The 69,188-nt window shown below is 30.7% G+C and overlaps 3 protein-coding genes across 5 annotated transcripts; all 3 read left to right on the top strand.

Moving 5' to 3' along the window:
* Nucleotides 1–8,503: 8,503 nt before the first annotated feature.
* On the top strand, nt 8,504–16,974 carry LOC7460782 (carbonic anhydrase 2). 3 transcript variants are annotated; one of them, XM_024610791.2, is made up of 10 exons: nt 8,504–8,672; nt 9,169–9,243; nt 12,761–12,825; nt 13,101–13,241; nt 13,609–13,657; nt 14,512–14,628; nt 15,025–15,078; nt 15,386–15,471; nt 16,217–16,322; nt 16,514–16,974. In XM_024610791.2, exons 2-10 carry the CDS (start codon nt 9,199–9,201, stop codon nt 16,676–16,678), a joined length of 828 nt encoding a protein of 275 aa, XP_024466559.1. In that variant the 5' UTR covers nt 8,504–8,672; nt 9,169–9,198; the 3' UTR covers nt 16,679–16,974. The 3 variants fall into 3 exon arrangements, with proteins under 3 accessions (XP_024466559.1, XP_024466558.1, XP_002314617.1); XM_024610790.2 differs by having other exon boundaries at nt 9,169–9,249; XM_002314581.4 differs by lacking the exons at nt 8,504–8,672; nt 9,169–9,243 and adding an exon at nt 12,145–12,294.
* Nucleotides 16,975–22,621: 5,647 nt separating this feature from the next.
* Nucleotides 22,622–24,250, top strand: LOC7492398 (uncharacterized protein At4g28440). Its single transcript, XM_002314582.4, has 3 exons — nt 22,622–22,786; nt 22,998–23,226; nt 23,812–24,250. The coding sequence occupies exons 2-3, from the start codon at nt 23,004–23,006 to the stop codon at nt 24,000–24,002; spliced, it is 414 nt and encodes a 137-aa protein (XP_002314618.1). The 5' UTR covers nt 22,622–22,786; nt 22,998–23,003; the 3' UTR covers nt 24,003–24,250.
* Nucleotides 24,251–56,302: 32,052 nt separating this feature from the next.
* Nucleotides 56,303–59,027, top strand: LOC112323253 (polygalacturonase 1 beta-like protein 3). The gene is made up of 2 exons (XM_024609215.2): nt 56,303–56,797; nt 57,003–59,027. The coding sequence occupies exons 1-2, from the start codon at nt 56,738–56,740 to the stop codon at nt 58,842–58,844; spliced, it is 1,902 nt and encodes a 633-aa protein (XP_024464983.2). The 5' UTR covers nt 56,303–56,737; the 3' UTR covers nt 58,845–59,027.
* Nucleotides 59,028–69,188: the final 10,161 nt, after the last annotated feature.

Below are 69,188 nucleotides of genomic sequence, written 5' to 3'. Positions count from 1 at the left end.
ATAGTCTTTAAGGGAACATGTCTTTCACCTTTGAACAACTTATTATAAGAACCCGTGACTTGGAGATCCAAATAGTAAGGCATGAAATGTAACACCCCACATACACAATATGTTGTCACATATTAAAACTAGTGGAACATCACTATAATAGCATGGATGTTTTTTTAAAAAATTTATATCCCGGTAAATACTTATTCACCCTTAACCATGGGCATAACCGATCATGAAATTAAAAAACAATCAATTCAAATATAATAATACCATGTACGATCAATAAACTTAAAAGATCAACATCATAAACTTAAAATAAAAAAAACAATAATAAAATCTTGTTTTAACTGTATAAAGTTCGATGTAGATCTTTTGATCACATGGTCAAGCAACCCCAAACGGATTAGATAACAACCCGGAAAATCAAAAATCAAGTTTGATAAAACCTAGAGGTAACCTTGTACCTAAGAACCAAATATATTATAAAAAGACTTAGACCTAAAGATAACCTTGTATCTAAAAACCCTAAGTATGTGAATAACACCATGAAGCCAGTTAATCTTCGATAAGTCTATGTACGATCTTTATTCCTGTAAAGAAAGGTTGTTTTGTCACAAACAAACAAAAGAAAAACTTATATTTATTCTCCAACTTGCTGCTGAAATTTACAGATAAAAAAACATAATATAGTATCCTCTACCTAATCCTAATGGACATCTTTTGGGTTGCAAACCAATGGGCTTAAACTAGTAATTAATTAATAGTGGTCCAATAATGAAATAAATCCCTAAACAATGTCTAATGTGCTAGAACAAACCCAAATTAAAAATAATTATTTAAAATTAAATAAACAAATAAAATTGAATAATAAAAACAAAGTCTACATACCAGAATTTCTCAATGTAGCCTAAATCTCCAATTTTCATATATTCTTGGCAAATTTTGAGTCTTAACTTCAAACATGTTGTTTTCTCTTGTCTCGATAAATTACTAGGCCTACCATATATTTTTAGAAATATGAAGATGTCTAGTTTCCAGCCTAACTTGAATAGTAGTAAAATTCATATATATGTATCTCCAAATATATCATAAACAATACACAAAGATCTAGTTTGACAGATTTGACAAGATTTGTCTAGTAACTTTGACCCTTGAAAATAATATGTTCTCGAACTCCATTTGATCTGAAAAATTATCAAAATATAATTTGATATGTCTAGTATCTTTTTATAAAATTTCATCTCACTATGATGTACAGTTTGAGAGATATTGTCAATTTTACAAAACTGATTAGTAGATATTTTAAGGCCAAATTCAGATCTAACTTGGTTCGTATCATTTTCTTTTTAAAAAAGATTCGACCTCAAATATATATCATGAAAAACATCTTCTAATATCAACAAATCAGTACCAAGCTAAAGAATAACATCATTATCAAGACTAAGAAGAACCTTGTTAGTAAAGAAAGTCCCTCTGATATACAAGCTCTTATTTTCAATAAATCTCTCCTTCTTTAATTTAAGTTGCTCCTCATATATTTACTTAGGTGTCAAAGATACAAGAGTTATAGGTCTTCCATCTATCTCAAAGAAATATCTATTTATCATTCCATCATGCAAACTCTTATATCATATTGTTATGGTCTACCAAGGAACACGTGACTAGTTTTCACTGGCACAACATCACATAACACATCATCACAATATTTACCAATAGAAAAAGAAACCAAAACTTGTGTATTCATTTTCACTTCACCACCATCATTTAACCACTATAATTTATAAGGTATAAGATGTTTGGTAGTGTGCAAGTTCAATTTTCTCACAAATTCAGTGTTAGGTACATTAATGCAACTACCATCATTTATAATTAAGTTGCATGCCTTATTATAAACATGGCATCTCGTGTGAAATGTCTTTTTAATCTTTTGAATCATCCATCTTGACATGCATATCCAATACTCTTCTCACCATAAGTGTCTCTCCCTCAATCGAGTACTCAACATAAACATCATCAACATCCTCCAATGAAGGCATCTTTTCCCCTTCATCCTCCCCATCAGTCTTAACCTCATTTTTAGCTTTCATAATTATGACTCTCTTTTTTTAACACTTTGGAGCAACATGACCAAAACTCAGACAATAAAAGCATTTAACGTCATAATTGTGAGAAGTAGGAGTAACATTGTTACCTTTAACATCGATTAAGGTGTCTTTCTTCTCTTTAGGGTATTCAACATTTCCCTCCTCATTCTACTATGATGGACCACCCCTAGTGTTAGACTTCCAATTGGGTTTCGAATGGCCTAATGGTTTGCTTTGTTAAATGGTACCTTTTCGTTTAAACTGCTTTTCCACCTTTACAGCCATATGCACCATCTTCTTCAACTCCACATAATGATGTATTTTTAAGGATGCTAAACCATGCCATGTATTTTTATTTTTATTTTGATATTTATGCAAATATGATTTTTTTTATTTATTTTTAAGAGACTTAGCCATATTTTTAAAACATTTAATTCTTTTTGCCTTTTTAGTTTTAAACATTCAAAACATATAAGAAAATGCAAACACACACATCCATCTCTTTTACTAATAAAACCCACACACCCATATAATTACAAATATTTACACAACATTGAAATTAAACACAAATCATAACAAAAAAAAATTAAAAATCATCTAAATCCCAAAATAAACCTTCTAGAGGCTGATGATAGCTTGAAGAGACTACTACATGGTGCTAGAAATGGAGAAACAATGGCAGCATGTGGGTTCCACGCGCCACCATCACTGTCGGCACGTGGAATCACACATCGTCGTTAGTAAGAAAGGAAAACTAGTGGATATGCAAAATCTTCTTCTTCACTTTCTTCTTGTGTTAGTGGTGAGTGTTGCCACTACTTATAAAAAAAAAACTACACCAACAACAGTTGGTTTTTCTTTTCTTTAGATCTGCTTCCCTTTTCCACGGCTATAGTGGTTTTGTTTCTTCTACTTTTTTCACTGTTGGTTGGTCTAGTTTCAGTGGGTTTGTAAGGTATTATATAAGGTGGGGCGTCATCGATAACTAGTTTTAATCGGTGATGAAGTTAGAATTTGATGGCTATAGGGTGGAACATGCATTAATGTGTCTTTGCTGGTTCAATTGGCTTAGAGAAACTCACCACCACTTGTGGTGCTGAGGCCGAGAGAGGAAGACAGGGCTAACGATAGGAAGGCTGGCTATAAAGGACCCTATAAATGATGGAAAAAAAAGAGAAGAGTGAGTAAGGTTATTCTCGAGTAGAGAAAAGAAGATTGATGCTATGAAAATGGTTTTATGAGAGAGGAAACAGTATCGAGTGGAAAGGAAATGGTCATTGCAAGCTTTGGTTTAGGTGTATGGATGACTTCTCATGGTGGTTGAGGCTATGATGGCTTATAAGTGGAAAACGATAGGAATTGTTGGCTGCTGTTTAGGAGGAGTTATTGGTCCACAGTCAAGCTAGAAAGGAAAGTTGCGTGGGAAAGGAGTAGCTCATTATAGTTTGGGTTAGAGGCTTGTTAAGAGGGTTGTCATTGAAGGTGATGGGTTCATCTCGGTTGAAGAAGACGGTGGTGTGTGGCCAGAGAAGGTTGACTGAGAGATGAGAGGTTGAAAATGGGTGTCTTTTTTTGTTGTGTGGCTAATGGCTGGTTTATGAATAATAGGTCTAGGATATTTTGTGTTGTTTGGGTGTGTGAGCTGGTAGGTGGGAGAGTATTTTGGTATGTGTGTGATTTTTTCTCTAACTAATTCTCTTTAAAATTCGTCCTTCTTTTTGTGCAGTACAACCACTTATTTATAGGCAAAACAAATTTGTTCTTTTTCTCTTAATTGTTTAGTCCCCAAGCAACTAAAAAACTTTGGTCCCTTATTTTTCTTTTTTGCACTTTTGCTCACCTTGTTCAAATATTTTTTTTTGTTTTTAACTTTTCTTATTTTTCTTATATTTTGATATTTTTGGAAAACAAAAACAACGTCAGCATTGACTTATTAAAATTGATCAATGATTTTGAAATGAACGGGTTAAAAACCAAACGTGTTGAAAGTAAAATTTTAAATTCTTAATTCTTTTAAAAAGACACTGAAAATGCCAAAAACAACACAAATACATCAAAAAATTAATTTTATTGTTTTTTTTTTTTTTTGCTATTGTTTTTGGATTTTTCAAAAAAAAAAGTAAAAAATAGAGGGTAAAAAATTGGGTTATAACATTCAAGGTACCTTTAAATATACTAATCATAAGCGAAGAAGAATCATTGTTAATAATAGCATATTAACATAGAGGAAATGCTTAGGAAATGAAGTTCACGCAATCCTAAGTTATGTATTGCCATTAGACAAATTAAAAGTCTCAAATAGACTTCTATATATGCATGCCAAAATAGAAGGATTTGGATTATAAGTGACACATGTTACCATCTTTAAAGCAGCCTTAAATATGCCAACACGAATGAAATTCTCATTCTAATGAAGTAGAAATCGACAAGGACAAAAACTTAAGTATGTAGGAAGTTTTAACTCCTCGCAATCTTTTAATGTCGATTCAATGCCCAAGGAAGAGGATGGATCTTTTATTCTTATAGATCCTTTTAAGAGACTCGTATGGTAAGAAATATCTTCAAATGGTCTTTTTATATCACAAGAATCTTTTTGCTTCCCACAAGCATCAAATTTTGGCTTTGCAATATATCTGTACTTATGTGATAAACAAACACAACTAGAATGTCAATAGAGGGCTGACATTTAAACAAACAAATTATGAGTTACAGTTACAACAATGTAATGGGTTGTTACGGTGGTAATGATCATGGCTTTATGAAGGATAGGTGTCCAAATCATTAGGGCATGATTGAGATTGCTCCTCAAGACACTAAAATCATGGGTCAAAACCACCAATTAAGTTCCTGGAAACATATGGGAGAAAGTTCCTCATTGCTTCATAAAAAGTAGGGATAATAGTTTTATACTTTGTAACCTTTTGTACCTGTCTATAAATAGGCTTGGAAGGCCTTGACTATATAACATGCAATCTTTGCACATAACACACACACACTTGTATTGTGTGAATCCTTTGTTTACGAGATTAATAAAGGTTGAAAAATTTTCCTGTATATGTTGTGTGCTTTTCGATTTATCTACTTATATTAGTTCTTTGCTTACGAAAAGTCAATTGTGGGAACTTCCTTGGATGAATGAAACACATAGTTGTAGACAAACATGAGTGAAAGGATAATGCAAGATTTAGTCTAGTTTGGACTAGACTATTGTATAAGGATGAATTTTAGGATGAAAAATTTAACCTTATAACATCTTCCATGTTGATGAATGTGTTTCATTTCATTAATTTATTTATTCTTTCATAAAAAACATTATGTAAATTATCTGTTTTTCACAACTCTTCCTATCTTGTTCTTTATTTTATTTCATTTACTTTAACAATAAGAAAAAAATGCAAAATATATTTTGTTTGAAAATCACCACCTCATATGACTTGTTATGGTTGTAAGAAATTTGAATTAGCAAAAATAATTATATTTATCATAAAGTAATTAAATATTGCTACAGATTATATTTAATTAGCAATACTAAATTATCGTACATGATTTTTTTTATTAATTCCTTGTCATATGGGTATTAAGCTCGACATCCCCTTCTTTTCTAACATGTTATATCAAGAAATATTCTAATAACACACACAAAAAAGAAAAACCAAATATTCTAGTAGTAAATTAGATAAATCATGAAATAATACCTTGAATCATCAACACACAACAATTTCTCATATTTGATTTTATATATACATAAATTTAGAACAAGTAAGATCGATTTTTTTTATTTAATGCAATAAAACTAAGCATTGCTCTTGATTTAAATCATTTCAATATATAACACATTATAAATTTGGTAAAAAGATTAAGAAATTTGTGATATTTGAAAGAAGTTGAAGTAATAAATTAACAAAATTTATTTAAAGGATATTTTAGTCGAATTAAATATTTTGACACAATTTATGTTTTTATACATAGTTCTAGAACTATTTTTTTATTTTAATATCAGTATACTTGTTGGATATTGGGTTACACAATAAAAGTATCATTCTCTCATTGCAAAATAATCAATAAACTGGAATCATTAACACTTAAACTTCTCTAAAAAAATTATTACCAAATATATAATTGTTTCGCAATACTTGTTTGTTTTATGGTTATAAATTTAAAATGTATATAAAAGATAGTTATACTGGTTAGTTGAAAAGGTAATGGAGAAAATAAAAAATTGATGTAGTGAAAATTATTATCAATACAACTAAAAAATATGAGATTGGCTTAACTATTCATATGAAAATAAATCAGATTGATATAATTTTTTTATTATTTAGCAAAAACATATATAAAAAAACTAGCCCATTGATAACAAAAATTAACAATAATAGCAAATTACTCTTAGACTATGAATAAATCAAATTAGGGCAAGGAAAATCATGCTCTTACATTAATGTATTAGATGAAATCCTCCTTTTAAATTACTTGTACATATTGGATTTTTTTTTTAATTTTATTTTTTAATGTTGTGGTGTTATTGAGTTTTATCACTCACTATTGGGTTTATCATGCATCAGTTTTTATATTTTTATCATATAATAAAATTTTAAAAAATTAATTCAACTAAGTTGAGTCTATAACTCGGGTCGCGGGTTTAACTAGTTAACTAGGATGACCTTAACTTTGTTTTTTTTATTTGATTTTTTTTCTTTGGACCTATCCAGTTGATAAAGTCACGTTGGACCAACTCCCACATAATTTAATTTAGACTTAGGCTAAAAAAAATCAAGTTGAGATTTTTCAAGTTTGAATTGTTGTACCGATTTTAATAATAATACCAAAAATAATTGGCAGTTTAGATATTACTTTTTTAAGTTCCAAAAAGGTTTTTGGTCCAAGACACAACAATAATGATGAAAATAGTCTAGTACTAGCAACTAAAATAATTAATGGTTTGTTTAACTATTCATATGAATAATTAACCAAGTTCTTATAATTTTTTAATTATTTGATTAATAACTTCATGTCGTAGCTTGATGATTAATATTATGTTTAATCACGGATTTAAGACTCAAGGACACATATTATTAACTTTTAAGGTGACAAACAATTATGAGTTTTTTTTCAAAAAAAAAAAAAAACAGCGAACCACAGGTCCTCCACTTCTTATAAAAAATAATAAATAAATAAAAACTAGCCCAACCATGCTAGCCACTCGGGCGTGCTCATCTTGGTCCTTTTGTATGTCCTTTGGGTTTTTCAACCCTTATTTTTATTTTTATTTTTTTTAATTTTATCATTTAATGTGGATTTTTTTAACTTCATGTCATAGCTTGATGATTAACATTATGTGTAATCACAGATTTAAGACTCAAGGACACATATTATTAACTTTGAGGTGACAAACAACTATGAGTTTTTTTCAAAAAAAAAATAGACGAACCACAGGTCCTCCACTTCTTATAAAAAATGATAAATAAATAAAAACTAGCCCAACCATGTTAGCCACTCAGGTGTGCTCATCTTGGTCCTTTTGTATGTCCTTTGGGTTTTTCAGCAATTTTTTTATCTGTTTTTTTTCTTCTAATTTCATCATTTAATGTGGGTTTTTTTTTTACTCATTCGCCTAAGATTTGTTGTAACAAGCCCGTGACTTTTTTTATTGGCTTTTTGTACTTTTTTTTGCCCTTTTTTCATCTTTTATTTTTTTCATTATTTAATGTGGGTTTTTTTATATTATTTTATTATTTAGTATTGAGTTGATAGTAAGTTAGCTTTGTATTTTTTTTATCATCTAATATAAAACAATTAATTTGATCTAGTGGAGTTTATATATAATTCAGGTCACGAGTTAATTTGGTGGGCTGATCAAAGTTGACATGATCTTTTATTTTTTTATGGATCTATCTAATCATAATCATGTGGAAACAATTTTTATGTAATTTAATTTAAATGTAAGCTAATGATAAAGTAAGGTGAGAATTTTTTTTAACTTCCTATCACGTTGAATTTAATTACACAACCAAAAATTTTATGACAATATATATATTATTTTTTTTTGTTAAGAAGAATTTGGGTCCAGCCTGCAATAAAAGCACAGACAATAAACTATTAACCATCTATGTTTTTTAGAACAGGTGAGTTTAATTGAACTTATTTCATCTCTCGAGTGAATTTTTAGTATTGATTACGAACAAGAAAACAACTGAAATTTAAGTTAAACAGCATCTGCATTTGACTGCTGTTATCTATCTATTTATTTATTTGTACGAATAGTTTTGGTTGGATAGTGGCTTTGGGGACCTGAGAACGAAAGATGAAGGAATCGTCATCTATAGGATAGATCATGCTCTTGTTACCTCACCCTTCACTTTCTTTATCCTATGGGGAGCATTTTTTTTCGTCTACAGCCTCTCAGTTTTTTAAAAAGTCTGTCCCGACTATGACTGATCCAGTTCTTCCTCATCCATCTCTGTCTCTTATCTGGTCCCGTTCACTTGCAAGAAAGCTAACCTTCAAGCTCCATCAAAGAATCCTTCTGCCTCAAATTCTTTCTGCAAGTCTTGGTGGAAATTAGGGAGTCCCATTTTGCAGCCACTTTTCCCACTACAGGTCATTGATTTCCCTCTGTTTATCTAGGTTTCATGAGTTGCATGCACTAGGAATTCTGAGATTATATATATATTATACTGAAGGTTTCGACAATCATCTGCAAGTTTTCTGCATTTAGTATTTCTGGGTTTTGGCCAATGGAGCCTTGTAAGAGTCATGCTGTCCATTCCATCAAACAAGGAGCTAACTAGCTTTATGCCATCCACGCACGTCCATGGATAAGGACCGCAGTAAACCTCGCCTTGATTTGTATTTGACACTCACTTCTATATATTTTATCGGCCATTTTTTCTTTAAAAACTCATCAAACATGGCGAGTGAGGTCAGTGGCGATGGGGTCACCAAAGGCGGTGGCCTAGTTGCCAGTTTGAAACAGTCGTGCATCCAATTTCTTTCTTTTCTTTACTTTTTGTTTATTATCATCCTGCTGAGTCCACATATTACCACTTCTACAGGGCTGATCATTATTTTATTTTCCCTTTGCTCAATTTCACAGGTGGAATAGAGGAGGACCTGAAGAAAAACCATGGTTGGAAAATTTGGAAAGTGCATCCTCTGTTGTAGAAGCCAGGTGTCGGTAAAATATTAAATTTCTGCATTATGACTTTTTTTTTAATTGGGCAAAGTATTTTTCCTTTTTTTTTTTCATCTTGTTGACTTTTATGATAATTAATTCCCAAGTCGTCTCACTTGACAAGAATTAATTAGTTTAGAAATGGGAGAAAACTATACATTAATTATAATCTCAATAAACTAATACTCAATAAATTAATAATATCAATTAAATAATATTTTTATTTGATTCTAATTTAAAGTTAAAATGTAAAAAAATATAGCGGTTTAATTATACACCCTTGTACAATTTAAAATCAGCTGGACTTTGCAACAAATAAACAACAAAATAATAAAATTGAAAACAAAAACTATATACTAATTGGAATATTAAATGAGATGAATCATTATACAATAGACTTGTCACTGTCGAAAAAAGAAGAAGACAATAAGCATAATTCTTTTTTTTTTTTAGTTTTTTTTTTTTAAAAAGCATAATTTTTTTTTAATAGTGGGATACGTAGTTGCCCACGCTGGGAAGGAATTTTTGGTCAAACAAAAATCCTGGTCAATTAGGGTGATTGAACTGAAGACCTCTCACAAAACATGATGAAAGAAGATGGATTTCTAAGGCAGGACTTGGTTGACCGGTCGTCGAGAATTGAAATCTATCGGTTGCTTGAGGGCACCTTTGAATGTTTTCTTTCAAGACTTCAATGTTCATTGTCGTTTTAAAATATATTAGATAAAAAGAATTAATGCCTTCATTATATATATATATATATATATATATATATATATATAAGGAAAACAACTTCTTCTTCTTTTCAAGAAAAAGATGCTTGACTAGTTTTTCGATTGTGTTTGTTTCCTGAAAAATAATTTTTAAAAAATCAATTTTCAAACTTTTTTATATTTGTTTGTTGTTAGAAAAGTTGGTCAACAAAAAACAATTTTCGATCAACGAAAAACACTTTCCGGTCAAAGAAAAATTTAACTTGGTTTCTTGGAAAGTGTTTTTCTTTTATTTTGGGCGGAAAACACTTTCTGGAAGTTGTAAAAATTTAGAAATGTCATATTATTTGCTGATTATATCAACTTTCATCCTCAAACTTTTAATTGCTATATATATTTTATTTTGAATATTTGTTTTTCAATTTCATCCATTAGAATTTAATTTTTATATTAATTTTAGTCCTCATTTTTATAATTGTTATTTGCTTTTCTCTTATCATTTTTTAATTGAAATTTTTTATCTATCAAATTTGGTCCTCATTCTTTTGATTGTTACTTATTTTATTTGAAATAATTTATGAAATGTTAATTATTATTATTATTTTAATTTCTTCATCTTTCAATTTTTTTATTTTTTAGATTTGATCTCTATTATTTTGATTATTATTTATTTTATTTGAGATAATTTATGAAATTATATTTTTTTTTAATTTCATTCTCATTCAACTTTTTAATTTGTAAGATTTGTTCCTCATTATTTTAATAAACTTGAAAAAATTAAGCATTAATAAGTTATTTTTTAACTCATTTTCCATGACATAACCAAACACTGGAAAGTGTTTTCCAACTTATTTTTCATTACACTACCAAATATCGAAAAATAATTCACTTTTTCGAAACTCAATTTCCCGGAATTCACCATCTAAAAGGAAACTATTTTCCATCAAACAAACGGAGCCTCTTAAACACTAATTAATGGAAATTAATCTATTGCATAATTTTTGTTTATTAAAAAAATAAACTAAAATCTAAACATCAATGCACACATGATATTTCAACACAGACAACCATTATAAACTAAAATTTGAATTTTGCACGACAATATATTACTCAAAATGAATTCATTTTCTTCTTTGTTTTTTCTCACTCTTATTTTTAAATTTTCTGATTTCTTCTTTTTTGTAAAACACTGTTATTAACATAATTATTTATCTGTGACCCAGCTGACTTAATCAAATCCAACCTGGTCAATATAAAAAAATAATTAATATTATTTTAATAAAAAATAATTGATTTGGATTCTAGATTATAATTATAATATTTTTTTTGAGATAGATTTATCGAGATTGCTTTAACCGTCCCCGAAAAGAGTTAATTACCTTCTCTTCTAAAAGTAATCAACGCGGGACAGCATGCACATTTGTGGCTGGAACCACGTGTCAACAACCAGACGTAGATTTAGTTGACTTGCCTACCGTAACTTCCGCCGGTCATTCAAAACCGTTGGGCTACCTATTTCCGGCCGGCATCCTTAATCCACGAGGTCAATAACCGTCTGATCAATTCACTTCTCATCATGATAATTATCGGCCACAAAGATCCCTCGCCTCCTTATCTCTTCACATTCCATGAGAGAGGACAAAAATTGTTGGAAGACTATGAGAAGACAGAACTGGTTGGATTTGTTCCCTTAAGATAACGCGTTCCGTGTTGTGTGTGGTGTGATGACGTCATCCTTGTAACTCTGCATCTTCCATTTGTAACGCCTTTCCATTCTCTCATCTTTCCAATATTCCATTGGTTAATTTAACTTTTTTATTTTTCATGAATATATTTATTATTAATAAAAATATAATGTGATTATAAAACAATATACTAGAATATTTTTATTAATTAAAAAAATTAAAATTATGCCTGGTTAATTTCACATCATATAAGGAAAAAACATAAAAAATAAAAACATATTTAATTAAAAAAACAAAAATAAATCTATTCTTGATAGAGGTTTGAAATGAATTTTTATACTTTTAAAATAGAAAATACAAATTAAGAATTTATTTTTAATATTTATCTTTGTTTTGTTTTGTTTATATATATATATTAAAATTTATATTTTTTTCTTTTTAAAAAAATTAAAAAAACCACGTAAAAAAGTGCTAATATATACACGTGGAGAAAAATTTAAAAGAGAAGTCTCCGTGTGTGTGTATATATGGGTGTGGGGAGCAACTAGCGAAGGTAGAACGATTAACAGTACCTGAAGTGATTAGGTGGCTCATTCTCACACACAAAGCAGCGGAAGAATCCTTGAGAGAGAGAGAGAGAGAAAGAAAAGGTCTGTAGCAGATGCTTCTTTGAGTATATGCACCGATCCCGATTCATAATTTTGTGAAATTAGAAACTGTTGCAGATTTTGTTCCTTCTCCTTCTTTTCTTCTTTTTTCTGTTTCAATTTTCCACTCTATTCATTCTTTGACAAGCTGGTTCAGCCTGGCATACGATTAACAACATCTCTTCAATCTCCATGTGTTGTTTTGACTGTGATGGTGTTTTGATCATAGATGCTTTTGATCTCTTTCTTTCTGCATGTCATGAGTCCCCAGAAATATTACCGTATATATATGGATTGATCTGTTACTGGTAGTTATGTCATACTAGGTATAATTAATTCACCCTGTTAGAATATTTACAATCACAAGCTGATCAGTGTTTCATTATGGATCTGATCGAGTTGTGTGTGCTCGTAGTAAATCTTCTGGTCTCTTTCTCTAACATCTATTTCGTTTGACTGGAATTAACAGAAGGAAGAAGACATGGCAAACGAATCATACGAGGATGCCATTGCAGGACTGAGCAAGCTTCTCAGGTACCCTACTGATCATGAATTTCCTCCATTAATCCCCAAACAAGCAACTTGAGATTTACTCACAGAAGAGTACCGCTAGTTATTTTCATGAAATCTTCAGTCATTTTCATTCCTCACTTAATAATCCTCCATATTTGACTTTCTTAGACGCGTATTTTAATCTTAATTAGAGTAGTACTATATTAAAAATCCTAGGTGCGTGGGGCCCAGAAAGGAGAGGCCACGAAGGGGCTTAACTGACTGTTCTCTTCTTTTTGATCTGACCTCCGCAACAGTGAGAAAGCTGACCTCGGGAGCGTCGCCGCCGCAAAGATCAAGCAGATAACGGCCGAGTTAGAGGCGGCCAGTTCGAAAGGATTCGACCCGGTCGAGCGTATAAAAACCGGGTTTGTCCAATTCAGGACAGAGAAATATGAGTACGTCTTCTAAGCTTTTTCCTTTTCGAATATTACTCTTTTTTTTTTTTTTTATTATTACTACTCCATTTCCATTCTGCTGCTAAAGTACCTTTCTGCCCTCTCCATGTGCTTGTATCATTGATGATTATTGCCCTCCCCTTATCTTCTTTCAAGAACAAAATTTACGGTTCTCTTATCAGGTGATAAGCTTATAAGCAGCCGTCGTTGAAGTACTCGTGGCTGAAATCAGGCCTGAAAAATTAATGTTTTCGTACACATTACTGATAACCTTTCTAAAGGTGATTGCAAATTGCAATCAGTAAGGGCACAGCTGGGCTAATAATCATCATCACATGAATATGTTTCCTTTTCTTTTCTTTTTCAGGAAGAATCCAGACCTGTACGGTGCCCTTGCTAAAGGCCAAAGCCCGAAGGTTAGTGTTTATTTCTTGAAATAAATAAATTTCTATGGTCCTATCAATGGAAAATGTTAATAATATTGTGTGCAATTTGGGAATCCCACTGGCCATACCTAACCAAAGATAGATGGAGGCGAGGTGAAACCCAGGAGGCCAAATTTGACTTGTGCAGGGATTATGGTGGTAGGGGGTATTAGAAGTGTATTCATATTTATTTTTTTTAAAAAAAATTTTGTTTAAAAGTATATTAAAATAATATTTTTTATTTTTAAAAAAATATATTTTTATATAACATTTCAAAACAATATAAAAATATTTAAAAAATAAATTTAAATTAAAAAAATAAAATTTTCTTAGTCCTGTTTGTAATGTGATATCAAAAAGGCTTGTGAGCCTGTTTTTTCAATATATTTGTCTGTAGTTTCTGTTTGTTTTTGTGTTTTAAAAGTGTTTTTTAAAAAAATTAATTTTTTTAATTTTCTGGTTTAAAATTAATTTTTTTTTAATGTTTTCAAATTATTTTGATGTGATAATATCAAAAATAATTTTTTTAAAAAATACATTTTAAAAAATAACCATTATTATCCTACAACAAAATAACTTCTTCAAATTCCTGATCAATGAGTAGGGTAGGATTAAAACCTTGCACTGTTCGCATCATGATGACTCTTTTGTTTTCGTTTATTATCCTCCAACAAAGATACCTTATTCAAATTCCAGATCAATGAGTAGGGTAGGATTGAAACCTTGCACTGATCGCATGATGATGGCTCTTTTGTTTTAATTTATTTTATTATTTTTCTCAACTGATTAATCATTGCGAGACATGGGCTGAGTTAACTCAACTACTCCTGTTAAATTAAATGCAGTTTATGGTGTTTGCTTGCTCTGATTCTCGGGTCTGCCCTTCCCATATCCTCAATTTCCAACCAGGGGAGGCCTTCATGATCCGAAACATCGCCAACATGGTCCCACCTTATGATAAGGTTAGCGTTAAATGCACCTTTCCTGATTACAACTCCTTTTCCTCCTTTAATTTTGGATAGAAGGAAGACTTTTCATGGTGGGTCTATTTATTTATAGACCCAATGGGTCCTAAAATGAGAAGAAATCTCAATTTAAAATAAAAAATAAAATAGAGAGGAACATGGGCAGATGGGTTAGTAAATTGGAAATTCTAAAATAAGCTTCTATCTATATAATTGAGTGGTATTTTGGCCACGATAAGGCGGTGAGATCAGCAATACGAATCTAACGTTTCGAAAGTATAATTGTGTCTTTCGATGATGATAAAAAAAAAAAAAAAAGAGTACAGTTGTTTCCGTCAATTATTTGTGGATTATCCTTTTTACACTTTTGTTTGACTTGGTTTTCTTCTGCAGACAAAATATTCAGGTGTGGGGGCAGCCATTGAATACGCAGTGTTGCATTTGAAGGTCGATACTACTCTCCTTGCTTTCTATCACTGCCATTATTATATTACATTATCGTTATACTGTCGGCGGGTTAATATGGGACTGGTCGAATTTGCGATATTACACGCACCGTCCAAAGAGTTTCGATCGAGGATTTGAAAGAAAAAAAGAACTTACAAAGGTTTTTTTGATAAACAACGCTTACCCCTTTTGACGAGCTTATTACAGATGGGTTGCCTGCACATGAAACATGAACCTGGGACGGGTAGAGTTACACTTGTTTACATTATTTCACCTTTTCTCACTGTGTTTTCTTTCGGGAGCTTAGGTGGAGAACATTGTAGTCATTGGTCACAGCTGTTGTGGTGGTATAAAGGGGCTCATGTCCATCCCAGATGATGGGTCCACTGCTAGGTAACCACTTGTTGATTATGTATATTTAATTTCCATCGGCATTAATATATAAGTTCCTCGTCTGATTCCTTACATGTTGGGCCTGCCTGGTAACCATTTGATCATTATGTATATTTAATTTCCATCGGCATTAATATATACAAGTACTTCGGTCCATATATACAAGTTGAATTGTTTAAATAAAGCCCCAGTCAAAGAAAATTAACATGTAGAGCATAATTTAAGCATTTCCAACATCTTGGGATAGTTAATTAGGCGATCCCATATGATACTATTGCAATAATGTTAAGTTTTTAATGATTGGAAAATTGAAAATCAGTGTATTCTTAACAAAGAAGCTATCAGGGGCAAAAACAAAAAAACAAAAAGTTGGTTATTTGGCATGTTCCTGCACAGAGCTTTTCTTTTCCTTTTGCCCATCACCTGTGCGTTTCGCTTTACTACAGAGGACCTTTAATTTTCGCTTTATTAAAAAGTACCCTCGGTTTTCGCTTTATTTAAAAAGACCCACTTTAGTGTAGTCTTTTTCTCTCTTATGTTCCGACATTTTCGAGGAAGAAAATATGGGTGCTGCTGAATTATAGACAAAACTATGGAATTAATTTAGTATTCCGAGATTGTAATAGTCTACCTTGTCTGCACACACATGTATATATATATATATATATATATATATATATATATATATATATAGGACATATTATTCTGATTATTCTTTCTCTTTTGCTCTGGTTTGTGTATGTAGTGACTTCATAGAAAATTGGGTGAAGATCTGCTCAGCAGCCAAGTCCACGGTGGCGAAAAAAGCCGGCAGTTTAACTTTCGAAGAGCAATGCCACAACTGCGAGAAGGCAAGTCAGAGCATCTACAGTATTTAATCTCTGGAAGTTCATCTTAGATTTAAATATATTTATTCTCCGAAAAGAAAATAAATACCACTGTTGTTTTTTTGGGAGAAACCATATTAATTCTTAAGAACAAGTCATTGGTCCCCTTGAATTTACGATTGTTCTAATATATAGTTCTCTGTGGCCTAGTGCAGGAGGCTGTTAATGTGTCGCTGGGGAACCTGCTGACATATCCATTTGTGAGAGACGCCGTGGTGAACGACGCCGTGTCGCTGAAGGGTGCACACTACGACTTTGTCAAGGGAACTTTCGAGCTGTGGGATCTGGATTTCACAATTTCCCCGTCTATTTCTGTCTGAGCTGTACACGTCTTTCAATAAATATTTGGCAATGTGAAACTGTAGCCGGCCGAATTTTAAATTAGTGTGTGTTTGTACGAGAGGTGGAGCTGAGGGTGGGTGTGATATCCACTAAAAAAATTATAAAAAAAAATAAATTAATTTTTTGTGGTTGAGTTTTGTGCATAATTGGATTGTACCTACCACAACTTCAACTATAAAAATTAAAACAAAAATTAGTCTCTGCTCATTTCCTAGCTTCCAAATCTTGTTTCTCTATAAATATTGTTTCAATAATATTCACTCGTTGTCACTCATTTATCAATTTTTTTTTAAGTTAATAATCATATGCAATATTCTTTCACTTGCTAATGTTTTTTAATTGATTAATATGAAACATTATTCTTAATGTTTTTTTGGTGTCTCTGCTATTTTTTATTTTAATATTATCTTTTTTATCATGTCATATCTTTTTATAGCTAGTTTTTGTCACTAACACCATTGAAAAATACACTTGTTTTTCTAGGTATAAGATTTTTTATTGATATACATTTTTATCCTTAAAAATTACTCTAGTTCTTATATTTTATTTTTCTTTTTATAAAAAAGTCCTTAATTGAAAGTATATGATCATTTTATTTTATAGTAAATATAATTCAGTCCCTAACATATCAAATCATATACTTGGTCAAAATTAGTCTAACAATTTAAAAAAATTATTTTATATAATATTGATATCTATTATGATAATTTTCCTTTTTTTTTAATTATCTCCCTCATTTTAACCCAAAAAAATTGAGACAAATAATAAAAGAAGGAAAAAAAATTCATAATAGATGTATGATATTATAGAAATGAATTCTACCTCAAAGTAAGTTATAGCTCAATCCCTTAACTTATTGATTGTTTTTGTTTAATTGGATTGATTTTTCATGGATGTGATTTTTTTTATGATTGTAATTGATATTATTGTGATTTTGTTGAATTCTTGTTTCCTATAATATCTTATATTTATTTTAAATTTTTTTACAATTTACTATTTAACATTCAAGAGCTTAATAAAAAAAATACCAATGACTAAATTGTATTTATTATAAAATATGATGACCAAAAAAACTTTAAGTTAAAGGACTTTTTTGTAAGAAAAGTAAAACATGGAGACCAAAAATAAAATTTTTAAAAGTTTTCAGGGACTAAAATATATGTTAATGAAGATTTTATCCTGCAATAACATGACACATGTCAATTTTTAATGGTACTAATCGATGGAAGGGTGTGATGATAACAAAACCATGACGTAAAGATGATATTAAAATAAAAAAAATAGTATAGTAACCTCTTAAACACGCACAAAAAAAAAGAGTTGAGTAATGTAAAAAAGCATTAACGTTGTAAAAAATATATAAAATTCTTCTCCAAAAAATAAAGTTAACCTGAACCATCTCTTTATCTTTTCATCAATGTCTTTTTTTTTAACTGCACAACACCATTTCTTACCATGTTTTTCCTCGAAAAGATCATTGCTAGATTTAGCATCTAATGTCACATTAGATGTTTTCTGCATGACTTTTGATTCATCTAGTGTTTTTACCAAGTTTTGAGGGCTTTATTTTGTTTGTTCTATGCTTTTATGTGGGATTATTGTGTTATAGCGGATAATTTTTTTTTAAAAAAATTTTAGATGATTTGATGTTGTGATCTTCAAGGATTCAATATGCTTAGGAATAGTGTTTGAGTATTTTAAAAGTGGATAATCACTAATTCAAGTCAATATTCCATTCCTAGGGATATGAAGAGTAGAGGATTAGTGATAGAAGTTTTAGTTCCTACAAAACAATTTTTTGTATTTAGGGATCCTCCGATTATTAAGTCAATGAACTTATAGTAAGAAATTGTAATAAATGAGGAGAAGAGCATTAAACTCTAAGAACAAAAACACTTGCTCTTAGTTTTTGTGTAATAAATGCTTTGAAAATATATGATAAGAGAATAAAGATTGTGAATCGTTTTACCTGGATGGTTCAGAGGGTATTTATAGTCTTCGTACTTTGAACCTTATTATCTTGCTTAAGGGGCCGAGAGTCTTTTCCTCTTGAATAACTTAGTAAGGAAGAAGTCCCTTACATCAACATTAATGATTATGAAGATGTCTTTTTACACAACATTAATATTGATGATAATTACCTTTATATATCATTAGTAATGATAAACGAACAATAGAGCTATAGAAAGCTTTTATACTTATTTCATACACAACATTAAATGTTGATGGGAATAACCTTATTATATAATTAATTTTGATTAAGAAATAGCTAGCTCTTAAAGGACTTTTATACATCTAAGAGTATGGAGGAATGATTATCCTAAAGTCTGGCATCTTCTCAAACTCACATGTGTTTTGGCTTACCATATAGTTAAGCATAAAGGGGTTGGGTCTAGCATCTTGCCAAATCCATAAGAGTTTAAGCTCTACACGTAGCTGAGCCCGAGGGTGTTGTTGCCCACAAACATTTGGGCTCAACGCGTAATTGACCCCAAGGGTGTTGGGTCTGGAAATAAAATTAGACTCATGTCGTTTGGGCTTGTTATTATATCAAACTTGTGCATGTTAGGTCATCACCCTGTATTTGACTCTTCTATTTGTGGGCTTTTAAGCTAATGAGTTGTGTATATATTGATCCAACAATAGCCCCCCAAGTCTTTGCGTATTGAATACGCAAAGATTTTGAAATATCATCTTTAATGAAAGACTTTTGCCTTCCTCATGACATTTGTTTGTCCTATGTAAAATTATTCAAATCTTTATGGCCATATAGCTTGTCCTTATTGGAAAAGGGAAGAGGCCTCTTGGAAAATAAAATGATGGCTTGCAATTAATGCAGTAATAAAGTAGATTTTTAGAGATCTGAGATGACATGATAAGTCATTCATTTAACAATGAGAGTGAAAAGGTATTTCCTTTATACCACTAATTGTTCATTTTTCCTTTCCTTTCCTTTACTTTCTCTTTTTATGATCTTTGTAAAAACATATTTGAAGATTTTTAGAGCAATCTCTACCCTTTTCTGAGAAAAAACTGTTATTCTTGGTACTTTCACTTAAAGATTTTCTCTTCTGTTAAATAAAATTAAATGGACCCTCATAAAGTTAGACCTAACCTTAGGAGTAAAGGCGTTACTTCCTCTGGTAACGAGTTTAGGTTTCGACCAGGAACTAGAGGAAGCGGTAGAGAATATGGGTCCACTAGATTAGGTCCCAATACTAAAAGAGGTGGAACTTCAGGGTCCACCTCTAGTAGAGGGGAAGATAGTTCTTATCACTAAAGAAACCCTTCCCCGATGCTTTAAGAGAGACCCGAGGAATAGAAAGGGCACCCCAAAACCCTAAAGACGATGCTCTCAGTTTCCTAGGCATTAAGGAGGTAGATTTTGCCAATGGTCGACAACCTGGGAGTATGTGGCTCAATTTCCCATAGGGGATAAAAGGATTAGTCAAGAGACCTTGAACTTTGCACGAGGACATTACGAGATTACATTCCCTTTTATGCATGCATGAATAAGGGTACTCATTCCCTCTTAATGGGTTTGTGAATGACATCTTTAAGTGTTGTATATTGAGCTCATGCCAACTACACCTTAATGGATAAGTGGTCTTGTTGGATTTTGAGAAGTTTTTTGGGTTTATTGGTATCGAGGCTATGGTAAACCTTTTAAGACATATTACTAGTTGGTTACGAGCTCTGATAATGGTAAGACATATTACCAGTTGGTTATGAGCGTTTAAATCCACCATTTTTATTTGGATTACAAGGTGGTAAGCCCTTTCATAATCATTTATTGTGCAATTGTTTTTACTTGTTATGCATTTTTAAAATTGCTAGTATGTTGTAAATGTTGAGTCAAGCTTGGTGAAAGTGTTGATAGGTGAATTGATGATGGTTTAGTGTTTGAATGTGTGAAAAAGTAGTGGGTAACAATTCAATTTGTTATGTTTGAATGTATTGTAATGTTTTGAGATTTTTAGTAAGGATAAAAGTGTGATTTTTTCATGATAAACTATTTAGATTATTGAAATCGTGATGGAATGTTGTTATGGTACATGAATAAACAATGAATCAAGTCTCAATTTGATGAATTATGTGAGAATTTCATTTATGCTATATTAAGGTTTTATTTAGTGTGAAGTAAGTTGAGGTTTTTGAGAATTAAGGCTTGAATTTGAAATTGGATGGCTTAATGATGTTTAATGTCATGTGAATGGATTGAGTAATGAGTTAGTTGAGCAAATTAAAAAAGAGAAAATTTTTTTTGTAGGATTTCAGCAATGTGAAAAAAATATAAAGGATGGAATTGTTGTTATGGAATCTTGGTTGTAATGTGTTAGGGTAACCAATTAATTATTGGGTTAATTGTGAAAAAATGAAAGAAATGGAAAAGAAATTGCACGCGCCGAATGGGACACCCCATCTATATTAATCTATTCGGCCAAAATGAAAATTTTTGGAGGAACAATTAGTTGATAAAATTGATATTGATTTTTCAACGTGGTATTGTTGTTAAGAAGTTTAAATAGTGATATTTACGTTAGTTGAAAGAATTTTCAAAGAAAATTCCAACCTTTATGTTTTGGATGTTTCAGCCAAATAGGGTGAAAATTGTGGATTTTGCTTGGTGGAATTTAATTGTGGGTTGTTGTGGGTAGAAATCATGCCAGATTGATTATTAACCTACGACCATAAGATGGTTAAGTCAAATTTAAAGAAAATATGTAATTTCTTTAAATCAAGGAAATTAATTGAGGTGGTTAATTTAATGGAATAAATTGCGCTTGAAAGATAAGTTATTGTATGAGAAATTGATGGTGGGTCGTTGATACATAAGAGGCTATCGAGGGAGCACCTAGATAGGATCCTGTATATTGTGCTCAGACTTCATGCTTAATGGTTTAGTAACAATAATACTCCCCCTCCCCCCCCTCTCCTCCTCCTCCTCCTCCTCCTCCTCCCACTACTACTATTATCACCATTATTATTTGTATTACCACCACCACCATTACAACCACAATTTTCATCATAATTATTTTCAACATTACTATTATCATTATTATTATCGTTATTACTATTACTATTACTATCACTACCACCACCATCATCATCATCGTTACAAAAAGGCCAAGGAAATAAAATAAAAAATAAAAGCAGAAAGACCAAATTAAAATTATTTTAATTAAAAAAAATTATAAACTTGATTTAAAGGATAAAATTGAAAGCCATAAAAACTTTGACAAAAACAAGAAAGATATCAAAATAGAAGAACCAAATTGAAAAACATTATATATACAAATCAAAATTGAAGGATTAAATTGAAAATAAATAAAACTTTAATAAAAGGAAAAAGGACAAAAATAAACAATCAAAACTTAAAGGACTAAATTTGAAACACCAAGAACAATGATGACCATAGTGCATTTCTTGGTGTAAGAGAGAGAAAAAGAAATAAAAAAAGGCCACTAACAATCGTAAGCTTCCATGCATCATCCAAAAAGAAAAAGGAGATGACAAAGAATAAAATAAGCCGACATAAATATATTTTCACCACTAGGAACTGCCACATGCGCCATCCAAAGTACACAATAGCTCCCACGTGCCAATAATTTTTTTTATTTTAAAAATATTAATTAAATGCTAAATGATATTGTTACCCTTGACCAAACCAACAATTAACAAAAAAACTGAGATGAAAGACTCTAATACCACTAATTCCATGAGTTAGATTTCTTGACTTTAAGGGTATATTTGTAATTTAACTATATATTAAAAAAACTTAAAACTTATTTATTATTTTAATGATATCTTAAGTATTTTACTATTTATTAAAATATTGTATAAATAAAAATACCTCAAGTAAAACTATAATGACTGATTGAAAAAAAACAAGACTAATCCCGGTTTAAATACAGAAATTGTTTTTTTTTTTTGAAAGGACATAAACATCACTTTTACTGTTATAGTAAATAGTGAATTGTATGAAATCACCTTCACGCTCTTTGTTCAGCCGACTCTGACGGCTACGCTGTTCACTCACTCACTCAGATCAGATCTGATCTCATCTCTCGCTCTCCAATTCGCAGGTGAAATCCCTAACCCTAGCTTCCCTAAAATAGTGCATGTTTCCCAATTTTGTTATTATGAAACTGTGTCAAATGCCTACGTATCGATCTGTTCTTGGCGATGGAATTTGTGTTTCGATTGAAGATGATGATGATGATTTATTTATAATGGAATTGTACCGATCTGTAACTCTGTTGGTTAAAATTTTTGATGTGGTATTTGTTTCTGCAGGTGAAAATGGCAGAATCAAAACCAGGATTGAGGAAGCCTGTATTCACTAAGGTTGAGCAGCTCCGCCCAGGCACTGGTGGCCATACTCTCACTGTCAAGGTTGTTAGTGCAAAGATGGTATTACAGAAGGGTCGAGCTGATGGTCCTCAAGTACGCCAAATGAAAATTGCTGAATGTTTGGTCGGGGATGAGACTGGATTGATTATCTTCACTGCTAGAAATGATCAAGGTTTTTTTTTTATTTTTTATTTTTGAATCAGCAAATAGTTATTCTAGTAGTGTGTGGCTTATTGGTTCCTAGTGGTTGTTATCAGTTCATGGATTCTAGGACGTTAGACCCTCTTCCCTATACCCTAGTTGACTTTTGTGTGATTTAGTAGTCATATCATGAATTTTGTTCAAATGGGCTCTTTCTTTTTTGAGTGACATTCAATATTGTTCTGGGAAAGCTTTCAATCATTTTTTTTTTGACTTTTCTTTCTGTGAAACTCTGAACCTTGTACACATGATCTGATAAGTGAGAGCGTGGATTACTTTGGGAAAGATGTTTGGGTTAGATGTTCAATCAAAAGTGATAAATCTTCACCAGACCATTGTGGATGTTTTAACCATTTTCACTGCCACTCCAATTAAATGAGAGCGAAATTTTCTTGAGTTTTGTCCTTTGACAATTTGGTTGAGGCGGCATGTGTTATCTTGGTTTCTTCATCTGTCGAAACAAGGAACTGATGAAAAATTCAGATTATGTGACCATCTAGTTTTTGGATTTTCCCAGTCTTGCTGGTTATATTTAACTCTTCTTATTTTTGTTTAGTGGACTTGATGCAAGAGGGTACTACTGTGATCCTTCGCAATGCGAAAATCGACATGTTTAAAGGATCAATGAGGCTTGCTGTGGACAGGTGGGGCCGTGTTGAAGTCACTGAACCTGCTGATTTCACTGTGAAGGAAGATAACAACCTATCGCTGATTGAATATGAACTTGTAAACGTCGTTGAAGAATGACTTGTGAATGGTGTTTGCTACTCAGCTATGACAGGAGAATAAAAAACAACTCCAGAAAAAGCAAATCACTGTTAGAGGACATATTAAATCCAAAATGCTTGTGAAAGTTCATTTAGGAAAGAGGATATCTGCAAGCTAATACTGCTCCAGTTGCTCTTACTCCCTATTTATTTGTGAACAGTTGTTGATCTTGCACTACTATGTCATGATAGATATAAAAATGATCGAAAGTATGTTCGGTTCTTGCATGCTTGGTCTTTTCAAGCTCTGTTGCCAACTCCTATCTTTACCCCTACTAATGTGAAATACAAGATTGGACACTCGATCAAGCCCTCCGCTTTAGTTGTAGTAAATTTGAGAGAGCATTTCCTTACGATGGATAGTTTGCTGTCGAGGTCAATCTAGGAGTAGATTTATTTGCCCCGAAAGTAATTGAAAATGCCTAGCAAATATTCTGAACCTTGAACTAGAAATGAAGTTTGGAATGCAGTATTCTCACAAGAAGAAGAAGAAGAAGAGACAAGACATCTCTTACCAAAACCTTAGTAATCTTGCCAAGGCATGCTATCTCGTATATTCAACACAGCACGCTTATTCAGTCAATGTAAGACTTAAGGCGTCCACAAGCACACACAGCACAAGCAAAGGGCTGATTTAACCGGAGGTTATATTTGGTTTTGGTTTTGCGTTTTAAAATTATTATTTAAAAAAATTAAAAAAAAATTATTTGCTTCAAATTAATATTTTTAAGTATTTTTAGATCATTCTAATGCTCTAATGTCAAAAATAATTTTAATGCATTTCTAAATAAAAAAAAACACTTTAAAACAACTCCAACCATAATTCTAAACCTCCCTTAACTCCTTAACAAAATGGTGATTTTTACAAGGCAGACTGTCCCATATATTCAACACAACATTGGGATCAGCTTGGGCAAGAGGATTTCGGGCTTTTCCATTATGAAGTTAGAGCTCTGCGCTGACACTTGATTAGCTATGAGAGTTCAAGGACGTCTTTTATCAGAGGACGGGATGTTTGATTCCGAGCCCATCCCTGACTGGGCTTGGTTCAGGCCCAATTCCTTGTCCTTGTCTTTTATTATTATTTTTATTTTAAGATATTTTTTACATATATAATTGTATTAAAAAATTTTATTTATTATTTTATCAAATCCCTTCAAATAAAAATTGAAGAAACTAATTAACCAGGGTAGGTTATAGTTTATTTTATACACACACATACATGTTATGGCTTTGTGCATTAGCAGAATAGAATGCATGTTTTTATGTTAAATCTACTTATTTTCTTGAATAGAATTTTATGAATTTATTGATTTCTCACTTTTCACGCAAGCAAAACTGTCAATTTTTTTGGATAAAGCATAATTACTGAGCCTGTTTGGAAGTGTAGTTGTGATTATTTTTTAAAGTGTTTTTCATTCAGAAATATATCAAAATAATATTTTTTTTTATTTTTAAAAAATTATTTTTGATATCAATGCATCAAAATAATCTAAAAATACCAAAAACATATTAATTTGAAGCAACGAAAAAAATAAAAAAATTTAAATTTTTTTAAAAACGATTTAAAAACGCAAAAACAAATAGTGCCTAATATCCTCACTGTATTACTGATTCTAATTTGTATATTAATTTGAAGTAAAGAAAAAAATAAAATAAATTTAAATTTTTTTGAAAACGATTTTAAAACTCAAAAACAAATAGTGACTAATATTCTCACTGTATTACTGATTCTAGTTTGTATACATGCTCAATTATCTAAGATTCTTTTTATTATTTTACGTTTTATCTATGATAATTGTTTTTGGCACCATATCGTTATTAAGATTAGTAATTTATGTAGATATTATCAGTTAATGAAAATTATCTCATAAGACTGAAATATGATTAGGATTAATTATTGCTTAATTTGGCAACTATTTGGTTTATGGTGTTTTTTATTATTATTATTATTAGTTCATGGAAACTTGCATTATGAATTTAATTTTAATTTGAATTAATTAAATAAACTTTTAACGATCATGCATGTGCAGAAATTATTAGGATACACAAAAGTATCAACCAAGCACCATTTCCTTAAAAAAAATTAATTGAGTATCTTGCCGTTTGAATTTAATTTTAAGACATAAATACCCCTCGCTACCTTTTTTTTTTTCAAGAATAAAATACCCCAAACTACAATTGCCTATGACCAATCTCAAAGAATAAAAAAAAATCCCTGATTTAATCGTAGGTCTTGGGAATTAGTTTGTTTGCCATACCAACTATTAATGTAGAAGTTTGATAAAAGGCATGGTGTATTTCAAGGTGCTTATGGTTAAATTAATCCGGATTAACACAAAAAAAATACGAACATAAAAGAAAAGAAGACTAGAATTCTCATTAATTTTTTTATTCTAAAAGTGCATGCTTTAACCTAAATACAAATTGATTATATATATGCTAAATTGAAAATATTATTCTACCCTTAATAAATAAAACAAGATAAATATATAGTTTTTAACATATCCCCTCAAACTCATGATGCGGTAGCTACAAACATCGAGAGTTTGCCAACTAGAAAACGAAAGCGAGAAATGGATTGCGACTTGGTAAAGAAATCTGCAATCTGCAAGGAAGAAGAAACAAAAGGCAGAGTAATAGTGCCATGCTTGAGATGATGACGAGTAAGATGACAATCGATCTCAATATGCTTAGTTCGTTCATAAAAAACCAAGTTGTGAGCAATCTGAATAGAACTCTAGTTGTCACAATACATAGGAGTAGGATGAGAAAGAGAAACTCCCATATTCACAAGTAACCAACGTAACCAAACAATCTCTTTGGTAGTAGATGTCATAGCACGATATTCTGTTTCGGTTGAGGATTGAGAAACAATAGATTGTTTCTTGCTCTTCCAAGAAATAAGAAATCACCTAAAAAGATATAGAAACCAGTAACAGACTTGCGATATGTGGGATCACTACCATGATCAGCATCAGAGTATGCACGCAACTCCAAGAAAGAGATGGATGAAAGTAAAAGACTTTGAAAAGCTGTACCTCGAAGATATCGCAAAATACAAAGAACGGCTGCCTAGTGAACAGTAGTAGGAGAAACAATAAACTAACTAACAACATGAACAACATATGCGATATTTGTATGAATAATGGTGAGGTATACCAAGTTTCCAACAATAGTACGATATAAAGTACGATCTGTTAAAGGTAAACTATTAGAAGAAGAATACATTGCGTTAACTTCAATGAGAGTATCTACAGTCTTCTTATTAGTAAGTCTAACCCGCTTAACAACATCTGCAACATATTTCGAATGAGAAAAAAGGTAACCTCTAGATGAGTAAGCTACCTCAATACCCAAGAAATATCGAAGAGAACTCAAATCCTTCATTTCAAACTGTCTAGCCAATTCTGTCTTCAAAACTAAGATATCATTAATGTCATCACCAGTAATAATCATGTCATCAACATATAAGGATAAAATGATATGACCTGCAATAGTGCACTTAATAAACAGAGCAGAATCATGACTATTAGAAACAAATCCAAGAGATGAGATCACAATAGAAAATTTCTCAACCCAAGCACAAGGTACTTGTTTGAGACCATATAACGCTTTCTTGAGTTTACAAACATACCCAGAGTCATGCGAAAAACCAGGAAGAGGTGCCATATAGACTTCTTCTTAAAGATCTCCATTCAAGAAGGCATTTTTAACATCAAGTTGTGATATATGTCATTGACGAATCGAAGCTACGACAATAAGAGTACGAATAGTAGTCACTAGTTGGATGCCTGCGCTACACGGTGGGCTTACTTTTTATTTTCATAACAAATACTGTAAAAATTTATAATACAAAAAATTATATTTTTTTAATATTAATAATATTGTTTTCAAATTTATTAATTATTTTATTAATAATAATATTTATAACACAAATAATACAACTTTTTATATGAATATTTAGAATTATAATAAAAATAATAATATTTATCACATAATAATTATATTAAGAATTCCAAGGATGATTATAACACAAATAATAATATTTTTTAAATCAATACTTTGACTTATAATAAAAATAATAATATTTACAATACAAATAATAATGTTTTTGATATGAACACTTTGAATTATAAGAGAGATAATAATATTCATAACAAACATTAATATATTAAGAAAACTGATGTGGGGTTAGGCATGGACGCGTCCAAGTCCAATACGGAGTTGGACGCGGACGCATCCAGGCCCAACTTGGAGTTGGTCGTGGTCAAGTCCAGACCTAATGTGGGGTTGGGCATGGATGCATCCAGACCCAACGCGGGGTTGGGGTGGGATGCGTCCCGGGCCAACCTGAAGTTGGCTGCGATCGCGGCCAAACCCAACATGGGGTTGGGAGGGAATGCGTCTAGGACAAACATGGAGTTAGTCGCGGTCACGACCATTCCTAATATGGGGTTGAGCGTGGACGTGTCGAGGCCCAATATGGCGTTGGGCACGGTCGTGTCCAAACCCAACGTCGGGTTGGGCGGGGATGCGACAAGGTCCAACATAGAGGTGACCGCTGTCGCGTCCAGACCCAACTTAGGGTTGGGTGGGGACTTGTCCAGGCCAACATGTATTTGGGCACAGACGTGTCGAGGCCCAACCTGGAGTTGGACGAGGAGTTGGATGCGGTCGCATCCAGGTCCAACGTGGGGTTGGGCGGTGACGCGTCCAGGTCCAACATGGAGTTAGGCGTGATCCCGTCCAGCCCATCGTGGGGTTGGTCGTCGACGCGTCCCGGTCCAACAAGGAGGTGGTTGCGGTTGGGTCCAGACCCAACGTGGGGTTTGGCGCGGACACGTCCAGACCCAAAGTGGGATTGGACGTGAACGCGTCCAGGTCCAACATGTTATTACCACCAAAGAGAAACCATATAGTTGATTTGAAGGATAAAATTAAAAATTATTATTATTATTATTATTATTTGTGCCCTAAATATTATCATTTTTATTATAATTGAAGGTATTAATTTCAAAAATACTATTATTTGTATTATAAATATTACCATTTCTATTATAGTTCAAATCATTAATATAAAAAATATTATTTTTAACGATTCAAATAATATATTTTTATTATAATTCAAAGCATTAATATGCGTCCAGGTCTTGCCACATTGCGCGCAAGTCCGGCTGTGTGCCCTAGGCATGGCAGCCCAAGTGCCAGGTGTCCCCACGTGGGGGAACAGGCCTGGCTCACGCCCAGGGCAAGGCAAGCCAGCCCCAGTGCCACGTGGCGCTCGGGCCTGACCTAGCGCAAGGGTAGGTGAGCTTAAACGCCAGGTGTCCTCACGTGGGGGCGCGAGCCTGGCTGACGCCCAGGGCAGCCCCACCAAAACTCGAAGTGACCATTTTCTCCTCAATCATTCCTTCAATGCCAAATGCATCCTAGTGAAACGACAACTCCACCCCTCCCCCGTTGCCCTTGTAACTCTTTGTGGCAAGGGCTGGGCTGCCATTACACTGCTCCGATCAGTGCTTTGAGTCTAGGTAAACAGTAAGAGGAGCACTGAGCCCTTTATAAAAATACGATTACTTGTGTTATAAATATTACTATTTCTATTATAGTTCAAAGCATGAATATCAAAAATATTATTATTTGTGGTACAAAGATTATTATTTTTATTATCATTGAAAGTATAATACTAAAAATAGTATTCTTTGTGGTATAAATATTTTTTTATTGTTATAATTAAAAGTAGTAATATTAAAAATAGTATTATTTATGTTCTGCATATTATGATTTTTATTATAATTCAAAGTATTAATATCAACAATACTATTATTTAGGGTATAAATATTATCATTTGTATTACAATTGAACTAATAATATTTAGAACACAAATTATAATATGTTTGATATTAATACTTTCAACTATAATAAAAATAATAAAATTTATAAGGAAAATAATTATATTTAGAAACCCAAGACCCAATATCCCTAGATCCTGACAAAGGCCCTAAGAAAATTAGGTCTTGATGCAAGATCAATTAGCCCTGGGCACAAGGCAAGCCAGCCTCAGCCCCACGTCGGGTCTGACCTAGTGCATAAGCAGGGCAGCCCAAGCGCCAAGTCTCATCATGTGGCGCGCAGGTCTAGCTGTGCACCCTGGCAAGGCAACCCCAGCACCACGCGGCACGCGGGTCTGACCCAGCGCAAGCACTAGGTGTCCCCACGTTGGGGAGTAGGCCTGGCCCACACCCAGGGTAAGGGCAAGCCAGCCCCAGTACCACGTGGGGCTCGAGCTTGACCCAGCGCAAGGGTAGGTCAGCCCCAACGTCAGGTGTCCTCCCATGGGGGCGCGGGTCTGGCTGACTCCCAGGGCAGCTCCACCAAAACTTGAAGAGACCATTTTCTCCTCTACCATCTATTTAATGCCAAATGCATCCCAGTGAAAAGACAACCTCACCCCTCCCCCGCTGCCCTTCAACTCTTTGTGGCAAGGGCTGGGCTGCCATTACACAGATCTAATCCACAGTGCTTTGAGTCTAGGTAAACAGTAAGAGAGACACTTAGCCGTTTTAGTATATTGTGTAATTTTTGCAACAGGGGCAAATGTGTCCTCATAATCCATACCATATTGTTGAGAGTATACTTTTGCAACCAAGCTAGCTTTGTATCGCTCAATAGACCCATCAGAATTAGTCTTGATCTTATACATCCAACGACAACCAACAACACTCTTACCAAGAGATAGAGGAACCAAATCCCAAGTATATGTCTTATGCAAAGTAGAAAGTTCCTCATCCATAGCTTGCTGCCAATGAGGATCAAGAATTGCCTCTTTATAGGTAGAGGGCTCAGAAAGACAATGAATAGAAGCTAAAAAGGAAGTAAATGATGAAGAATAACAGGAATAAGCAAAATCTGGTAGTTTTATGGACTTGTAAATGCGTATGCATTAACGTAGAGGTGGATCCATAATCTCAAATGGAGCTTGAGAGGCTGTAGATAAGAATGAAACTTCAGCTGTGCTAGAGAGTAAAGTGTCAGTACCTGCAGGATGATGAGTATAAATTGATCGAACATGGGAAGGGGTACCTGAGGTACTAAGAACTGAGATGATAAACTACCAGAATCCTCATAAAAAGGGATTTATATGAAAAATATCAGATCTAATCAAGTTATGAGTAGTGGATGGAATAGAAAAGAAAGTTATATGCTCGAGAAAGACAACATGACGAGACACATAAAGTTTATGAGTTATTGGATTAAAACAACAATACCCCCTTTTACCTTCACCATAACCCAAAAAGACACAAATAGTAGATCGAGAAGACAACTTTTTGCATTCTTCATGCGGACAAAGAATAAAACAAGTACAACCAAAAACTCTAAAGGAGGAATAATCAAGGACATACCCATATAACTTTTCAAATGGAGACAAACCTGAACTATGTGAGGATGGAATGGTATTAATCAAACTTATAGCAGTAAGGAGAGCTTCTTCCCAAAACTCACTAGGAACATAAGCAGACAACAAGAGAGAATGAGCAGTTTCAACAATGAGCCTATGTTTTCTTTCAGCAACTCCATTTTGCTTAGGGGTATCTGTACATGAAGTTTGGTGAATGGTTTCATCTAAGGCAAGCAACTGACAAAATTTATTAGATGTGTATTCTCCACCCAAATCACACCTAAAGCATTTGATTACAGCAGAATGTTGAGTTTTGACAAGAGCTCGAAATGCTGCATATATCTCAAAGAATTCAGAACGATGTTTCGTTAAATAAACTTAACAATAACGAGTATGATCATCAATAAAAGAAACATAATATCGAGACCCTCCTTTTATAGCAACAAGAGAAGGTCCTCATATATTAGAATGAATCAAGTCAAATGGTGAAGAAGAAACATAAATACTTTGATTAAAAGGTAAAGTGGAAAATTTTGCCAGTTTACGTCCACTACAATTAGAAATGTCATAAGTTTTCAAATTTCCTAAAGCTCCAGTGGATGTCAAAAATCATAAATGAGAAGACAAAACATGACATAGACGAGAATGTCATAAATAAAAACTAGAAGATGAAAGACTCAAATGAAAAGAAGACAAATCAACAGTAGTAGTAGCAGTAACAGCAACAACTGACACTTTTAACTCATCTAAAATGTATAGTCCATTCTCCTTACTGATTAGTACTTAAAAGTTCATTTTTATCAAGGTTTTATATATCATCATTTTGCACTTGAAGTATCAATAACTCCTTAACTAAAGCATGGTTTATAATAACAAGTCTGATACCATAAGACACCTTTAATTTATGGTAAATGTTCATCTTAAATGCAGGCCTATCACATAAATGAAAGGATTAATTGATGAGTTTAACTACTGTAATTGAGAAGACAAAGAGAGGGCCCAACTTAGAAAAGAGATGCTGGTTCAGTCCAAACTAGAACATTGTTCGGTCATTGGGTCATATCTGGAGCTGTAGATCTTGGATTTAGGTTTGCTCTATATGGATAGAAAGCTAAGACATAGGCCTAAAACTTTCATGAGGAGTCCAAGATTTAAAAAGGCCGTTTTCAAATCCAAATTATAGCAACAACGGAGAAGTCTGAATCTGTCCTGCAGCCTAGACACTGTTCAGTGTTCAGCCCATACTTAAGTTCTAGAAGTCTAAATGACCTCAATGTCTTTTTCCTGGAAAGCTGAGACAATTTCCTAGAACTTTCATGATTTAAATCTGTTCAAATTCTAACATTATTAATGACGTTTTCTTCAGACAAGAAGATAAGGATTGTTACCAAGTCAAGATGTGGCCACCCACTCAACAATTAGTCATCAAATCAATAGTTCCAAATTTTGGCCTATAAAAGGAGGCATTTGTCATGCATTTAGGCATCTTGGTTTCCAGATCAAGATCATGTTCTTGCTCTCTCTTTATGTTTTTGTAATGCTTAAGTTTTGTTTATATTAATCTCTTGTTTATGCTTTTCATTTCCTTTTCTTTACTTAGTTAAATTATATCTTATTTATGTTCTTATCTTGTTTATTTATGTTTCTCTTCTTCATTATGTTTAGCTAAGTTTATTATGTCAAGGTGAAAAGGTTACACAATGGTGTAAGAATAAATATAGTATAAACTCAACATGGACTTTAATGTTTGATACTAACATGTTTTGTATTTGTTATCTTATTCACTCTTAATACTTTGCTTGTTAAATGGTTAATCTAGATTTATGTTGTATAACCTTGGTACAACAAATACTTGGCACTTTCGTAGCTCAAACCATATGGTATAACCGACACCTGTGCTATGAAAGGAACTTGATTTGTTGTTAACATAAGTTATAATCATGAATACCTGACAACATTTGCAAGTATTAGCATTATTCGAATAAGATAACTAATGTAATCATGTTAACAATTTATAATCCGATTGGAACCTTCTTTGTGTGTGGTTTCCAGTTGAGTAATAAGAGTTTATACTATACTTGTTTGAAATACCAGTAGTGGATCCTCTAACCTTGACAATTGTTTTTATCATTGTTTAATCTTTATAACAATATCACATCTCAAAACTCTCTTCAACTTATTATTATTATTATTATTATTATTATTTATAATTTATATAGTTAACCTCCCTGTGGTTCGACCCCGGTCTTGTCGAGTTATTTATTACTTCGACACTCCTACACTTAGGAGAAGACATCAATCTTTTGGTCGTGTCACTTACGACCTGTCCCAATTAGCTTCTAAGACTGCAAATCATGTACACAACAAAAAAAAGAGGAAAAAATGACTAAATAATCACCAGAATCACATAATTGGCCAACAGAAGCAATATTCAATTTGAGGTTTGGAATAAGTTAAACATTAGGAAGAGACAAGTGAGGTGTGACAATAGAACCAACACCTGTTAAGGGCATGAGAGTGCCATCAGTAGTGATAACAAGATTGGAGGGCGAATGGGTCACAGAGGTAAAAGATGAAGAATCTAGAGACATATGATGTGAAGCACCAGAATTCAAAACCCATTCAGAATGTGACATACCTGAGGAACTATGAGAAAACTAACCTATGAAAGGAGAAGCGGACATTGCTTATGGCTATAAGGAGAGAAACTTCTGAAATTGCTCAGCTAGAGTACTAGGATCGGTGATAGAGCCTGATGAAGCTACTACTGGAGTATTGGGTGTGATGGTTTATAACCCTGAGGTGGTCTGTGAGCATTAGATTGTGATTGGTTGTCATGCTTCCAAACTTGATTCTTTTGTCTTAATTTGGGACACTGAGCCTTCCAATAACCTTTCTGCTTACAAAAGCTGCACTCGTCGAAGCCAACCCTTGTGAAAGGCTTATTCTGATGAGTAGAGAATGGCTTAGAAGGTACTGCTAGTACAGAAGGAATCAAAGTAGAAAGAATTCTCTTTTTAAAATAGGATTGAAGACGTATTTCTTCAGCCGATAACTAACTAACAACAGAGTCAACAGAAGGCAGTGGAGAACGATGCGGAATTAAACCTCTAAGTCCTTCAAAATCACTGTGAAGTTTTGTTAAAAATTGTATCAATCGTTGATATGGAGAGCTCCTGAATACTCATATTCTTCTTATGAAGAGCTCGTATGTCATTCTCTAATTGATATTGTTTTGCAAAATTTGATTGCGTAAATAACCTTTACAGATGATCCCAAACCTCATTTACTGTCTCATACTTTGCCAACTGCGTACCTATGGAATGTTCAACAGAATTGTTGATCCAAGTAATAATCTTTGCATTGTTTGCTTCTCTTGTATCTATCAGAACAGCATCCCCCTTCTCAGTATTCTTAGGTATCACATAAGTTCCACTAACATATCTCCGCATCTTCTTACCCTTAAAAACATTTCTCATTATATACCTTCAATATGAATAATTATTTCCATCCAACCTCTCACTCACAGACTGAAGTGAATCATCTCTTTCGGTTGCCATAATTAACAAACAAAAATAACCAGAACGCAAAAACAGCGAAAGACAAAGTACTAGATTGCAGAAACAGAACAGATATCGCAGAAATTAAATAAATATCTTCTCGAAATTATACAATTACTCCAAAACACAACACAAATTACAGAAATTGAACGCAAATATCAAATTACAGAAGCTGAAGGAAAGACAAAATACCAGATTTTGCAAAAACAGAAGACAAAATATCACTCAAAAACATTTTATAGGCTAAACTGAAAATACTATTCTACTCGAAAGCTGTGTTTAGGATTAAGCCTTATTCCATAAAATCAGCTCTGATACCATGTTAAATTAATTGGGATTAACACAAAAGAAATACAAACATTAAAAAAAAAAAAAGAGGCTAGAATTCTCATTAATCTCTTTATTCTAAAAGTGCATGCTTTAACTTAAATACAAAGTGATTATATATAAGGTAAACTGAAAATACTATCCTACCCTTAATAAATAAAACAAAATAAATATATAGTTCTTAACATAGATCTTAGGAGAGGTAGTGAAAGAAATATTTTCCTATAATAAGACTTAATCGAAAAAGGATGCAATTTTAATAAATGAAAAAACTGATCCGAAATTACTCTTACAATTGTTTAGAATTCTTGGAATTAAATTAAATTTTTTAGTTTGGAATCTTTTAAGTTATTGGTTTGAATTTCAAATAGAATTAAATTACTAAAAAATAACCAAAAATAAATTAAAGTAGAGACACTCTAATTTGTTCTTGTAATTCCTTTTGAAATTTACTTTAAAAACAATACTCCAAAATTTTAACCTCATGTTAAAACTAAAAGGCAAATAAATCATAACTTCATTAATAAAATCATAAAATATACATGAAGAAAGAAAAAGTAAAAAAAAAATTAAAAAAAAAGAAAAAGTAATTCTAAAAAATAAAGTTACTCCCGACAAAGTGTGGAAAGAGGCAAACACTTTCTCAGAAAATAAATAAGCCTTGAATCATCATGGCTATTCTCATAAAAAAATCAGTATAAACATAACAGTACAGTACCATGCTCTCAATTTATAGGTCACCACATTCATGCATATGATAATTCAAATTTGATGGAAAGGGAGTGATATAGCTACTCTATTTTATAAAGAATCTACGATGCTAGGACTTCATTCATGATTTAAGTATGTAATATATATACTTTCTATTTTATTCATGTAGAAACTTGATGGATTAACATATTTTTATTTTTAATTTCTTGATTTTTATTTAAAGTAATAAGAGGTCGGGTGCCAGATTTAGTATTTTTTAACATAGTCAAGTACTGATCTACACGCAAACAAATATTTTTTTTTCCTAATAAAGTCAGATATTTTTTCTCTAATAAAGTTAGAAATATTTTTTTCTCTTTAACAAATAAGAATTAAATGCTATTAGAGGAAGATCTTTAAGTACTCCACTAGATAAAAAGGTAAGGAGAATGAACTACAAAGACCCATTATTATTGGAAGAAAAGGTTATTAATCTTTATTTTTTACCATATATTTATTTTCAAAATCTTTCTCTAAAATATTATAATTTTTTTATATAAAAAATATATTTATTTAAGTATTGGAAAGTCTTCAAATTCAGAGTAATTTTAATTAATAGTTGATATATTTAGTATTTGGAGATATTAATATTGTGATAGTAGCTAGATAAACAAATTGAAAAAAATACTAAATAAAAAAGTAATTTCAATTATTACCCAAATAATATTTTATATGTATATGATTATTCTATCTATAACCATATACTTCACACCGTGCCTAAGAACCACATTTGACCACAGAGGAAAACATAACTTTTGACTTTTATCAAAAGATTATTTCTAAATCTTAGTCAAATTTATTGTTTTAATTAAAAGTCAAAACCCTAACTTCAATTATTTTCTAATATGTTGTTTATTAAATCAAGGGTAAATTACAAAAGTCCTCCAGCGATATTATGAAATTACACAAGCTTACAGATTTGACAGAAACCATCTCATATTTAAGTAAATATTACAAACTCCTCTTTTATATCTAAAATACCCTCAATATTTTATAAAAATCACCCCTTAATTATAAGATCAAAACCAACAAATATTCATAAATCAAACATTAAAAAAAAAAAAAAAGAATTTCATTGTGATCAATATCTTAATTATAAGATATCCATTTACCAGTTGCTTCAATGCATATTGGTGTACGAAAAAAGGCCCCAGATGAGTGGGGAAGATGACTGGTGGGCACCAAGCAGAAACTCACGTACAAGTTGAGCACTTGGAGCTATAATCAAACATGGAAAACAGAGAGTGAGTGGGAATCTGGCATTATTTGCTACCACGCCTTCTACTACCATTATGAAAAAAGGGCCACTCTTTTGAATGATAACGAAAAAGAAAAGCCTTTAGGGCACCAACTTAATAAAAGAAGAGAGACAGATTCTGCCAAGTGAAAAGAAAAAAGAATGGAAAACGTTGATGCTGATGTTTCAAAAAAAATTAAAAAATAAAAGAAAGAAAAAAAAAAAGAAAGTTGATGGATGTTACGAATCATAGACGTCATACATGACATGAACAAAAAAAAATTAATATTTCCTAAAATAATAACGTAATAATTTTCAAAATTCAAAATATAGACATGAGTGCAGATTTATTCTATCTTGTAATGATATTAAAAATAAAGTCCTTAAAATGAAAGAATTTTCAAAATCTGTAATGATAACATAATAATCATGATGATAAACTTTTGTGGAGCCTTGAATAAGATTTTATTCACATTTTAAAAAGGATTAATTTGTGCATTATGTATAATATGTATTATATATAAATGGTTTTCTTAAATTTTATTCCTACATAATATTTTTTTTATTTTATTATAATTAATTTTAATATTTCTATAAAATTCTTATTGATACACATACAACAATTGTGCCAATAATATTATTATAGTTAAGTGCATGAGTCTAAAATTATTCTACTGATCTCCCATTCATTCTCTATGATTCAAATTTTTTAGTAAAACCTCAAGAAGTTTTAATGCCATTGAATCATTGATCCTTGTACATATTATATAAGATATTCTATATATTTGATGCATATTCTTTTATAATTCTCAATTCTTCTTAGTTTAAATAAAAAGGCATTACATGATTTGATATTGTTATTAAACAATAATTAAAAAAATAATAAAAGTGAAAATGAAATAAAATTTAATACTTATATTAAAATAAATTTATGAACAACGTAAGGGACCTTATTTTACGATTGACATGATATGTAATACATTTTTCTTGTTTTATGCTAAAAAGAAATATTCAATATATATTTGAAATATAAGTTTATAATACGATATTTTATTTGGTTTAAACAAGAATAATTTACAATAAACACATTGTATAAAATTGTCACTAAAAGTTTTTTCTTAAAAAAAAAATTCTCTTTAATTTCTCTCTCCTTATCTTACATAATTGTTAACATATGAATAATTATATTTTATAACACATGACTTTATAAAATTAATAGTTTTACTTGTTTTATTACCAACTTATCAATCCGCTTGATTATTAGAGTTTATAAATTTGCTTTAGTTTTAGTACTAGAGTTAACCTGTCAAATCTATTATTCAAGTCATGAGACCCTAATAACCCTATAAAAAAATTATTAAATCCAATTCTTAATCAATCCAATATTAAATGATAAACTTGAAAAAAATCAACAAAAAAAAGGATTAAAAAACTCAAGTCAACAGGCTTCACATGCGACTCAGATCATAAGACCATGATAACTTTATAAAAAATAAATATAAGACAAATTATAAAGCTTAATTTCCAATCAACTCAATATTGAAGGATTAAATTGAAAAAAGTTCAAATAAAACAGGACAAAAACAATGACCCGAGTCAATATAGGTTAACGTGTCAAACAAAAACAATGACCTGAGTCAATGTGGGTTAATCTATCAATCCCGAGTGAGGAGACCGAGATAACTCCATAGAAAGTAAATCGAAAAAAATTATAAAATCTAATTCTCAAACAATTAAATCTTGAAGGATGAAATTGAAAAAAAATCATTTAAAAAAAAAAACTCGAGTCAACCTGACTAAATCGCAAAACTCGTAACCCGGATCATGAGAATAATGCACTCACACATACTACACTCATCATCACAATTCTCACACATTCCTTATATCCTAAAATTTTATAATTAAGTAAACTAATCCTTAAAGAATCTATCTTATCAAGATCTATCATCCAACAAGTTGATAGGTTTGAACTCATGTTACTCGCCCTTATTAACAATACACTAAAACATGTGGGATTTTTATTGTAACAAATTTTATTATGAACTCCCTCACATATCATTATAGATTGGAATAGTCAATTGTTTTTAAAAAAATCAATTTCATCCTTGAATTATTATTTTTTTTGCACAATGAAGCCATTTTGAGTCCAAATTTGCATCCAATTAAATATTTTTTTTAAGAAAATATTAGATTGAAAGTTAGAGGACCAAAGTAAAGATGGTGGGTAAAATAGGTGGTGAATTTGAATTTCATACAAAAAAGTTTATTTTAGCTCCCCATCTTTTTAGATTTATAGGTGATCGGTCATTTTAGTTTTTAAAAATTCAATTTTGATACTAAAGTTCTTTTCCTTTATTTTTCAGTATTTTTCTCTGAGAAGAGATAGGCTCGCCAAATTCTGACTTATAGAGAAAATCATTGTTTACACTTATTTTGACCATTAAAATAGTTGGAGTTTTTGTCAATGGGTTACACTTGGTGAGAAGAGTTTTATGGCGGTTTTCTTAAGCCTTGATAATGCTTAAAAAAATATTTAAGTTGAGGATGAGAAAACTTATTCGGTTTGATTTTTTATTTAAGCTGTTTTTGGGTTTATTGGGTTGCTAAATTGGTTTTTGTATGTTCTAAAACTGGTTTTTATCTTTAAATGGGTTAAGAAATTGGTTTGTTGGGATAAAAACCCATAGCCCTGATTTCTCCGCCACTATAGTGGGGGCTAAAATTTGAGCTGGAAGATGATGTGTTGTTTGCCTTGACAGGCGATGCATTATCTTTGTATTTCAATAGAAAAACATAAAAGGTCATCTGCCTTTTTAAATAATAATAAAAAAAAACCCAAGTTCATATGGTGGGCCTATGCGCCTGAGCTATTCCTTTTATAGGCCCAGTGCGCTGGGCCATAGGTTAGCCTGCTGCGCTTTTTTGCCCTTTTTTTCTAGGAAGAAAAGGAATCAACCTAGTTTGTTCCATGACTCGGATTGCAAGTTTGACAAGTTAAACCACAATATTCAGTCTATTTTTTTTAATTCACTTTTAGTACCTCAATTGTTTAAAAAAAAAAAAAAGCAATCTCACCCTTCATTATAAATGATCTTTTTTTAATTAACTTAAAATAAAAAAAAATAAAGTCTCACTTTTTGTTATTAACGATTTGCTTTTGTTGTTTCAATTCCATGAGCTTGTCATTTTTTTTTCTTTAAAAAAAATGTTTCATTAGAAAATATCACATTCGCTTTATTATCATGTATATCTATTAAATGAAAACTGATCTATGGAATAAAAAATTTATTGAATTCGATAACCTGTATTTTCTTTTAAAAAAAAATAGGTTTTGTTTTTACGAATTTTATCCTTGAACATTGAATTAATTCAAGATTTAGGTTCTCAGTTTGTCTTTTTTTCAAGATTATCCCATAACTTTTGCATGTCAACCGGAATAACCTAGGTTGATCCAATGTGTTTCTTTCTTAATGTTAGATAAAAATATCGTTTTATATGCAACTAATTTTAAATTCATGCATAAAATATTTTTATTTTTTTAAAGACACGTTAGCAATACCTATATTGTTTTTGTTTGATCATGTTTGTTTTAGTGGCGGGGGGGCAACAAGCTAGCCTAGGAGTCATTTTGGTGTTAATGAGTTTCATTTTATAAGTGTAGTTTGACCTAAGAGTTTTTTTCCTTCTCCTTGCCCAATGAGGCTGATATGACCGAAGGAATCATTTTGACTTCGAGTTAATTTTATTTTTTGAGATGTTTTCTTGGTTTTTTGTGGCTATGGATAGGTTTATCAAGGTATTTAGGGTGTTTTAGGTAAAAAATAGATTTATGAGACACGTCGTCTACTGTCTCTCTTTTTTTAAAAAAAAAAAATGGTCCATCCCTTTAAGAAATTAAAAAAAAAAAAAATAGGACGAGGCACGCGGGTTAGAAGGCCCATGCACGTAGGCTGTTTTTCTTAATGCCTAGTCCCACGCGACTGAGCTCCCTTTTTTCTTTTCTATTTTATATTTGGTTTAAAAAATTGATAAAATAAATCATTGAACCCAATTGAGTCTATTATCTAGGTAGCAGTGTGTCAAGTTAATCCATGACATCTAAGGTATTGTTTATTTTTTTTATTTAATTCGAACCTAAAAGAATGCAATTTCACCTTTTGTTGTCAATGATCTACCTTTGTTATCTCAGCTCCACGTGTCTGTCATGGTTTTTTTACTTTTTAAAATATATTATTTTGCCCAAAAAAACATCATATGCTTTATTGTCGTGTAATTAAACGAAAAATAATTTCTAAGATAAAAATCTATTTAATTCGATGACGTGCATAACTTAGATGGATCAAATGTTTTTTCGTCTCATTATTACATTGAAATATCATTCAATTCATGGTTAAAAACAATTTTTTTTTTTAGAAGACACATTATTTATGCCTAGATATTTTTTTTGCCCTAAAAAAAACATTATTACCATCATCGGTGTAGTGCAAGACAATGAGCTAGTTCGATAAAATATATCTTAACACCCTCATTATTAATGTTTTTCTTGAACTAATATAAAATACAATCATAACCACTTAATCGGTTTCTATGAATTAAAAGCATCTTTTTTTTTTTTGTTAATGATAATTGCTTGTACTTGACTTGGATTTGGAATACACGCATAAACAGACACGAAATCAATAATTAAAATTTAATTAGACTAAGTAAATAAATACTATTTTATTAAATACTATAAGAGCCATAATTCGTTCAATACAATGCAATCATACTAAAGATATTATTTCAATCCCATATGATATACATGTTTTGGTAAAGCTACACATAAAGCCCCACAAAAAAAGTGATGTCTCCACCATAGGAGGCACTTCAAATGGCTTTCCTTGCTGATAATATATGTCCAGTAAAATCGATATAATCAATGCAATGGCAAAGTTTGAGCTAAAAAAATTAAAAATAAAAAAAATCCACCAATATGACTTTAATGTAGTGTAAGAAAAACAATAATCGTGAATTAATATACTGTTATATAGCGGTTTATTTAACTTGAGAAAAATACATAGAGAAGTGTGGTCGGACAATATTGGACAAGTTAGGTGTCTTTGTTGTGCTAAAATTCTAGCCATTTGAGTTGCCCAAACAACTAGAAAAAAGCTGGTAGCTTGGGCTGACCTAAATTACTGGAATTTTTTTTCTTTTCAAATTTTATATATTATCATTTACCTTCTAAGTCTTTTAGACCATCATGTTGGGAAGATTTTACCTAGCATAAATAAAAGAAGAAAATATATATTGTATAAATATTACTTTTGTGACTATACTTGTATAGTCGCATGAAAAACATTACCTTTATGGTAATGCTCGTGAAAAAAATATTATCTCAATATATATACCCTGAGAATTATGTTTTCCATTCTATTTATGAATAATTTTTATAATGGTAAAAAAAAAATCAAAATAAAGGAAGATAAAAAAAAACAAAAATTCATGAAACAATATATATTATGATTTTTTTTTAATGAGCATTTTGTATCAGTTCATAATGTATCGCGAAAGAGCCAAATCAAGCATGGTGATCTTTTCCTTTCCTTTAACTAAATAACAAAACCTTAGTGAGATACTCAGAAGCAAAAAGAAAAGGAAAAGTAATATATAGTGTCGGAAACAACTCTTGTACGTTGTTGGGTAGAATCTTTCGGCAACTAAAGTCTTGACGGTGGTTAGAAATTTATTTTTTTAAAAATAAAATAGCATGATAAATTAAAAGTTGTGGAAGAATAATATTATTTTAAAAAAATCGATGAAATAGAACATTTTTACTTTATCAATGGTGATTTTGAAATGTCTTATTATTTATTAAATATTGTTATTTCTAAGTAAGATATAATTGTTGTTACACTTCAGAATAACGATATTTAAATAAACCACGCTTTTGAAGTACAATAATTGTCAACCGGCCGGCCGGCTGGATATAGTTGTATAATCGGTCGATCATTTCATACAAAACCATAATTTTATAATTTTTTTCAAATATATTTTATGAGTAAAAATCTATATGTTTATCCAACGTGTAGACTAAAAAAAAGACTTTAATTAAAAGTTTAAAAAGATATTATCACACAGTAATTCTCACGAGTGATTCTGAGCTGTAAAGAGTCGGTCTGTCATAACTATATAGGGATTTGCCCCAAACAGATTACGTAGATAGCCTAGCAGATGCATTCATGGACTAATGAGATAGGTCTAGAAATAGGAGGAGATTTGGTTGCGCCAAACTAAAATAATGACTCAAAAGAACCAGAATCTTGCCTTGCAACCTTGGTTTTGGTAGTTTTGATATTTTATAATTTTTCCCATGAACAATCGATCAGTTAATCTTAAATTTAAATAGATATTACAGTTATAAACTAGATCATTAATTAAAATTTTATTATAATTTTTAACTACAACATATAATAAATATCAGTTTGAAAACGACTTAAAAAAAAACTATTTAACAAAAAAAAGAAGAAGAAGAAAAGAAGAAGAAGTATTGCTTCGGCATTCTACATCCTAATTGCCAAATTTATCCTATAATCCAATGAGTTGTGTCTTTTAGCAAGAAATGGAATACGCCAAATTTATCCTATAAATTCCAAATGAGTTGTGTCTTTTAGCAAGAAATGGAAATACGTGTGGGTGCACATGAGGAAGACAACTAATGGACATACAAACAAACTTCTAGATCTCTCAAATCAAGAACGGAGTTTTTATCCACTCACATCAAATCAAGCCACATGTATATATATATATATATATATATATATATATATAATGTATGGTCCTGTCACTTACAAACTAACGTCAGCAAACTAGCTTGGACGTCCCATTACTCAAAATCTTCTTTAATCATTAAACAAGCAAGTGTCTATCAAATGAAACATGTGTGGCATAGAGGTAGCTATTTGTGATAGTCAATCAGTGTGGCTAGCTACGAGCATGTTCATGGAACCGACACCCGTCCTTCTGGTTCTCTCTCTAATCTTCTCTTGGACCATTTATCATGTTCATTTTCACATGGGTGGGTGCCTCTTTAACTTCAAGATTTTTTTTATTTTTTAATGAATTATTAAAAAATAATATAAATAATATCCTAAACTTTACCTAACAACTTAAGTTATTGGATTGAATATTCTTTGATATAGTATCAAAACCTTGATGACCAAGCGGTCACGAGTTCGAATCTCACCATTCTCATTTATTTGATAAAAACCAAGCACAGAATACTGTGAGCCTGTGTGAGTTTTAGTTCAAATGCTTTCTTGAGAATGTGTGTTAGAAAATAATAATTATATCTTGGGACTTTATCTAATAGTTTAAAATATTAGGTTAAGATGGTTTTTGACATAAAAAAGCTCTTTAAATTTAAATTTAATTGACAATTGAATTTTTTGAAATTCAAACTAGTAAGTCTCTTTTTATTTTATTTAGATATAATAATTTAATCACTATGAAATCCCGGCAATAATTATCCTTCACATGTCATTTGTGGGTGTTTTTACGGTGAATTACTATTTTAGCTTTTTTGTTATAGAAAAATAAGCAAAATCCTTTTGTTTACCAAATTTATTTACAAAATATAAATTAAATTTGACTGAAGTCACTGGAACTTGAAGTCATGGAAGGAAAAACGTGACCTTTTTTTAATTATTTTATTATTATTATTATTAATGTGGATGTCCAGATCAACTTACACATATCTCAATTAATCCATCATTTGGTGGTTTTTTTCTTCCTCTTCTTATATCATGGACACTTTGAATATGGTTTACAGGTGAACAATCACTTTTAAAAATCAAATAATGAGGAAGAGTTTATTCAAGGTCTCTAATTGATTGCATATTTATATATGGATTAAAAAATATAAATGGTAAAATTTAAATTAGGAATATCCTCTCCTTCTAATAAATTTCTTACCATTTAATTATTCCTAGCTGAAATACTAGCTTCCTTCTTTTTTTTAAACAGACAAAAAAATCATACCAATTGATATGTGTTCTACATGGATTTTGGCTTTTGTCAAATTAAGAATTACATGCACAATGGTTATGTTACTTATAATTTAAGGAGAGTCAAATCTATTTCAATCAACTAACTTCAAGATTTTTTATAAGCAGAACTTTAATGCAACAAATAAAAAAAAACATTGGGACATTAACATATACTATTACATTGCATTGATAATTATCTTTTAAGATTAAAGAAATTATAACAACAAAATTAAAAGAAAATATAAAAACATCACATTTTATCTAACTAAAAAGTGTTAACCAGTAAATTACATGTCATCACATATAAACTAGAATAAGTTCAATATTTCATATTGTCATTAAGTTACTAAGTTTTAGTTTCCAATATATTAGTCCAAAATAAAGTTATACTATTACCTAAACTATAATAAAAAGAGATCACAAGCACAATTCACTCAATTCTAGACGAGTTGGAAAGAACTTGTAACACAAAATATATATATATAATTAATATAACACAATATCTACCTTAGAAAAATATTTACTACCACAATCATATTTTCTTTTGGTCACTAATTATTCTTAGTCTTATAATTTTTCAATGTCTCATTTATTATTGCTTCACAACAAAATCCCTTTTCATTATCACTTTGTATTAATATCAATGTTCATGATACTATTGATTATTCTACTTGGTAATGTGTTCGTGCCAACAATGATATTCACCGTTATTATTAGTCATCATTTTTCAAATGACAACTTAATTTTTGTCAATATTAATACCCATAATATCATTACTTACCTTCACCTGGTAATTAATCAATGCCGACAAAAATATTCATCATTATTAGTAATCACCTTTTTTTAAGTGACAAATCAATTTATGTTGATATCAATACCTATGATATCATGAATTACCTTCACCTGGTAATTAATACATATCGAAAACGATATTCATCGTTATCACTAGTTACTTTTTATCAAGTGACTAATCAATTTATACCTATATCAATACTCATGATATCATTAATTACCTTCACTTGATAATTAATCAATGCTTACAAAAATATTCATTATTATCACTAGTCACCTGTTCTCAAATGACTAATCAATTTATGCTGATATCAATACCCATGATATCATTAATTACCTTCACCTGGTAATTAATCAAGCCGATAATGATATTTATCGTTATCATTAGTCACATTTTCTCATGTGACTAATCAATTCATGTCGATATCAATACCCATGGTAAAATTAATTACCTCACCTGGTAATTAATTCATGCCGACAACGATATTCATTGTTATCATGACTCACCTTTTCTCAAGTGACTAATCAATTTACGCTGATTTTTACAATGCTATTATCATTTTTCATCTTATTTTAAATGACTAATTACTTCTCTACTTTTATTTTTTAAAATTACTTTCTTTTATCATAAAGATCTCATCATTATCGATATTAATTTTGCTATTACCATTAGTCTCAAAGTTCTTTGGATGACTAATCAAATTTCCTTCTTCCACATTAATTCCCTTTACAAATTTATATATAATCTATTCCCTTGACATTTATTCAAAGCAAAACAATAAATAATCCAAAAGATAGGATGCATTGCTAAATTATTTATTTTAGGCACTGTTGTACATACCTATTGAACGCAAAAGTCTTACACCTCCCATTTATGGCCTTCTTACAGTGATGTCCCCTATAATATCATAACCAATACTATCAATGTTTACATAAACACAATTAGGGACCTTATTTGGCCCCTCACTTTTATCTAATAAATCATCAATAATTTCCAATGGATAATTGCATTCATATTCATATTTTTTATTATAGATTCAATTATTGTTTCTCAACAATTATCATCTCTCTAATACTATAAAACAATAATTTACCATTTAATAGAGTTCATCACCAATTATTCAATTTTCTTCTCCTAGATTCTACACTTGGTCGGCCCTAAAGGCCTTTCTTTTCTTTTCTTTTTTATCATTAAGCATCTTATCTCAACCTAATTCAATCATAATTAGCTCAATTAAACCCATTAAACTCACCAATTTTATCAAAAATTCGAACAAAATTCCCTCCTTATACTCTATCTCTCTATAGTTGAACATGCATCCTTGTAAGGGAATGAATTTTCCTTCAAATTTGTATAATTTTTCCACATACTCAATCTTTATTCATGCTTCTAAACTTGATTCTAACAAAAACAAATGTCCTTACAATTATCACAACCACAAAATCCCATTTTCCATAATACCCAAACATTACTTTAAACCTCAACATGCCAAAATTTTCAAAACCAAACATAATAAAGGTTGTTCTTACCTTGAAATAACAAAGAATCGAAAAGAAATTTGGAAGCAAATTAAAGCTTCCTTTCACCTTTTCTTTCCTCTCTCTTTAACACCAAACTTTATCCTCTAAGCCTTTAAACCCTTTAAAATCACTCACTTTCCCTCTTTGATCACTCTTTAGCCTTTTTGATTTCTTAAAACCACTAGTTTTAAGAGATTTATCAGGAAATTTGAAGAAAAAATTTCAAAAACCCTAACTCCCTCTCTTAACCAAGCTATTGGACTTAAGTTAAGGAAAAAAGGTATTTATACTTCTTATTTTGTCTATTTACAAATTGGTCCCTAAGGATTTTAATGTCCTTTATTTTTCTCCTCATACTTTTTACAAATTTTAATGTTACACCCAACTTTCTTATTGTTTAATCCACTCTTTAATATCCATTTAAATAATTATCATTGGGATATATATATATATCTGTGTGTGTGTGTGTGTGTGTGTTAATATTTTTATTTTTTATATTGAGGGTTTACAGATGATATGTGTTTAACTCATGTTTCAAAATAAAAAGAAAACAATATAGATATAAAACAAATCTAAAATAATTTTAAAATGAATTTATGTATATAAAAAATAGTATAGAAAAAAATATTATCCCGAGATAACAGCCAATTACTATCTAATACTAATATTAAAGTCCAGAAAATAATATTCATAGCTCATAGATTTAGAGGGTGTTTAGGATAGATTTTGCTTATGTTTTTATGTGCTTTTCAAACTTTTTTATATATGTTAATTGGGAGGATTTATATATAAAGTCCACATATCTAAAATATGGTAATATAATCAAGACAATCCTAAATATCAATTAGTGATTCAAAATTATAAAATTAAATGAGCTTGTTTAATATATATATTGTCAGAGAACATCTAAATATTCAGTCATTTAAAGCATAAGATAAAGTACTGGTATAGAGAGTAATGAAGACTTGGGGTAAGTAGGGGCTCGGAAATAATAAAAAAATAAGTTTTTTTTTAACTTTGTAATCAAGTTTTTTAATATTAAACTTTTCATCTTGGGTTAAAGCAGATTTTAAAAATTAATGAAATGACAATAATGTATCCATATATATTAAAGCATGAAATATAATAATTATCTCTTCACTCATTATCATTATTCGTGCTCACCTTTTTTACTCTCTTAAGTTACCTTTATCAAACATAAATGTAGAAGAAAACCCCAAACACAAATTTGTTACCTTCTATGTCACCTTCTCTTTTTGTATTTTGGTGTTGATAGAGTGGGAAATGGAAATCCTAAAGGTACAATAACCCTAAACAATTAAAATTTTTATGTTCTATCAATAAGTTTTAGGCTTTCAAACACGTTTTGAAGATTGGAAAACATGTTATTTGGATTTTTATGCAAATCCCCTCAAATGAAAAAAAAAACATTATAGTTATTGTTCATATAACTCTTATTTCTTAATTACTATTCAAAATATAATACTCAATTGCATGAATAAAATGAAATTTCATGAGTCTAAATTGGGCTGATGAGTAGGGTGTTCATTGTCTTGTGAATCGACAATGTGATAAGGGCCAAGTTTAATGAAGTTTTCAATTATAGAGCAGTCAGGGCCACCATGGAGCCAAATGATAAATGAGGTTTGGAAAAGAGCTGAAGTTAGTTTTTGAACCTCATAAAACATGTAGAAAATAGTTGAATTGGTTTTGGCTTTAATTGAGAGATAACTTGATTTTATAGGGAGAGCTTCATTGCATAATCTGCTTATAGGATATGTCGTATGGTACAATGCCTTCTTTGTCAAAGAAACTGTTGGTAAAAACTAGAAAATGAAATACAAAACTCATAGGAAACATAATGGAGAATATTAAAGTCATCTATAGTTCAAAAAATAACAACTATACTGATTTTATCTCTTATTAATTTATTCTTATCTTATCCCTTATTAATATCACTTATCTAGTCTTTGAATTTGTAACAACTACAGTGTATAATCCTTATAAAAAAAAGTTTTACTAATGATAGAAATAAGTTCAACAATATTTTTTATGGTATCAGAACCTTTTTCCTTCAATAAGAATGTTTATTATGGCCTCAACTCTTGAATATATTATTGTTAACATTAATCTTACAATCAATAGTGACACTTACCTTATTGCCTTCAATGTTAGTTCTCAACTTTCTATAAAACCAACACCTTCTAATTTTCCTTCATGGTATGCTCAATTGATTTCTTTACTTGTAGGTTATGACATTCGAGGATATCTTGATGGCACCATTATTTGTTTATCAGAAACACTGTCTAATCCAACCACTGGATCATCCTCTACAAGTGCTTCAAATCCTGCCTTTAGGCGTTGGTTTTGGTAAGATAATTTGATTCTTCATGCAATTCTTGCCATAGTTTTTGAACCAGATCTGCTAGTTATTGCAACTTCCTTTACTCCTCGCGATGCATAGTTAAAATTATAGCAATCATATACCAATCATTCACGCACTTGTGTTATGCATCTCAAGGAAGAGTTAACTCTTATTCAACGAGGGACTCGATCAATTATGGTTGGGCATGCCAAACACACCATTATGGTTGGGATGGGCTCAGCCCAACCACGTGGGTTGAGCTTCCTAACCCAAGGCCTAAGCCCATAAGCACAACTTAGAATGGGTAAAGAATGGATGGACTTTAGTGTAGAGCACATGAGTCACGGTGAACTGGACTCATTATAGATGAATAAATATGGATAGTTGATTGATCGGGTACTGGTGTTTATTGCTTGGAAATCGTAGGAAGAATATTTAGACTAGTGTGTGTTCCTCGAGTTCATGTGCAAGAAAAATTACAAGTAAAGGACTTACCTTACTTTTAGCATAGTGATGATTATTTCCTATAAATCTAAGAATGCAAATAATCCCCAAGTAAAGGTTCAGATGTAAAATAGGGACATGAAATTGTGTATATGATATTCCTTCTGACAAAAAGATAAAAGACGATGTTTGTAGAAGGGCAATACAATGAAATGACTTGATAAAAAAAATGTGTAAAAAAGGCAAGGACTAATAGGAGGATTGGATCCAGCCATGGTGATAAGTGTAAGAAAGCAATTAGACAACTGAAAGATTAACTTAATTAGTTGCACGTAGTTAATCTTATCATATTCTATAGAGAATCATGAAAGTGTTGTTTTATAAGAATTGTATATATGGTTAATGTTAGATTCCTTATACTGATGTGTGTAAAAACAAAAAAAAAATCTACTAATTAAATTTCATCATGTGTTATTTTTATTTTATTTTTACATAAAATGATAAAATAAAATTGAAATAAATGACAAGGAAAATAAATGAGTCTTCATATATTTCTTGGTCAATGAAAGGTTGACATTTGGAATGGGATATTTAAAATATCTTGTTATAAATACAAGATCTCATCAATAAAGATCAACCAATAAATTATGTCATGTGGCATTAAAAAAGAACCCGAAGGCCCCTCCAAATCTCTATAAATAGAGGGCCGCAACCTGAAAAGGAATTCTTGGGGAGATACAAATCTTCTTCAAGACAAGTTCTTCAAGCAAGAAAGCTCTCTTAAAATTTCTCAAGCCTCCTTCGTCTACACTTGAAGTCTACAAAGAACAAATCTCTATTGGATCATACATAAACGTCGTATAAGATTTCTTCAACAACACTTTGAAGATAAATCAAAGGTACTCTTCAAAGCATCAAATCTTGCTTCGCAATACATGCCCAAATTCGTGTTCTTGCAAAGCATAAGTCTTAGCTTGATTTCTCAAATAAATCAAGTCACCATATATCAAATCCAAGGAAAGAATCAGACGATTATCTTATTCTTTTGAAAGAATACTTTACATGAAGATTGTACCCGATCATATATTTAATAAAATCATAAATTTATACACGTGTGGTTGTTTAATTTCAGGTGCTCAAAATTATGTCTACAGTGTGGTGATAGAGATTTTATATGGTTTTTATGTCTTACATGTTTTATTATTGTCTGATGACATGAGTCTGTATTATCTCTAGTTTTATGCTAAAGTAAGTTATTTGTAGCATTTATTTTACATTATAGAATGATGGTTTATATTTGGTTTAGGCTCTAAGTAGAATGTAAAGATAATGTCATTCTTTAATTCTCGAAAATGCAATGAGTGTATTGCATAAAAACATAATTAATTTTAATTCTATAATTATGTTTATGTTTATATAGTAACATGCTATTTATGAGATTTGTTGAATTGTGGGTCTGAGGCCATGAGTTATATGAATACTAATTGGATGAGCTGAAATTGATTGAAACATGATATCAGATTATACAAGCACCACTAAATGTTCCATGAAAGTTAGAAGTTAAGTGCTAGTTTTCAAAGTACAGGATAAAAAAAATATGGTACGATCAAAATGGATCATAAACCTAAAATTTAAATGTATTTATAATTCTAACAGGATTAAAGTTTAGTCAATATCATTGAAAAGTACAAATGAGTCGTGGACTCGATATTAAGTATAAAAAGGAAAGATTACCTTGGTTAATGGACATATTATTTCTAATTAAAACCATATACTAGAAGTAGAATAAATAAATAAACATATAATTATAATATTACATGAGACCATTTTACTAGAATGGTCAGGAAAATGCCTACGTCATGTAGGTCTCAATTGACTATTAAATCAAGAAGATAATATGTAGAAAAATCTTTTTTACCTCTTTTCAAAGGTATTGGTTGTATAGTTATTATTAAGATGTTATGGAAAATTATGAGTTGTTACAATAACCTTGTAAAAATGATCTTCTCTTTATAATGTTACATTGTTTTTGTACGCTCGTTAACAAAAAAACAGAGTTGGTATAATAGTAATTATATTAGTTTGTCATATAAGAAAAGTAAATAACAAGAAAGATAAAATGGAAGGCAATAAAATTATGGTCATTGTAGCCATAAATTCTCCTTACCTAAGATTAAACAAACACACATGTATAAATATTTGGTTTTATTAAAATATATGATTGGGTACAATTTCTATTTCAAATATTCTTATAGAAAAATAAACAACATTTGATTCTTCCTTTGAATTTTATTTATGGCGACTTGATTTATTTGTGAAATCAAGCCCTGATTTGTGCTTTGTTAGAACACGAATTTAGACGTGTATTGTAGAATGAGATTTGATTATTTGATACTTTGAAGGGTATCTTTGATTTGCCTTTAAAGTGTTTTTAAAGAACTCTTATGGGATGTTTAGGCTTGATCCAATAGATATTCATTTTTTTGTAGACTTCAAGTATAGATGAGAGAGGCTTGAGAGCTTTTATGAGAGCTTCATTGCTTGAAGAGCTTGTGTTAAAGAAGAATTTTTTTTCTTAAAAAAAAAAAGAACTCTTATGGTACATTTAGGAATGTTCCAACAAAGCTTGGTTCGTAGACTTCAAGTGTAGATAAATGAGGCTCAGGAGCTTTTAAGAAATCTTTATTGCTTAAAGAGCTTCTCTTGAAGAAGTTTTTTTGTTGAAGAACTTTTATGGAACATTTAGGTTTGATCCAACAGAGCTTCATTCTTTATATACTTCAAGCGTAGATTAAGGAGGCTTAAAAGTTCTTAAAAGAGCTTCATTACTTAAAGAGTTTATATTGAAGAAAATTTTGTATCTCCCGAAAGAGTCCTTCCCCTTTTGTTTTTTAGGGCGAGGCCTTTTATTTATAAAGATTTGTAGGGGTTTTTAAGTCCTTTCTCATTGCCATGTGAAATTATTTTATTGGTTAATTTTTATTTATGACGTCTTGTATTTGCGACAAGATATCTTAAATATCTCATCCCTTTGTAAACCTTTCATTGGCCAAAAAAATATATAAAGGCCCATTTATTTTTCAAGTCATTTATTTCTATTTTATTTTATTTTTCATGAAAAAATAAAATAAAAATGACACATCAAAAATTTTGATTGGTAGAAAATTTTTTGTTTCTACAGTTATAGACACATTTTACTATTTCATCGCAACATTGTGATTACCATTTTACTCTTCCAAAAACAATCAATGGTCTTGGTGTTAGGGGTATTTTTATCTTTTTACATGGCCTACTAGTTATCATCAGATTGATCGGGGTATAATAGTCTTTTTAGTTTTTTAAGTACAGTAGAATAGTCTTTTCAGTTTTAATTTACCCATAAAAGCAAAATTCTTAAAATTGACATCTAGGGACTTTTTCATCATTTCACTTTTTTAAACACAATAAAATGACTCAATTACCCTTAAAAGCAAAATTTTTAAAGCTTGCATCTAGAGGATTTTTTTTGTCTTTCAAACCTTTTTTTGTTGTTATTAAGTTGGTTGAGGGTAATTTGGTCTTTTAAAACATAAATCATTATTAAAATGAAAAAAGTGGTTGGTACGTGAAACGCTCGCGGTAATGTGATATATTATTGACATTTGAATTATGATCCTTATTCTTTTTATTTATATTTTTTTTGTTTTGGGCCTTTTTGTAAAAGTTTAATTTGTTTTCAATTTCATCATTCAATCTCAATTAGTGATATATTATTTGTTTTTCCAATTTGATCCTTATTCTTTGATTTTGAATTTTTTTTCTTGACCTTTATGTATAATTTTTATTTATTTTTAATTTTTTGTAATTAATCCAAATTTATGATATGTTATTTTCTTTTACAATTTGGTCCTTATTTTTTTTATTTTTTTTATTTTTGTTAAAGAGATTTTTCTTTTTAATTTCACCTTGGATAAAAAATTCATAGTTGTCCTCTAATTTATTTTTTTATCTTAATTTTGATTATCATTCTTTGAATTGTTATTTTTTGTTTTGGATCTTTTATTATAATTGTTTTTTTATTTTATCTTTTAATATTTAATTAATTAGAAGTTACGCTTTGTGGTTTTTTTTCACATATGGTGTTTCCAATCTATATTTACTTAGTAATGAAGGCTTTTGCATAGCAACATTCTCAATCCTGCATTTTTTATTATTATTATTAACATGGGTGTCCATGTCAGATTGCGCGCACCTCGACTAATCCCACGGACCTTGAAGTTAATGATCATGTAAGCCTCCAATGATCATTATATTAGCAACCACAGGGTTCGAACCTGAGACCACATGGAGAACAAATCTCTTATTCTCAAGCTTTTACCACTAAGTCACCTATTAGATGGTTTGTACTTTATTTTTTCATCCCAAAAGTAGGTGTTATCTTATCAATAAATTTTCTTTAATAATTTTTTTTCTTATAAATAAATTTGCTTGATGGATAAGGACGTAGTAATCCATCAATTATAACCCTGCTCTTAATTAGGTCCCCAAACAAAAAGTGTTTTCAATATGGCCCCTCTCTTGAAAAGTTTGGGCCTATATGTCTTAAAACGAAACTATTTTCATCGTAAATTTTTATGGTGGGATTAATTCGGTCATCTTCGAACGATGGAGGAGGATCTAATTGAGAATGTTTTTGTTCGAACACTGATTGGAGAGCAATGTGATAGTTGAAGGATAAACACGTGATTTTCCCTTGCTTAAATCATCTCCGACGTTAAGCAAAAACAATTTGATTATAAAACCCTGAAACCAAAATGTCAGTGAATCTGCGAATGATAAATGTGGTAGGTGATCAATAATGACTCAAGTTGGCCCAAGGTTTTCAATAGAATTACGTAGTGTGCCATTTTCACGAGCTTTGTCTCGACCCTTAAGGGTGGAGCTAAAAATGCTTAATCATTCTAATGGAGATTGGAAAATGGAGTCACGGAAAGAATGTACAAACTACAAACTCCAAAACCTCCGAACATGGTAAAGCAAAAAATCACGCGTAAAAAATCCAAGCATTTCCTCCAATCATGGTGTTACACGTGTGTCGCACGCGGCTTCGTCACACGTGTTGCCCCTTGGCGCCGTCCCAATTTCCAATCTACCCTTCCCTAAATCGAGTCAAAGCTAGCTCCCTTGAAACTCCCCCACGCTTCTGTGCTCATGTTGGACAAATCAATTGTGCTTAATCATTCGGGGGAGTGGGTTGAAGTTGAACCATGACTCGAAGATTTTTTTGGTATTATCACTTCGAGAAGAGAATATAAATGGGTTCATCCACTGTGCCCGCTGGAAATCCTTCTCTAGAAAAGCCAACGTGACATCCACCCTTTTTATATATATAATCCTTTTTGTTTTTATATTTTAAAAATTTTAAATTTTTTTCCTTCAAATTAATATTTTTTTGATATTTTCAGATCATTTTGATATACTGATGTTAAAAATTATTTTTAAAAAATATAAAATATTATTTTAATATAGTTTTTGGTGAAAAACAACTGCTACTGCACTCTCAAACATCTTCTATGTCTAGTACATAGGCTATACTCTTTGTTTTTAATTAATTAAATTGCTAATAAAACACTTAACTGTTTGTTTTTTAGTTTTAAAAATATTTTAAAAAAAATTTGAAATTATTTTAATTTAAATTAATATATTTTTAATATTTTCAAATTATTTTAATAAATTAATATCAAAAATAATATAAAAAATAACTAAAGCTACACTGTCAAATAGCCATTAGAAAAAATACGCGCATTGGTATTTTGGAGCCTCCTCTGTGGCTGGGTACTCTACTTGAAGCCCTATAAATCTCCCCATCCCTCGCTCCCCATCCCACTGCCCCTCTCCCTTCTCTTCCGCACCTTTTCGCTTCTTCCTTTGACTTTGTTTTCTCCTATTTCCTCTGTTGAGATTATGTGCAAGTAATCTAGCATTTTCCAAGTAATTTAGCCTTTTTCGTGTGATTTGAAATCTGAGTTGCTGACAGCCAGATTAATTATTATTTGGAATATCACTTGAGAGCTAATCGCTCAACCGAGCAGCGTCTTGAGTGCCAAAGCTCGGTAACCACAAGCCGAGAGACCAGCTTTCAAATCCACACCGCTTCCCCTTACAGATTTTAAAAAGGGTTACCCCCCAAGTAAACAATACTCTCTTTTGCTATCCGAGCAGAGACTAGAGCCCTTTGATATATATACATTTCATCAAGTCACAACCCTACAAACCCACCAACATTCTCACTCCTCTCTCCTTAAAAAAAAATGCAAAATTTTCACCCCATTACCCTTCTTCTCTCCCTTTGCTTCCTCTCATTGCTCAATGTAAGTATGCCTATCTCTTCTACTCTGCTCCCTACTAACTAGCTACTGTTTTCAGTCTTAATCTCTCTGTTTGTTTTTCTTTCACTTGCATGTTCCTTTGACGTGTGATTCTCGTACAAATTATTAGTTTTGTTAATTAAGATTAGTGAGGAATTACTTGCGGGGTTTATTTGTCATATGTAATGTGCTGTGCAATGCAATGCAGGTGAATTATGCAGCAGATGGGAGTAGTGATTCAGCAAACGGTGAGAGCCCATTCACGGCCAAGGCATCTCTAATTCGGTACTGGAACAAGGAGATCCACACGGGTTTACCAAAATCTGCTTTTCTCCTCTCCAAAGCCTCGCCATTGAGCCCTGTCGATTTGGCAACGTTTTCTAAACTCGCCTCCCAAAACGCTCTCTCCACTCAATTCCCAGCTTTTTGTTCCTCTGCCAAACTCTTCTGCTTCCCCGATTTGTCTCCCAGTCTTGAAAAGCATGACCAAGACTCCCATTTCGCCTTCTACTTCAACAAAAACTTCACCAATTACGGCACTGGTCGAGCTGGTGGAGCCGACTCTTTCAAGAACTACTCCGATGGGGTCAATCTCCCGGTTGACTCGTTCCGCCGGTACGGCCGGGACGCTGCTGGACACGACGAGACATTTTCCAATTATGCCCCTGAGACCAACGTTGCCGACCAGAGCTTTAACACCTACGGCGCAGGTGCCACCGGTGGCACTGGAGAGTTCAAGGGGTATAATGTCAGGATAAACAAACCAGATCTCAGGTTTGTGTCCTACTCTGACGGTGCTAATGGGAAGGGCCAGAAGTTCTCGACTTATACAGAGGATGCGAATGCTGGAGACGAAGCTTTCACTAGTTATGGGAAGAATGGGAATGGAGTCCCGAACGAGTTCTCAGGTTATGGGAAGAGTTCGAATGTGATTGGTTCAGATTTCTCCAACTATGGTGAGGCTGGCAATGGGGCTAGTGATACTTTCAAGACTTACGGAGTTGATGGGAATGTTCCAGAGAATAATTACAAGAACTATGGCGATGGTGGGAATGGTGGTGTTGATAGCTTCGCCAATTACAGGGAAAAATCAAACGTGGGGGACGATTCCTTTCAGTCTTATGCCAAGAATTCGAATGCACAGAAAGCAGATTTCGTCAATTATGGAAAATCCTTTAATGAAGGGACTGATAAGTTCACTGGGTATGGGAAGGGGGCAGTGGGGCAGCAGATTGGGTTCAAGATCTATGGAGTAAACACCACTTTCAAAGACTATGCCAGAAAAAAGGATGTCACTTTTTCCAAGTACACCAATGCAGGCACTGCTGATGCTTCGATGAAGGTAACTAGTGACAGTTCAGCAAATAAAAACAAGTGGGTAGAGCCCGGAAAATTCTTCCGGGAGTCAATGTTGAAGGAGGGAAGTGAGATGCCAATGCCGGACATTCGAGACAAAATGCCCAAAAGATCCTTTCTTCCCCGCTCCATCATCTCCAAAATACCGTTTTCCACGTCCAAAATGGGTCTGATAAAGGAGATTTTCCATGCCAGTGATAATTCAAGCATGGAGCGGATCATCTTGGATGCTGTTGAAGAGTGTGAGAGAGCACCCAGCCCAGGCGAGACCAAGCGCTGCGTGGGCTCGGCTGAGGACCTGATCGATTTTGTAATCTCTGTATTAGGCCGCAACGTGGCTGTCCGCACGACGGACAACGTGGAAGGGTCGAAGAAAAACGTCACGATTGGAACGATCAAGGGGATCAACGGCGGGAGAGTGACGAAGTCAGTCTCTTGTCACCAGAGTCTCTATCCTTACCTGCTCTATTACTGCCACTCTGTTCCTAAAGTTCGGGTGTACGAAGCGGATCTCTTGGATCCCAATAGCAAGACCAAGATCAACCATGGTGTTGCCATCTGTCACCTGGACACATCCTCATGGAGCCCCACCCATGGTGCTTTCTTAGCTCTTGGTTCTGGTCCAGGTCGGATTGAGGTCTGTCACTGGATTTTTGAGAATGATATGACTTGGACTCTTGCTGAAGCCTCTTAGTTAATTAAGGAAATGCCTTGTTTCCTTCTATAATTTGGATTGGAACCGTCTGCTAAGATAACTTAGCTGCCGTCTCCCCCTCAAAATTTAGTTAAATGAGTCTAGTTATTCCTAGTTATGTTAACTAGGTTACTTTTTTTCTTGTTTTCGTTTTGTTTTGTTTTAAGAGTGGAGTTATTACTATGTTTTTTTTTTTTTTTTCCGAAATGCTTCATGTTATTGTCATTATTATCAATTATATATAAAATATCTCATTGACAATGAGTTTATGTTTACATTTATAATTATAAAATTATTTTTAATACCAGTACATAAAAATAATTCAAAAATATATAAAATATATTAATATAAAAAATAAAATAAAATTCCTTTTAATTTTTTCAAAAACACTTTTAGAAGTTTTGGAGTTCTAGCAGAGCAATGGGAGTTCTTTTTTTTGATGAGGGGTCCAAAATTCTGAGTTTGACTATTAAAAAAAATTGAAAAGTAAAAAATGCACTCAACCCATATTATATGATATGATGGTATATACTAAATATTCTATCTCAACAATTAAAACATAAAAATGGGATCCATTAAAAAGAGAGGGGGGGAGATTCCATAAGAAAGAGCAGTATTTGAACATTAGAACATCGCCTTTTTAACTTCAAATTCCAACACTTTCTTGTTGACGCTTTTTCTTTTTCTTTTTCAAGGAGAATGGTGTGGATTTGAGTGTGATAATTTTCAAAAAAAAAAAACATGTAAAACTTGCATGCATATATATATATATATATATATATATATATATATTAGAGTATTTGGGAGTGTGGTAGCGATTGTTTTTTAAAGTGTTTTTCATTTCAAAATATATTTAAATAATATTTTTTTATTTTAAAAAAATTATTTTTGATATCAGCACATTAAAATGATTTAAAAACATAAAAAATATATTAATTTAAAATAAAAATAAATAAAAATTTTTTAATTTTTTTAAAAACACTTCCGACCACGGTGTGAAACACTCTAATACCGCACACAACTCCATCACACTGCCAATGACACGTTATGTTTGTTTCTATATAATATCTTGGAATAGAATCTTAAGATATAAGTCTGGTGGTCAAGAAAGTTAACTTTTTGAGTTATAATTTTGAAACAAACTATGAAAAAATATTTTTTAAAATGTATGAGACATGAAATGTGAGCTTTTAAGATTGTCTAAGAAGAAGACCTGACTTGATTGAGTTCTTCAAATAAAAAAATAACGTATTGGCTAAAGAAATGTTGATTAAGTATATAATAAATTAGTTCCTTTAATTTTGAAAAACAAATTAAATAGTACTTTAAGTTTCAAAAACTAATTAATTAGTCCTTTAACTATGGTTGATCATGCTTAATTTAAGATTACTCTAATCCAAAAATGCCTTTTTTACCAATCTTTTTATATTATCTACTTCTTTTTTATTTATTAAAAAAATAAAATAAATTGGAATAGAATATGAGATGGACAAAAAGGATTAAGTTACAAATAAATTTAGAAACACAGGGACTAATTAATTAATTTTTAAAATTAAATAAGTTATTTAATTTATTTTAGGATTAATTTATAAGCTGAAGGTTAGGAATGTAAGTATATGGTGTAGAGAAAACAAGAATGTAATGTAAGTGTAGATTACACCAAATCTGAAGGAGGTGTTGGTAAAGTGATCTCTGCATACCCTCTGATTTGTATACTTTTTTCTCTCTTTTTTTCTTACAAGAACAACTTGCTTTCATTGGATTCTAGACAAACGTTGTGCATTTTTCTAAAGGTTATGTCCTAATTCGAGTTCTTGCTTCGTCAAATTGGAGCTCTTCTATGGGGTCGGAGTGGTTAGGAGCATGGTTAAGGTCAGTCATGGCACGACTCACAAGAACTCGTTTGAAAAAAATACGAAAGAGATAAAGAGAGAGTTCCCAGGACCCGAAACAATAGAATAATAACTCTTTAAACAAGTTTTTCCTTTTCAATATTGCAATTTTTTAAATTAAAAAAAAAACACGGTCTAAATGTTTTTGGAAGAGAGGAAAATGTGATTTCATTGATACGAAAAATAGCGCACCCATAATTAAAATTTATATAAAGCTTGAACGAAGATTATAAGTATAAAGTTTGAATTAACAAAAAGAACAAAAAAAATTATAACAATAACCATTAGTCTTTCAATAGCATCTAGTCTTCTTTGTTTTACATTCTTATGATATTTTAAAATTCAATATTTTAAAAATAAGGATTTTTAATTGTTTAAATAGAGGATGAACACGTGTCCTTGTCAATATTCTCTTCTTCAAATTTACAGAGTTAATGATTAATTATAGAAGTTCTTGTCAATATTCTCTTTTTCAAGTTCACAGAGTTGATGATTAATTATAAAAGACCCAACACAAACAAAACAATATTTTTTAATGGGATTTAAGGATCATCAATGCTAACATCAAAAGGGGTTGCAATAAGTAAGAGAATGAACATTAAATTTTAAAAGCAAAAGTTTTTATTCTTAATTATGCAAGATAAATATTTTGAAAATAAATACATGGATGCTTAGAGAATAAGAGAAATATGAATTTTTTACCCAGGTAGTTTAGATTGTATATATAGTTTCTAAATTTTGTCATATTGCTTGAATGGAGGGGTTAAAGTATTATTTTTTCCTGATAGCATTAATGAATGATAAATATTTATTACACAACATTAATGAAAGAGATACATTCCTTACTCAATATTAATAAGGAACATATCTTCGCATAATATTAATAATGATAGAATTACGGTACATCTTTAGAATACAATAATGATAGAAATATAGTAAATATTTTAATAGCATCTGTCTTCTTTATTTTATATACTGATGATGTTTTAAAATCAATATAATAAGAATAAGGGTTTTTAATTGTTTAGATAGAGGGTGATCACGTGTTCATATCAATATTCTCTTCTTCAAGTTCACAAAGTTGATGATTGATGATAGAAGACCCGACACCTGCAAAACAGTTTTTTTTAATAGGATTTACGGATCATCCGATGATAAAATCAGAAAAGGTAGCAATAAGTGAGAGGATGAGCATTAAATTTTAAGAACAATAGTGTTTGTTCTTAATTATACAAGATAAATATTTTGAAAATAAACGCATGGATACTTAGAGAATAAGAAAAATATGAATCATTTACCCGGGTGGTTTAAATGGTATATATAGTCTTTAAACTTTGTCATGTTGCTTAAATAGAAGGGTTGGAATGTTATTTTCTCTTGATAACATTAATGAATGATAAATATCTATTACACAATATTAATAAGAGATACACATCTCTTATACAATATTAATAAGAAACATATTTTTACATAATATTAATAATGAAAAAAATATAGTAAATTTTTAGAATACTTTTATATACTTAAGAATATAAAAAGATAATCATTCTTAACTTTTAATATTTTAAGCTAAATAAACAAATGAATACTTGCAACCTGAGTGATAAGTTATTGATTATTATTATTATTATTATTATTATTATTATTATTATTATTATTATTATGTTAGATAATAGGCTATTGGTGTAAAAAAAACATTTTAAAATATCACTGTTAGGTTTTATTTGACTAAAAATAAATAAAAAGAAAAAAAAGTTTTCATATTTTATTTTCAGTTTTTTTTTTAAATACAATAGAAAACAAAGAACTTTTGTGTTACTAATTTGGTTTTAAAAAAATAAATTTGATTGAAGTTGAGATAATTTGAAGGAAGGAAGAAAAAAACTAGCATGAGTGCATGACTGTTTTTTTTATTAGATGGGAAAATGTTCGTGTGTGTGTATATTTTAAAAATACATTTTAATTAAAAATAAATTAAAATAATATTTTTTAAAATTTTTATTTAAAAAAAAAACAGCATTACAAACACACCCAAAGAAAAAAGGCAAAGGGATTGCTGGTGAGCACGGGATTAAAGTGGAGATATCACAAAGAATATCTGAGAATTCTCAAAGGCATAAAAAGTCTAAACTTTCGTGCGCCGGTAGGTGGGTAGGTGGGCGGTTGTTAGTGACAAGAAAAGGCTACAGAGGGTTGAAAAGCAAAGGCCACAGTGGTACTGTATCAATGGTCTTTGGGTTCTCCTCTTTGCCTTCTGTTACATTCAAAAAAAAAAAAGAGGGTCAGCTCACTACTCGAGAACAGAGCACGCATTTAAAAAAAAAGAGAAAAGTAAAAAAGAACTGAGGCGCCAACGAAATTCAGGATCCGGTGGTGAACAAGTCTGGGGTTCTGAGTACTGTTCTGGTCCTTCATCAAATCCCAAATTCTCTTTTGGATGACCCGTTTCCAAGCTTTGGGATCATCCTCTGGACTCATCTCCATCTCTTTTTTGTTTATTAGATGTCGAGAGCTGTGAGAGTGAAGTAGCAATTTCTTGAGATGAGAGAAAATGGTAAATGATTCCAATTAACCAAGAAACACCTTATTAAGAAAGATTTATGGATATAATTTTTTATGAAGACAAGCACGTCCCAGTAAAAACATGTTTTGTATGGTGTTAGCTAAATCCAGTCATAATTGAGCTTGACAATGTGTCAAACTCTGAGAATGTTAGATATGAAACTAGTCAAATCTAGATGTGATTGGGTTTAGCAATATACCAGAGTCTAACTTAAGAGAAAAACTCAGCCATTATGGATTTAGTTACATTTAACATCTTAAACTCTAATCTCCATACACCTTTTTGGTATATAAAATTCCTTCAATGACCCACCATATTTTCATTAAATATTAATATAGATGTAAGAGATATTTATCCCTGTATCAGGATAAAATAACACTTCAGACTCTTCTCTTCAAAACATGACAAGACTCATGAGCATAAATATACAATGAAATTTTCAGAACAAATGTTCACAATCTTCATTATCTATTGCACATATATTTTCAGAGCATATCTCTTTAGAATATTATTGTATTTTCTTTTTCTAAAAAGATATTTATTTAAGTATTAGAAAGTCTCACCTCCACAAAAAAAAACTTTTTGCTAATACTAGCCAAGTTACTTTAACCTATCAAGCACCAATTATAAAATTATCAACTATCTTGGTTAGAAAGAATGTATAAGATTATTAAAATCAATTAATTAACTAATTATCTAACTCGAAATTCATTTTTAATTTTTGAAATATCATCATATTCGTAAAAAGATTCCATGTGAAATGGAATTGAAATCCCTTGAATTGGAACTGGAACCGGGAGAATCGGAGGTTAGAGAAAGGGGAGTGGATGAAGGGAAAAGAAGGAGTTCATAAACAAAAGAATGAAAAGAGTTTGTCTGCTAGGTAGTAAGATTTTGACTGGTTTGGATTTTGATAAAGAAGAAAGGATTTTGATCATGAAAAGAGAGAAGTCGTAAATTAAAGAGAGAAGGTTGAGGATGTTGTATGGTTGTTATGTAATATATAAAAGGTTATTTTAATCCGGGTCATTTTTTCTTAAATTTTCTATGAAGCTTAAATTAATGAAGATTATAAATATAAAGTTTAAATTAATAACCATTAGTCTCGTCTTCTTTATTTCACACGCTTTAAAAATAAGTTTTTTGAGTTTTTTCTTTTCAAAATATATGCAATAAGATTTTTTTTTTATGCATATGAGAATTTCAAGAATTTCCTTTTCCCACCTATCAATGAAAAATAATATATTTGAGACCATTTGAACTATGGAAAATATTAGACTTATAACTAAATATCAAATCACTAAAAAGATAAGAAGAGAAAGAGATAAGAAGGAGAGAATGAGAAAGGGTTTTTCATGATGAAATTACACTCGTTATAGCCCAAAAGGGGTTTCTTTTCTTCTCTTTTTTTAATAACATGGTGTCTAGATCAGCTTGCGCGCAGCTCGACTAATTTTATAGGCCCTGAAGTTAATGACCATGTAAGCTTCCAGTGACCTCAAGGTTTGTGGGACTCGAACATGTGACCTCTAAGGAGCAAATCTAATACTTGACCAGTTGAGCTACATCCTAAAATTACAAAAAAATTTGTTTTTTATGAAAGATTGTGTGGTCGTGTTCAACGCTCCCCCCCCTCTTTTTTTTTTTTTTTTTTTTAAGGATATATGTATTATACAATAATGACCTCCCTTTTTAAATTTTTTTTCTTAAAAAAATCGTAATTGCATTTTGTACATAGGAATATTTGTTTATGAGTGAGTGTTGAAGAAAATATTGATTTGCATAATCAAGAAATTAAGTTAATTATTTATGCTTTTGTTGCCAAAAAGATTGTTGAAGATTTGGGTATCAATTACAACGTTAATAAGTTTTTATATGATAAAAGAATATCAGTACAATCTCTTTTAGTATTTAAAGATTTTTAAAAAAAAAGCAAGGCGATTTTTGTATTTTAAAATTCCTCGTTGTAATTTCTATGAATAACTAGAATTAAAATTCCTCATATATTTTTAATAAATTCTTTCAATATTTTTATTGGAAAAACCTTTGTTATTACATAAACAGTTTTATTTTTCTAACTCTTTTAAGAATCTTATTAAAATTTTCACCCCTATATTAAATTTATGACTCTCAACCGACACTGCTTTCTATTAAATATGAAATAAATACTCAGTACCTGATGTAAGGGATACAAACCGACACTAGTATTGTGATAGCGGTTGTTATTCGAAATGTTTTTTTTAGAAATATGTTAAAATAATATTTTTTTTTATTTTTAAAAAATTATTTTTTATATCAACACATCAAAACAATCTAAAAATATAAAAAAATAATTTTAGCAAAAAACAAAATTTAAAATTTTTAGAAACGTGGTGCAAACGGGCACTAGTGTGCTGCTCAAATTGTAAATTTATCTTCAAAATTTTTTTGGTTATACAAGTTATTTTTTATAAAAATTCAAACTATAAATAAAAAAGCTCGTGCAAGTATTTAATCAAATAAATTGATAATTTTTTATGTAAATAAAAAAATACTAGTTAACAATAACTGAAAATACTGAAAAAATTAAAAGATGAATGTAAACCAAGATATTTAATATCGCTATACATGTTATTTGCTCGATTATGTTTAATGAATTTATTTTAAAAAATCAACATGTAATGGAAATCAATACACACATAAAATTTATCGAATAAAATAAAATAAAAAAAATTATGTAAGGTTGCACATATTAAAAATATTACAAAAAAATAAATGCTTTTAATTTTAAAAACAAATTTAATATATATAAAATATAAAAAAATATAGATGAATCACATTAACCTCATAAAAAAATGAATCACACTAACTTCATAAAAAAAAATTAAACACACTCAATATAATAAAAAAATAATTATTATTTCAAAAAGGCTAAATAAGCCAAAAAAATCACAGAGAATGGTTATTAACCAAAACATAAATGAAAAAATATTTTTTTAAAAAAATACATATAAAAATCAGTAATTTACAAAAAAAATAAAAGAAAAATAAAAAGAATGAGGACAGGTGTTGTGGGCTTGGTAAGCTAGGTCTAGCGCCTAGCCCACAAAGCAAGTGCCCGCGCGCGAGCCTGCAAGTACAAGCCCATGCACGTGGGCCTTTTTTCTGGAATTAATGGGGCGGACAACGTGTCGTTTATTACATTCTATTGCAAAAAAATAGACGATGTGTTGTTTAAAATTCTCAAAATTTGACAACTGTAGTGGTAAAAAAAACATGGTTGTTTGTTTTTTTTCTTCTAAAAATTCATTTTCAATCCATTTTGTTTTTACCTAAAAACACCTTAAGAACCTTGTTAAATAAATCTATAGCCTCCAAAAAGAAACAAATCGTGTCAAAACCCAAAACCAACCCGAAAAAAATCTTCCTGAGCTCTTGTCTCTTTTTTTATGCACTTTCAAGGTCTAGAGACACCCAATTTGAATTCTTTTTATCATGTGAAACTGTTTGGTACAAAAACAAACTATTTTGATGGTTAGAGTCTTCGGAATGATAATTTTCTCTTTATAGACAGGAATCCGGTAAGCCCCCCTCTTTCTCCTCATAAAAAAAATGATAAAAATAAAATTTGATATCAAAATTAAGTTTATGAAATTAAAGATATTAGTCAACTAATAGATTAAAAGGATAAGAAGCTAAAATGTTCTTTTCAAATAAATTCTAAAGAATTATCTATATTATCCTAGTTTCTAACTTCAATCATTTGTCTTTTAATTTTTTTTAAATATGCAATTATATGATAAAAAAAACTTAATCGTGCAAAGTAAAAGCCAAATACCTAAAATAAAAAAAATACTATTACAATCCATCCATATTTAATTATGAGAGGGTGAAGAGTTGGAAGATCTACAGTAAATGAGCCACGCTGATTATATTATAGGCGCGTGTGTATATATATATAAAATAAAATAAAAAGAGCGAAAGTTTTCAAAATGAATTAGATGAGAAGTGTCACAAAAATTCAAGCTGTTAGGACAATACATGTCAGGACAGAGATTTCCTCTATCCCGGAGATGTCCTTCAGTCCGAGTACGTGGCAGCATTGATTTTAGACAATAAGTTGAGTCAAAGTTTTTTTTCTATTAATTTTATTATTATTAACTTTTTAATTTTACTATCAAACTTTTTTACTAATCAACATGATTATCTTTCAACCAGTTAAATTAATTAGATTATCTCAAATCAACTTTTTTAGATAAAAAATCAAATTAAAATTTTTTAAAGTTAACTCATAATATCAAATTTAATAATAATATTAAATAATTTTCTACTGCTTAAATTGATGTTTTTTTTTTTTTTGCCACAGCATAGAGTGGGGCTCTAAACCGGTAAACAACCTAAAGAAATTGAAGATGAAAAGGAATTTGGATTTGAGACCATGCAATTTGTGAATTGTGGTTGGAGTTACGAAGGAGGCTTATTAATTAGGATGAGCGGGCTTTCCCATTTAATTTTTCTTAAATCTATTGACAGGTTCGTTTCATGGAGTCTTTCTTTATTAAATAAAAATTTAATCGTAAAAATTAAGTAATAATTAAAAGGTGTGGGAAAGTACATTTTGTTTTTTTTTTACATGTTTTTTTTCTCAAGATTGACTTCTTTTTTTCACATTTTTTTCGTTTTTTCCTTTTTTTTTTTTTGGTTTTACATGTTATTTTTTTCTCAAGATTGTCTTTTTTTTTATTCTTTTTTGTTTTTGTGTTTTTTTAAAATTATCTTTATTGATTTTTTTTTTTAATATTGAACTGGTTAAGAATTTAGTTATGTAGTTTTTTTCTTTAAAACATTATAGATTATTACAAGGTTCCATGCATGATTTTTTTTTCTTTTTATGAATTTTTTTCTTTTTCTTTTTTTTCAAAATGGTCTTTGTCGATTTTATTTTTTTCATATTGAGCTGGTTGAGAATTTTGTTCCGTATTTAAAAAAAAAAACACCGTGGATTGCTACAATGTTTCCCCACATAGTTTTTGTTTTGCTATAGTGTTTCTCCACATGTTTTTTTTAAATTATCTTTGTCGAATTTTTTTTTTAATATTGACCTCGTTGAGAATTTAGCTTTAACTTTCCCCATATGATTTTCCCCCATTTTTTTCATTTTTTATGTCTTTTTTTCAGAATTGTCTTTGTCGATTTTATTTTTTTCATATTGAGCTGGTTGAGAATTTAACGTTGTAGTTTTTTTCTTTAAAACACCGTGTATTGCTACAGTGTTTCCCCACATGGTTTTTTTTTCTTTTTTTTTTGGTTTTTTTCTAAAATTATCTTTATCGATTTTATATTTTTCATATTGAGCTAGTTGAGAATTTAATTTTGTAGTTTTTTTCTTTAAAACACTGGATTGCTACAGTGTTTCACCACATGTTTTTTTTATTTTTTTTAAATTATCTTTGTCGATTTTATTTTTTTCATATTGAGCTGGTTGAGAATTTAACTTTGTAATTTTTTTCTTTAAAACACTGGATTGCTACAGTGTTTCCTCACATGGTTTTTTTTTGTTTTTTTACCAGAATTGTCTTCGTCAATTTTATTTTTTTCATATTAAGCTGGTTGAGAATTTAGTTTTATAGTTTTTTTTCTTTGAAACACTAAAAGATTGCTACAGTGTTCCCCTACATGATTTTTTTTTGTTATGATTTTTTTCAAAATTGTCTTTATCGATTTTATTATTTTTAATATTGAGCTGGTTGAGAATTACAATTGTAGATTTCCACATGAAACACTATAGATTGTTAAAGTGTTTCCCTACATGATTTTTTTTCCTTTCATTTTTTTTGTTATGATTTTTTCCAAAATTATCTTTGTCGATTAGATTTTTTTAATATTAAGCTGATTGAAAATTTAACTTTG

Source organism: Populus trichocarpa, chromosome 10 (assembly GCF_000002775.5).
Source record: "Populus trichocarpa isolate Nisqually-1 chromosome 10, P.trichocarpa_v4.1, whole genome shotgun sequence".
Classification (NCBI taxonomy): Eukaryota; Viridiplantae; Streptophyta; class Magnoliopsida; order Malpighiales; family Salicaceae; genus Populus; species Populus trichocarpa.
Note: the sequence above shows the minus strand (reverse complement) of the source record. Positions and strands in the feature narration are given on the sequence as shown.

Bases quoted from the DNA above. Each gene is read 5' to 3' on its own strand.
- LOC112323253 (XM_024609215.2), top strand. From the start codon at position 56,738: ATGCAAAATTTTCACCCCATTACCCTTCTTCTCTCCCTTTGCTTCCTC. The intron at 56,798-57,002 runs GTAAGTATGCCT...AATGCAATGCAG, and splicing joins GCTTCCTCTCATTGCTCAAT to GTGAATTATGCAGCAGATGG.
- LOC7492398 (XM_002314582.4), top strand. From the start codon at position 23,004: ATGGCAGAATCAAAACCAGGATTGAGGAAGCCTGTATTCACTAAGGTT. The intron at 23,227-23,811 runs GTTTTTTTTTTA...ATTTTTGTTTAG, and splicing joins CACTGCTAGAAATGATCAAG to TGGACTTGATGCAAGAGGGT.
- LOC7460782 (XM_024610790.2), top strand. From the start codon at position 9,199: ATGGTTGGAAAATTTGGAAAGTGCATCCTCTGTTGTAGAAGCCAGGTG. The intron at 14,629-15,024 runs GTTAGCGTTAAA...TTTCTTCTGCAG, and splicing joins TGGTCCCACCTTATGATAAG to ACAAAATATTCAGGTGTGGG. The intron at 16,323-16,513 runs GCAAGTCAGAGC...GGCCTAGTGCAG, and splicing joins AATGCCACAACTGCGAGAAG to GAGGCTGTTAATGTGTCGCT.